This window comes from Grus americana, chromosome 2 (genome assembly GCF_028858705.1).
Source record: "Grus americana isolate bGruAme1 chromosome 2, bGruAme1.mat, whole genome shotgun sequence".
In the NCBI taxonomy this organism is placed as follows: domain Eukaryota; kingdom Metazoa; phylum Chordata; class Aves; order Gruiformes; family Gruidae; genus Grus; species Grus americana.
Genome location: NC_072853.1, coordinates 164838406 through 164910494, shown reverse-complemented (window position 1 = coordinate 164910494; position 72089 = coordinate 164838406).

Genomic DNA, 72089 nt, shown 5'->3' with positions numbered 1-72089 from the left:
AATATTAAAACACATTGTACCAACACTTCTACTTCAAGGGGCTGATTGAGTACACAGGCCTGCAAACAGATACTGCCAGCACGGGAATTTGAATAGGTACAGTAATACATTGATATTATATTGAAACATAATATACATCATATTTTATTTATATACACTCAACCAATATAAATGCTAACAAGCCCTGGATTTGTTGTAGCCCCTCACCATGGGTTTGTTGATTTTTTTTTTATTATTTTTTTTTCTGTAATGAACGGGACAAATGGCAAAGCTTACCAGAAAAATACACAGAAGCTTTAGAGCTTAATTGGCTTCTACATTTGGGTCAGCAAATGTTCCTGCTACAAAGCCAGTGAGGGATTCTTGCAACCTATTCATGTTTCTCACCAGTGCAAGAGCAGCTAAAAAGATAGGCAACCATGGCTACCGTCATTGGGTCAGCAAACTTCTTTTCACAGCTGTAAATATTTGTAGTGGAGCCAATTAGAGGCGGCATGCCTTTGTCAGCATCGCCTAGGAAACATCAATACCTCCTCCAAAGAATCCCCCACCTCTCCTTATCCCGCTGGCATTTATTGAACAGTAGTGTCAGCTCTGGTGGCTAATGTTGCCTCCTACACACGCGGCGTTGGAAGCTCTGTTTGCACTAGGTGAGAAACAGGCTCTGACAAGGAACAAAGCTGCTTCTGGAGACACTGAGAACCTGGGTTCTTGCTCCTCATCTCTCTGGTGGACCTACAAAACCAGGAGGGATGCAGCTGTGAAATATCCCAGGCAGTGAGCTTCATTTTAAACTAAGTGAAATATTTCAGGATCCTTTTATATAGCTAAATCCCTGTTCTGAGCAAATACCTTTCAAGGGCATTTGGGGACTTGATGCATCTACTCACAGGGTAATTCCATAAGCAAGAGAGCCACATTTACAAAAGTCATAGATAAAATATTGTTTCCTTTCACTCAGACTGTAAAAGCAAATAAAACCTCATAAATCTGGGAAACAGAGAACAATTCCCTTCCATCCTTCTGTGCAAGGTACCCCAAAACACAAGGCACCTACATGCAACATACCTCAGCTATAGATTTTTCAAAATACAGGGGTCTGTGTATCCTGTCAGTTTTCTACAGTCTTTACCATGTCTAAATATCCTTGACCTGCACTTGTCAAGCACTTCACTGATGTTCAGGACAAGATCTAGTTCATGTTAAGAAAAGGTAAGGTTGTAGCACGTGGAGTAGATGAGGTGGCAATCCCAAAACTCATTATGCAGTTATATGCCATGAGGATGACAGGCCATTTGAAAAACTTCCTATTAGCTACACACTAATGACTCCTCTCTGATTTTTAAAAGTTCTCCAGCTCATTCCCAAGATCTGTAGCACAGTCTTTCATGGCAAACCACTTTACTATAGAGTATGGCTATAAGCATGTGCATTCACGTCCAATAGCTAGCTCTGTGCTTCATCTCAGTTCTCAGTATTTTCTCTGGTTTCCTAATTTAAAGAAAACATCATTCATACAAGCTGCCAGGTGATCAGAGCAACAGGGCTGCGGTTCCACAGAGGGACCACATTCTGTTGGATGCCTCATGAAAATCTGTGGATGCATTATGAGAATTTGTGCATTATTCTACCTGAAGTAAACAGCAGCCGAACCCACAGTGAGTACGGTGCAAAGGCTGTGCCAACTCTGCCCCACTACAGTAAGCATCAATGCAAGGCATTTCCCACTGCCCTAATCAGCCACGCAGTCAGGAACATTGCAGCTGCTTAGCAGACAATGAAGCAGGTAACACATGGATGGCATGAAAGAAAGCGAGCAGGAAAAAATGAGGTAAAAAAACCCCTACTTGTTAAAACAGCCCTAAAGCCTTTCCTACTTTAAAGTGGAGAGAGAAATGGAGGGAAATTGTCTAATGGATCTATTTCTTCTGCAAGCATTTTGGAAGCTGGTTAGTGTCTCTTCCTGCCCTTTCTACTGATGCACTAATTGAAACTTCACAGTTTTCCAGCCAGAAGCAGCTGGCAACAACCACAACTGCAGCAGAAATGCTAAATTATCAATGTCAGAGGGTGAAGGAGCAGGAGTCATCGGCACCCTGCTAACATATACAAACATGTCTAGTTTTATACAGAAGTGGTGCAGTTGTTTACCCTCAGATGGGATAACAAGATCATTGCTCAGGCACTGCAGGATGCAAACATCATCGACTTCCATGAACAGAAAGGTGACAGCTCATACTGTGATAACTACTATGGTACCTCATTTCTCATGCTGCTCTATAAATCCTCAGGAGAATAATGGTCAACAGTCTTGCTCAAAAGACTGAAAACAAAAAAATTCTGGGATTTCGATGCATCGAGATTAGGTTAATATAATTCTGTAGCCAGGCAGATTCAGATAGAACTGCAAGAAATTGGCTTCTCCAGACTTACCAGCCTAACCAAAACTTTGATGCTATTAGAATTCTCCTGCACATATCCGGCTGTCCAGGCAATCAGACAACTGCCATTCTCTCAGTTCATTATCGCAGAAGAGCAAGTGTCTTGGAACAAGATGGAACATAAGGTTCTTTAGCTGCCAAAACCAGTACCAGGTAAGGCTGTGTCTTTGCAAGACTCTGGCCTAAAAACATGAACAAACCAATGCTTTTTGGATCACAAAGGAAAAACAATCAAGGACCTCATGTACAGTATCATTTTGTTGACGGCAGAATATTCAACTATGGAACAGTAAAGCCATTATTAAATCAGAGGTGAGAGAATTGCCAGTCCATTAATTCTGCCAGTAATGGAGCTCTGCACACTGAAGGATGCACAGCTTATTACTGACCATGATGCTGTGTTGTCAAATGACTCAATTTAATAACAGTATAAAGAAAACAGAGACCCTATTCCAGTAACTTCAGCTATTTGGAAAACACGTGCAGGTACAGGTTTATACCAAGGGCAACATCCAAAACCATGGGCATATGCCCATGTAGCTGAAGTCTTGCAGAGTAGAGTGAAAACTGGAAGAACTTGACTTGTAGGGTTATGATCCATGTGAGGATCACCACAAGCTTCTCTCACTCTGTCCAGGCACCAGTAACTTAAGCAGAAGAGGGGGAAGGAATTGGATAGTTGACCATCTAATCCCATCTTTTTTCTGTATTCCATTCTATTTGCTGTATTTGCAATGAGAGTTTGTGCCACAAGGGTTACTTCCCGAAAATCCACTGCGATTTGCATGTCCCCTGTAGGTTCCACCCATCTCTTCCCTACTGCCATAGACCATCCCATCAGCAAGAGCTGCTGTTCCTCCTCTGAGCAGAGCCCATCATCGCAGCACTAACAATGCATGGAGCTCTTGGGAAGGTGAATCATGTCAAAAGAGTGACTCTATCAGTTTGTATGACCCAACCCACTTGCAGCTTTCTTTACCTTATAAATAAATGCCACCACCTCATTCTAGTCAGATTTTTCCACAAGGCTCAGTATACTTGTATTACCAGAACGAGTACTTCCTATTCAGCTTGCACATTTCCAGTGCTTAATTCTCTGAACATGTATCCTCACCCACCTCACCAACCCCTGCAGGACACATGGGAGAAGGCACCTCTTTGTTTAGAAAAGTAATTTCCCTGCTCTTCCTAATAGCATTTTACCTATAAATTTTACAGCAATTTAGTCTATATATATAGATATGAAGCTGTGGCCTGATCTGACACTTCTTACCACAAGGCACCGAGTCTCTACGTAACATGGTAGGTGAGTCAAACTCTCAGGGTTGCAGTTTTTTGGTAGATTGCGTTCCCCTGGGAATCATCTCTTCAGTCATACTGTTTTGACACATAGCTCTGACTTGCCATAGTACAAAGACCATTGCAAAAACTGGAAGAAGGTTGCATTTCATCCTACTGGTCCACCTGATTTCACCACGATAAATTTCTGCTAGGCTGGAGAATCTGTGTTAATGATCTGGAAGTCCAGCATCCCAGAGAGGTGAATCTACGTGTAAATGTGATGAATGGTGAAAGAATTCTAAATATTCACTTAATGTTTCTCTCTCACGCACAGGATAATCAAAACTAGGAGACCAAACACAGTATCACTGTTCTGTGAGTGCAGGATTATTTCATTTATTTCTTTCAAAGGCATTTATTTTTCAGTCAGGGATTCCACAATCCTTATCATCCCATCTTCAACACATCTAACTTACAACAGAAAAAAACATATCTACCTTTCACTGTGCTGCTCTGTACATTGTACTTGTAATACTTGGATGTCACAGCTTCCGTATCATCCAATTTTGTTTTACTGCAGAAAAATACCTATCTGCCTTTTACAAACTCAGACTTTTCAGAAAATGGGGAGGCAGCCTGTGGATCACAGCAGGATCCAGATGGACCTGGAAAATGCTCTATAGAATATGAATTCAACCATAACATGAACAAACCACTGAGATGCTATCACTGCAGAACTGAAGCCACTGGCGACGTGAAGATCTGACAATCAGTGTTGAGAGGGATGAAAAGAGAGAGAGAGAAAACATAAATTAAGAAAGGGGTATAAGTTTGCATAGAATGAATTTAAAAGCTTGGTATTATGTGATGTTCAAGCTAGCTTCTACCACCTACAGGGGATTTGGACAAATGCACAGGTCACACTAAGCCACTGCAAAATACTGCTGGCTCACTTTCTTGGCCATGCTCAGCACCAGCTCTCTGTGCCCCACCTCTCCTAAATGCCATTCAGCCAATTTTATTTCTATTGCTTATGAAATGGGGTTTATTTCATATTTGAATCTGCCTAAGAGTCATGCTTCTGTAATAATGCAAGATCTAATGTTTCTATGTTGTCTTCTCCTTTTGTGCTTTATGGAGAAACAGGGCTGGAAAGGGTGAGGGAGAAGAGGAGGTCAGCATGCCGTGGGAATTACTCTGTGACAACTTCACTGCTAAGCACAGCACAGAGTGTCTATGAATCTTACCTTTTCTTGACAAGCACAGCTTGTACCTTAGGCAAAACCAATTTCCATAGTGCTCCTCCTCAGCTAGCCCAGCCCTGCGTCTTTCTGCAGCTGGGTGCAATGACAGATGCCACCAGTTCAGGAATCAGCTGCTTTAGCAGGTGAACTCACTGTCACCTTCTCCTTCACCTACAGAAACTGTGTGCTTGTGCCCAGACCATAAACACACCACTGAAGTACACCGTCACCAGCAATACGTACTTCTTTTCCTTCCTCCCTCCTCTTCCTCCCTCTTCCTTTTGACCTTTTCACCTTGACCCAACCAAGGGTTAATGGTACATTCCCATTCGTTGGCCACTTTTGTGGTGAACCTGCCATCCCTGCCTGCACACCATGCCAATGCATGCATTTCAAGAGGAGGATCCAGATCCTCTCAGCTAATGACACAAACTATTCTAGATTATTTTATGTAAAATGCACTTCTTACTTCACCCATTTCCTGTGCATTACTGAGAAGGAAAGAAAAAGAGCTAGAAAAGTATGGGGAATACTGTAACAGCAGTGCCCTTTGCAAAAGTACATTCCATCTGCCTCTGTGACTGGCCGGTGTGTCATTAGACCAGGAGTCTGTGACACAACCAATTCCCCACAAGTCCACTCTCTTGTCTTTCAAAGCTAAAGGCTCCATTTCCAAACCCGCCAGTTTCCTCCTCCTCAAGAACCCCTCTGCTATATGCGGTCCATTTGCAGACCACCATTTTCTTAAAGTAATAGGCAGAAATATCATAGATGCTTTTACAGGCATTTTTTCCTTGCAATTTTGAAATCTGAGTTTCATTTTTCAAAGCCTTATAAAAATTCCTAGCACTGGGTAAAACGATGTGACCCACTTTGCACAAGGGGACACACTAGAAGATGCTAATGCACGCACCCTCACCCCTCCTCAGGCCTTAAAAACATTGAATACCAGAGGCAACCTTTGAATCTCTGCTTCAGAATTTGGTGAACAATTTAATCTTAGGCTTTTTGAGAATGGTTCATGTATTGAAACTTGAATGTATATCAGTTGTACTCTTTATGGAATTGAGAGCAGAACAAGGGCACCTCCACTATTTTAAAGGAAAACGAACAGAGTGGACAAACATTTTTGTAACAAATTACTTCAGTTATTTATAAATAAGAACTACATTCAGTTCGTGGTAAATAAGAACTATAAGAATAAAGGCCACTCTGGACGCGCACCATCTTGCTGATCCCTGTTGTAGTCTGATTTCTTTGCTTACTGCATGTGCCATAGCTCTTCCAGCAATTGTCCTTGTGCACAAGCCCTTCGGATAACCAAGTCCATATAGCAAGTTGCCCCCTTGTTGTATCAAAATAAGCAAAATGTTATATGCCTCATTTCCTCCTATGCATCCATACCTAGGAGTTCTTCCAAGGTATCTAGACCATTCACACAACTTGTGGATACCGGGTGCTTGATCTCATCCTCACTCAGCACAAGAAAGTACAGACTCAAAACAATCACACTCTTTCAAAGTAATTTTCTCCATCAATGATCTCCCACGGGTAGTTTCTGAAAGATCATCTTCAAATAGTGGGATAATACACCCTCTTTCCAGAGCACATGGTCACTAAATTCCTACTACCAAAGGCTTTATCTATCCTTACCAATCACAGAATCATAGAGTAGTTTGGGCTGGAAGGGAGCTTTAAAGGTCGTCTAGTCCAACCACCTTGCTATGGGCAGGGACATCTTCAACTAGATCAGGTTGTTCAAAGGCTTGTCCAACCTGACCTTGAATGTTTCCAGGGATGGGAAAAAACAAAGTGGATATAATATCACAGGGCCTGCAAAAAGGCAGTAAATACTGATACAAAATTTGTCTCTGTCCTGGTTTCAGCTGAGAGGGTTCATTTTCTTCACAGTAGCTAGTATGGGGCTATGTTTTGGATTTGTGCTGGAAACAGCGTTGATAATATAGAGATGTTTTTGTTATGTGGACCTGTTGTTGAGCAGTGCTTACACAGAGCCAAGTCTTTTTCTGCTTCTCACACCGCCTTGCCAGTGGGACGGCTGGGGGTGCACAAGGAGTTGGGAGGGGACATAGACAGGACAGGTGACCCAAACTAGCCAAAGGGGGTATTCCATACCATATGACATCATGCTCAGCATAAAAGGGGAGCTAGCCGGGGAGGGGGGTAGCAGCTCCAGGACGCGTGGCTTGGGGACAGTCTGGTTTCGGGACAGGTCTGAGCCTGTGGTCTGAGTTGTATGGTCCTTGGGTGAGAAACTGCATTGTGTATTACCAGTTTCGTATACTCTGTTAAGTACTGTTTTGTTTTGTTCTGTTTTGTCTTCCCTTCTCCCTTTGCTATCCCAGTAAACTGTCCTTATACCAACCCACCAGGTCTTGCCTTTTCCTTCCCATTCTCCTCCCCATCCCACTGGAGGGGGTGGGGGGAGTGAGTGAGTGGCTGCGTGGTGCTCAGCTGCTGGCTGGGGCTAAACCACGACAGTCTCCAAAATTCTCTCTCTCCTGTAAGCCTTTTCCATAACTGGAATATAGGGATAAGTGCACAATTGAGTTACAAAGTTATGTACAACTCGGTTATCAGTGCAACCTGTTGTCCTCCATGAATGAAGCTGTGGTTTCTCTGGGGTGTCTGTAAAATTATTATTTCAGAAGTCGCTTATGAGAATGATGGGTCCCACTCTTCATATCCCTCAGGCCTTGAAATCAAGCTATAAGATGCTGTTCTCTCAGCTCTGCTAGGAAAGTAATTTGGTTTGTACACTGATCCACAGCCTTCAACCATGGGATTTCACATCTCGATAGATAAGGAATATCGGCTTCCACAAGGTAATAGAGCAAGTCCAAGCATTACTACACTTGCCTGGATCTCTTCTTCCTAGAAAAGTTATCAGTGAAAGAAAAATCTACTTTTTTTCCAAGGTGCTATGTATACATAAATACATACATTTATACATAGGAGACAGTGAACCAAAGAGACTGGGTTCTTCAAAGCAGGAACATAATTCTCCCATGAACCTTCATGTCAAGTTCTCTGGTCACCAGGCACTGTTTAGATGTGGTTGCAGATCTATAAAAGGTTTGTCTCCTTCCTGGAAGCCTCTTCTTAACTTGTCAGGAAGCCTTGAGGACAACCTTGCAGACAGCCAGAAGTCATCTCCTGTAAAATTACACTGCAGATTTTCTTCCAGAACTTTTATTTTTCATCAGCTCCTTTTGAAACTTTCCAATGTGCTGTAATGGGTTTCATGGTTCATTGTTCAATCCAGTTGTACAGCACGCTGAATCCAATAATAACAACTCCCAGCACTTTTAAAATTTAACTGGTTCTCCCTGTCACGTCTGATAGCTTTTTTAGATTACTAATTAATAATAGTCCTGGGCAGCAGTACAAAGCTTCTCACAAAAAAAAAAAAAAAAGAAAAAAAACAAACCCACAAACCAAAAGAAAAAAACCAACACCAAAAAAACCCAGTAAACCCAGCATGTTTTTACTCCATGCTCAGTTTTCAGGTGGTGCACCCTTCTTTCCCACCGTGAATTCAAGGCACTTGAAGTTTACTGACCCTGTTAGCACATCTCTGTTGGGAGCCACACTTTAAAACTGAAAATATCTAACTGAATATATCGATTCAACAGCCCACTGGTGTTCTGAGAAACTGAATTGCCTTTGGGAAAAAGTTAACCTTGTCACTGCATACTGACGAAGCAAAAATCTCAGCGGTTTAGCTCAGCACAGGCTCTGTCATCCTCCTGCAACAGGGAAAGTTGGAGACTGTTAATTGGGAAATTGGAAGAAAAAATATACTGGTGAGGAAAAGGAGAAGCTGAATGACAATCAAACAAGAGCTGAACAAGAGTAGTCCAGGATGAGAACAGTGAAAAATGACCACGAGGTCAGATGACAAGAAAATGGGAAAGATTTAAAGTGAGCTGTAGGGAGGAGGAGAACAGGAATAAACATTGCAGAGAGGCTCATTTAGACCCTAGCCAAAAAAACCCATGAACTCTTACCCTGAGAACTGCGTGGCAATGGAGTTTGGACTTTGCAGAGAGTGATCGATAACAAACATCTGAGGTGATTCTTGCTAGATACAAGCCTCTGAAAAGAGCAAGTGTTGCACACACTGCTGCCAGATTTTACTCTGCATATGCTGCTTTTTTGGTGGCTGAGGATGCCAGAGGATGTTTGTGAGACAAAGCTTTCTCTTCTGTCTTCACTTTATAGATGAGGGAAGAAATTGTGGAAAATTCTTCAGGGCACAGAAATGGCCATTGTCAAAGTTAAAATTAGCATTACTGCCCACCTTGCTCTCACCCCCCCCCCCCAGCAGTTCTGTCTCATTCTTTCTCACATGCTGTATCCCACCTATCTACAGGCTTGCCCAAAACACCCAGTCACTGCTGCCACAGAAATAATCTACACTCGACCCAAGCTGATCTGGAAGAATGGCATTTATAATATACTGGCTATAACATTTATCCACTGGTTCAATGGGCCAAAGGAAGAAAAGGGAAAAAAGAAAAGGGTCATTTGTAAAAGCTGTTTTCTGAAAGACAAAAAATAAAATAACATAACAACAAAAAAGTAAAATATCAAATTGACCAAAACATGCTAATGTCAAATGGAAAGTGCATGTTCAGAGCCAGCTTTAACTCCTAGGGCTGCATTTCTGCCTTTGAAGTACCTTTGGGCTGATAATGAAACTGCTCTCAGCAGGAAAAAGGAAAAAAACAAAAACAGATTTTCTCAAAGAAATGAAAAAGCTTTCTGCTGTCAGGCTAGTAACCAGAGCCAGTGGCAAACTGGATGTAAGGCATCTACTACGTTTTCTTTGTGAGGGGCTTCTTGCTGATACTTCAAAGACAAGAGATGACACGACTTTCTCCCCAAGATCATAAATGTTTCTCCAGCAATGTCCCCTCTTGAGAAGGCACATCAGTGCCTACATCCTGGAAAATACCGGGAAATCAGAGGGAGCAGCTTCTATCAAACACCCTGCATCTGGCCCGTGTAACTTCTGTCCCTCTATGGCAGACATGCGAGCTGACCGCTGACGGGATAACCAGCTACATCTGAGAAGGCATTTGTTCCTGGTAAAAGCAGTTTTATGTTCATTGAGGAGCAGGTCACGGTGTGGGATAGACAGTCTGGAGGGACAGAGCCTGGGTGAGGACTCGTGGGGGAATGGGAAAGGCTTTGTGCAGCCCACAGCAGAGCTGCAGAAGTTGGTTTTCGCATAAAATGAGCTTCTTCAGGGGCTCTCACCTTATTCCAGAAAGAGGAGGGAGAACCATGCTCACAAAGACAGCCCAACCTGCTATGAAACCCCCCCAGGACACTCTTCTCGAATCCTGAGGGAATTAGGGGAAGACTTTGGTGAGGCATTAAGTGCCTGAGCAGCTGGAAGAGCAGATCCTGGGTCACTGCATGATGAGATGAGAGGAGCCAGAGCAGCGAGAGGTAAGGGTTGGGACAGGGGCACGGGTCTGTAATCACAGAAGGCACAAAGAAACAAGAAGACTGCGTGAAAATATTATGGCTTTTTTTTTTTCTTTCTCTTTCTCTTTTTTTTTTTTTCCCCCACCAGAGAGGGGTTTGAAGGCAGCACAGGGTGGCCTTAGGCTCTGTGAGTAACGTCCTGACCCAGACCAGCCAAGCACAGAGCTGGCTCAGTAAGAAAGAGGGTAGGACCTTTGTTAGCATCCCCCATCTTTTCTGCAAGGTGGGTTGTCAGTGGAAAAGTTGTGCTGTATCCTCTGGCAAAGACACAGAAAGCGAGACTGAGCTCATGAAAGCATTAAGGCTTGGAAGCTTTGCTTTTCTGGTGGTTTCCATTTCATGTTATATATTTATTTTTAGCCCCAGAAGCCAGCTTATAAAAAAAAAGAAATTATAGATAAGGATTATGATGTGGAGGCAAGAAAAGGAGCCATTAAAGCATGAGGAAAGGAAATCGGTGGCTAGTTAATGCCACGGTGAGGTTGCACATCCATGCCAGAGCACACAGTGACTTAAATAGGAGGAAACATCCTGGCTTTTAGACTGGGCTGTTCTGACACAGGGAAGGAGCATCTTTGTCTTCTGTGGGAGCTGCCACGGTGAAGATGGGGGTCCCACACAGACAGAATGGAGGACTCACAGAGCAGCAGACATCATTTCTGAAGGAGGAGCATGAAGCGTAGCCCCATCCCAACACCTGCAGCCACCTGTAACTCATCCTGCAGACTCGTTCCCTTCTATCTCTCATTGCTAGCTGCAACACTGATGCTTTCTCCAGGTGTCACCCTACGCAGGGTTAGACCCAACTACGACAAGATCTGGGCAACTATTCATTGGCTTTTTTTTCTGTCTTGGCTTGTAAGAGGAAAGAAGTGAAAGACCAAAGATAAATATGGAAGCACCTGCAGGAATAGTGTCTGACATGGCAGGAGGAAACCACAGCTCCAACCTGTTACCTTTTCCACAAACACAGCAAACATCATTTCACTTAAAAATTAAGATATATCAAGAGGAAAACACTCTTTCTTTGGCACTTTTTTGAAGAATAGGATGTTCACACCTGAATATACCTCCCTAGACTTCCTCATTGCCGTGAATGTCAGTTAACGTACATCTAACTCTGTGTCTCATTTTTTATGCAGAACAACACGGTATCGAGGAAACAATTTTCTTAAAGGATAGGTACACTTTCTATGGAAAGTGCCTGTGTTGTAAATTATTTTACTTATTAGCTGTCCTCTGGAACAAAGCAAAATTAAGAAGTAAATAAATAAATAAATAAATAAGCAAGCCTTTATAGTTTCTTCTTCTGATTCTCACTGAATCACCAGGTGGGCGATATTACAGAATTGTAATGCTGGCTTGCAGCTGCAAATACCAAACGTTGCTTGTGGAGACTAGTTGTTAAGCATTTCAGCTCCTGAAAATGTCTCCTGTGGAAGGTGAAATAGCTGAACAATGACACCTGGAGAAATCATGTTGAGTGAAGAAAAAAAGGTAGACTCAGTCCTGGCAGAGGACAACACTTATGAATAAACTACACTCTTCCGTTAATACCTATGGGTACTGTTTTTCTTTTTTTAATTGCCGTCTCAACGTTTGATGAGCAGTGTCAGACATTCGCATAAAATATCTTGCCCTATTAATTGGTGCACCCTGCTGAGGGGATCCGGGCATCTCTCCGTAATTCTGTGCAACAGAGTCTTGAAGGATGATGGGCACCATATTTCTGTTAATGGCATCAAATAGCAGGGTAAGAGATGAAAGCTGAGAATGAGAAATGAATACATAATTTTAAGTATAGTAGCCATTACATACTTTACTGTTTTTCCTTTGGCCTAATGAATTCAGACCTGAACTCAATATTCAAAATGACGTGAACAAGTGCATCTTGTTTTTAAGTAAATAACTGCATTAAGATAAGTGATTAGTGGTTATGGCAGTATACACCAGGCAAAAATCCATCTCAGTCTGTAGCAATATTATTTAATCTTTATAGAATATATTAAAAATATGTATCTTCAGCTAAGCTTGACCCATTTAGAATGGAAATCTGATTTAGCCAACTACTTTACATGATTTTGGTACTTCTGCTGCAGATTTTGATGTCTTAATGGCCATATTCCGCATTTCGTAAGCAAAGCAGTCTTCAGTGTGAAAGTTTTCTTGTTTCCATGATGCGCTATTCACCCCAGGAGATGTGATCCTGTGAGTTTGGCACTTGGGAAAAAGTGGACACTGCTTAAAAGCATTAAAAGAAAGAAAGTGACAGTTATAGACAGCAATAGCCAGACATGACAAAGATATAAAACATGTTTTATTATGTGCTTGGATAGAAAAGATTTTGTATATATTTGGTTTGCATGGCAAGGTTTTGGTAGTGGGGCGGCTATGGGGGTGGCTTCTGTGAGAAGCTGCTGGAAGCTTCCCCCATGTCCAAGATGGACCCACCACTGGCCAAGGCCAAGCCCATCAATGATGGTGGTAGCACCTCTGGGATAATGTATTTAAGAAGGGGAAAAACCACCAGGAGCAATTGCAGCCAGAGAGAGGAGTGAGAAGATGTGAGAGGAACAGCCCTGCAGACACCAAGGTCAGTGCAGAAGGAGGGGCAGGAGGTACTCCAGGCACCAGAGCAGAGATTCCCCTGCAGCCCATGGAGAAGACCATGGTGAGGCAGGCTGTCCCCCTGCAGCCCATGGAGGATGATGGTGCAGCAGATATCCACCTGCAGCCCATGGAGGACCCCATGCTGGAGCAGGTGGAGGCACCTGAAGGAGGCTGTGACCCCATGGGAAGCCCACGCTGGAGCAAGCTCCTGACAGGACTTATGGAACCATGGAGAGGGGAGCCCACGGCAGAGCAGGTTTGCTGGCAGGACTTGTGACCCCGTGGGGGACCCACGCTGGAGCAGGGGGAGAATTCAGGAGAATTCAGGAGTGAAGTTGAGCCCAGGAGGAAGGGAGGGGTGGGGGAAGGTGATTTTAAGATTTGGTTTTATTTCTCATTACTCAACGCTGATTTGATTGGTAATAAATTGAATTAATTTTCTCCAAGTTGCGTCTGTTTTGCCCGTGACAGTAATTGCTGAGTGATCTCCCTGTCCTTATCTGGACCCATGAGCCTTTCGTCGTATTTTCTCTCCCCTGTACAGCTGAGGAGGGCAGTGATACAGCGGCTTTGGGGGGCACCTGGTGTCCAGCCAGGGTCAACCCACCACAACCACAGTTTCATTCTCTGCAGGGCAGAAAGTGAAAATGTGTCTGTAAATTATAATTGAAGTGACAGCTGTAGTTAAACCACAGGTCATATATTAGCAGGTGTGAAAAATACAGAAACCAATACTCACACCAGGTTTGTGACTCATACAAACCAAACACCAACGTAGGAATATGCAACATATGTAGGATAAGGTGTCCATATGTAACAGCAGCATACATGAATTATCTTCAAAGGTGCTGTTGTATGAGTATGTGTGGAAGCAAAGAGGTACCTTTTCAAGCAGTTGAGGAACTGAAGAGAGATTTCCTTCATTTCTCTGACTCATTGCCACCGAATAACCGGTGAGTCTGCACCTAATGAGGAAAGGACAGAGGAGTCACTGAAGTCTCTGACTTGCAGATCTGATAGCAGACTCCCAAGGAAAGCCAGAGCTCTCTCGGAGTCAGAGAAGTTTGAAGTTCCTTGAGTCAGAAAAATGTGACCTAAAAACATTATTAGGCCAAATGTCTCTTCAAGCTTCAGAAATATAATCACCTGGTGAGTGAACTGTTGTGCCTTGCACCAATGCCCCTTCAGCCTCCTTTCTGCTGAAAGTCGAATTTATCACCTTGAACATGACTTGATTCTCAAAGGCTCACTGTTATAAGGAGAAGATGATCTTTGGAGTCTAAGGACCATTATAAGGAATTGCTTTAATATTGTGAATGTATTAATTTTCTACAAAGTCCTAAAGCTCCGTAACATTTCTTAACCATGTATATGGAAATGTGTATGAATGAAGCAATAAAAATTTTAAAAGGGTACATAAATACCAGTTGTGATGCACAGAATCTTTTACTATGCTTATACTCCCTTAAGGGCTATTTTCTGGCCAAGTGGAACAGCACAGCTCAGCTCCACACTGTTAACCTCATTTCCTACCCTGGGAACTAGGTGGCCATATGTGCAACCTGCCCGTTGAGAACAGAGTTTGCATGGGCTAGCACCAAATTGTGCCTAGTCGTTGTCAGGAGGAGAGCTAGTCAGCACGGCCAAAACTATGCCAGGGATCACACTAAAAATTTAATAGTATGGATTAGTGCCCACATTGCCTGTTTCTCACCAATGTTTAGTTTTGATAATGCACATGTAGCCCCGGAAGACAAATTACAAATAGAAATATGTTTTCTTTTCCAGGGTTGTCTTCCTGTCTGATGATGACATGGGAGAACTGCTGTCTTTGTGACTACTGTCCACCAAGAGCCTGGCTGCTCTATCAGGCAGTTGTGTGCCTGTTTTTGGGACACGAGGCACTGCAGCCTATGTCACTACCAGAGACACCTTGCAGGTTATGCTCTCTGATTTTCATGGCATAATTCCCTTTGCAATCAAAAGAAAATACATTGTCTGCAGAACTTTATGTTTTATAAGATCTTTATGGGTTTTTTTGGGAAAATCAATTGAGGCAATAATGTGAATATGCATGCAAACTTCTGCATCAGGCTGGTAACCTAGCAACAACGGCAACCCAACCTTGAAAAGACTTTTATCCAACGTGCTGTTTAATACAGCAAGTCAGACACTGGGGGAAAGTGTGTGGCTGGTGTCAGCTAAGTTTTTTCTGTAAATTAGTTTTGATAACATCTTTTATAGCCAAAGTCCATGAAGTAGGAGAACAGCCTTCCACAAACCTGGAAGGAATTTTATTAATTATCATTATATTGCTGCACTGTTGGCATAAAGACATGGAGGAGGGCTTTTTTTCTGACAACTCTTTGCCCTTGGGGCGGTATCTCCATTGCTGGAAACTCCAGATTGGAGAAAGAAAGTCCCCAAAGTTTTTTGCAGGGAAATTCTGGTGGCAGAATATTGGCCTCTAAGAGTAAAGTGCACAAGGCTGAAGAAAATTAGCCCCTTTCTTTTTTGTACTTCTTCAGATTAAAGTACATAGGAAACAACTGTTAGCCTAAATAAGCGCCAAGCACAGAGAAGATCCACTTGCGTGTATGAGGTGAGTGATCTCTCTTTTTTTTTTTTTCTTTCTTCCACAGTGTTCTTCTAACCAAATTGGGGAGTCATGGACTGGATGGACTTCCAGGTGGCTGAAAAAGTGACCAGATCAGCAGGCTGAAAAGGCAGCTGTCAATAGTTCAAAGTCTGACTGGTAACTGGTTATGAGCAGTGTTCCTCAGGGATGACACATGTACCGCTCGGAATGAATGTAAGTAGACAGCCCCCAACATAGTTGGAGGTTTGGAAATGACTTGTTTTTAACAAACCGTGACTCTATCTCACGATTGAAAACAGCAGGATAAGATGATCTCATTTCTGTGAAAAGACAGCAGAAGGGTTAGGCCCAGGAGGTGTAGCACAGGCATCAAGAATCAACACCGTTGAGTACTTTGACCATCAAAGTTTTAGAGCATGTTTGGCTTGGGCATTGCAACGCAACAAAAGCAGCTGGTCAGTGTCTTGCCAAAGAGCACTCTGTGAATAGACACCGCAAACTGAAGCAAGCAAGTGAAACAAATACTTTTCACCAATTTTATTTTCAGTTGGTTAAACTGTAAGGAAGAGATTGAACAAACTCGTTAGTACTTTCTCACCAGTACAGTCTGCCTTTGATGCAGAAAAAAAAGACATGTGGAGCGTAACCTACTAGTTCCCTTAGCGAGCATGCTAGATGAGACCACAGGTTCTTAAACAGTTTTTTTTGACATCATCAGACACAGGGAGTAATGCCAATATAAACAGTAGCTGTTACTCTTGATTCAGAGGAGCATAGCAATAGCTCATGAAGTCCAATGGTGCTTCCAGCTCAGAGCCACCACGCAGTGGAAATGGACAAACCACTGTCCTGTCTCTTCCCTCTGTGCTCTGCAGAGCCTGTCTCACCAGTAAAGCCCCACTGGAAATCACATAAATTGACAGATCAGGAAACTTCTGTCCATGGTTATTTGTTGCTGCTTGTTTTCCCGTCAGGTAGCTTCTCCATTCTTGATATGAAATCATGGCTTTGGTATTAACTGCGGCTGTTTAAATGATGAGACATCCCAAGGAAAGATGGAATTGTGTCATCAATGTAAAAGAACTCTTATTCCGTGAGCAATATAAACCACCACTGTGTTAGGCTGATTTAGTACAAGACTCACCACAAACCAATTATCTCAGAAGAAGCAGACAACCGTGCTCATGAATATCTGCTGCCTCGCATTCAGAAAGAGCATTAATATCTACATAGACAACTACCCAAGAGATGGACAACCGCAGTTCCATGCAATTACTACAACAACTTAAGAAAAAACAAGACCCAGATGCAGACATCTGTTAACAATAAAAGCTGACATGATGCATTTATGTATCACACAAAACATAATCAAGATTCAATCTGCTAGGTTTTATTCTCAGCGTTGTTAAGAATTCAAAGTGCATTTTCATGTACATGGTAATTTTACTTAAAAGGCATCTGTCTTTCAGCCTTTTGTACTGAAATGGACATATTTCACACCAGATAGATTCTGTTACTATTACTGCTGTCACCCTTTAAGGATGTAAAAAGGTCAGCTGAATAAACTGACATTTTGAAATATTGGCAACTACTTATTAGATCAAAGGCTATTCCTACTTTCTCTTCATTGACTTCTCAACACTAGAAACTAGAAGATCATTGTAAATACCTCTTTTGCTAATGCAAGAAGAATTTTTGAAAGATACAGTGCCAAAAGAAATACCAATAAAAACCATCTGCTTTTAGGAATTTTAGTCTGAGGGACTTAGTTACACTAAAGACAGCTTGAGAATATTTTTATTACACTAACTGATCAGAATGCATATTAAGAGTAGGAGGAAGGAAAAATAAGTGAAACAATATTTTCTAGGCCATGCAAGGAAACAACATGAAGTTGAAATTAAAAGAAAAATCCAGATCATATTCTGTGCATTTAATATGCCTTGAAAATAGACAATAACTTTAATAAACCTTAGGAGTAAAGAAGGAATGATAAAAAGTTTAAAACAAAGCAAAATTGATAAATGGGTTCATCGCTCAATTTTATGCCTATTATTTCTTAAAATGCTTAAAAATTCTGTAGGCAGCATTCTACCCTGACTGCAGAAAGCAAAGGAATGAGTCCAATACCTAAAACTGTCCTGTGATTTCATGGGTTTAGCTGAAGAATCAGGAACAGTGAGTACGGCATCAGATACCATAACCTCTAGCACTTATGTATATTTTTCTATATGTGCATAAAGAAAACAATGAATATGTCACATGTGAAAACATCTGACTTTTTTGATCTTCCCCATGGGAGAAGTCAACAGTGATAAAATGCACACTGAATTTGGAAGTGATAAAATGAATGGTAGAGCATGGGGAGCTGTATCCCCACTGTGAATTATATCACGTAAGGAGTGGATGGGGTCACTGTTGAATGTTCCTCGTCAAGACTCACAGAAGAGTTTACACATTTGTGTAGGAGTCTACTCCAGGTGCTTACACCTCTGGTTTATCTTCAGTGAAATGCTGCTTAGAGACTACATATCTGCCTTATTCCTGCCTATAGACTGTAAAGGGTGGGGGAAAACCACCCATGAGGTACACCTTGAACTACTTCCCATGCACTGGGAGAAGGAATCTCTGACCTGCCTTCGTGAATGTGTCAGATTGCTGTGCTTACAACATGTCAGTCGCCTATGGTAAAGAAACTGTGTAAAGAAGGGATCATTCTAAAAGCATGGGATCCCTACAGCAAAGTGACGAAAAGGCACAGGGGCTACATAATCTTAATGATACAAAGCAATGAACGTTGTCCTGATAGCACCACTGAAAGATGTCTCCACAGGTAAAAAGGTGAAGGTGCATCAGTACTTAAGGAGAAGGAAAAGCCATGCCCAGGAGTCCTCCTTGGGTATCCCCTATTAGCCTGAGAACTCTGGTGCAAAACCTACTGCTTATGGATGTTGCTGATATTTCAGTGATGACTAAAATTGTGTTTTGTCGTTTCAGTATTTGTTCATTCAAAACCACCTGTAGAGGTAAGTGAAAGAATGCTGTTTGTTCAGACTTTGGACTCAGAGGCCTCCTTGACTCTCTCTTTCCATTTGCTTTCATGTGACCTTTCATGTGGTCCTTTATGTTCACACAAACCCATGGGGTCTCCATCCACAACTTCTGCCTCCCTCAGATTTTTCTCAAACTAAAAGTCTATTTTCATCCATCAGAGACAGCAGTATAAGCATGGCCAGTAAGGTTAATTGCTTTTAACGGGTGCCATAGCATCGGAGAAATGTTTTCTCCTCTCCCCTCGGCTTCAGTAAGACCCTATGAAATAAATTCTATACATGCATGGAACAAAGGCAAAGTCTCCCTGTTTTCCATGTTCTGTACAATTTGTACCCTTGTTGACAATGTTGCTGTGAGCAACAGAAAAAGAAGGACCTTAATAAGGAGTATTTATTGCAAATGAAAGGAAGCAGCCTCAGGACTTCAAAGATAATTTTTCAACAGAATGGATGATAGAAGCTCTACTTGGGGAGGCACAGGATGGAAAGCCTCTTCTTCCTGAGCCCTTCAAACAGCTAGGGAAAAAGAATAAGAACAGAAAAGAACATGATAATAGGGCCCAAACATGCAGTGAGAGACTTAATTAAAAAAAAAAAAAAAGTGTTTTCATCGGAAATGAGCATGTTTATTGTTGGAAAAAAGGAGCTTTCACACTAACAAAGAACAAAGGCAACTCCATGTACCCAAAAAGACAATATGCAATGGGTAATCTCAGAATGTACTTGACTGAAATTACCACAGTTGAGACAAAATTCCAAAATGGCACTTTGTATCATGAAGTGCATAACATCTGGTGATTCCAGATATTACAGATGTCCTCCAGGGTACATCATGAACATCAAGAAAGATACTCAGGAGTTCAGTGTGAAGACCAAAATGTTGGCAATAAAAAGCTGTTGGTGTTTAATGTTTGCTATGTTGAAGAAAATTATAAGTAAAACATTAAACTAGAATTTTCCTTGTGGCCAGGACATTAATATATAGAGGCTCAAATGCAAGAGCGTAATAACTATGATTGTTACTTACTTTTACATTTCCCTCTTCCTGGCATGACATCTTCAAAATTTCCCTGTGCTTGTGACTGAACCACTGGCTGCTATCTAAGGAGCCTTCATTTTAAATTACCTTTGACTTTCAAACAGTTTCTATGTTTTAAAGAGTTTTCTTTTTCTTTACTTCTCATTAAAAAGTAATATCTGAAAAAAACCCTATATTTTTTATATATTATGTAGATATTTTACAGAAAAAAGGGATTAAAATAGGAAGTGGCTGGGACTACAAAAAATATTTTACTGAAAAGTACAGTTATATATTAAATAACTAGGGAATCTGCATGAATAATTTCACAGAATGGAAATTCTTGTTCCAAAGAGTAGCAGAAAAATAGACAAGAAAATTTCCTTATCCTTCAGAAGATTATGAAGAGTACTGTCATTAAAGATGGGGTTGAGTGATTTTTTACAGAGAATTTTGAATTAGACAGTCTTTTTAGCCCAAAATACCTCAACCAGGAGGTTGAAAACACTATTTTTTGTGTTAAAAAAAAAAAAAAAAAAAAAAAAACCCACCAAAACCACAAGAAGCCACAATTCAAAGTAGCACACAGTCCTCAGAAACAGTTACTGCAAGGAAGGAACCTGAGTATATACAACAGAAGAGAAGAAAGTTTAACAACTCCCTGCCTTCAGAAAATGTGGCATGTCAACCTCACATCAGCTTTCTCCTGTGTTCGGGTGGGAATGATGTTTAACTGCCATGGAGTAATCTAAAGAGACTTTGGTAAGAGCAAACATGGATTAAGACTTGCCATTGGAAGTAAGTCAGGAAAATAAACACAAAAGAAGAGGAAGGATGGAAAAAGCATCACAGGAAAGAACGGTAATAGTGGGAAATAAATGAAGAGGAAAATGGAAAAGGTAAAAATTAAGACCAGCAGAAAAGAATAGGAGCAAATGGAGGCATTTGATGGAGGTGTATTGTCCTAATTTAGGAAGTGACAGATAGAAGCCTGAAATACCAACATTTCCCCTTGCTACCAATATCTAGAATATGATACATTACCCTAGTTTTACAGAACTCACTATTCAGTGAAAGTGGGAATATTTAACCATCAGCAGTAAATGCCCCTATTTACAGAAGATGACAGGCAACAGTATAATAGTTATATATATATATAAAACTATATATAATATATCTGTTATATATAACAGTATATATAGTCTAGTGGAGGGTGTGCCTGCCCATGGCAGGGGGTTGGAACTAGATGATCTTTGAGGTCCCTTCCAACCCAAACCATTCTATGATTCTATGATTCTATGATAATTACTAGGCTGAGCAGAAAATTGGTGAATTTCGTAGAAGTCAGTAAAGGAGAGAGTTACAACATGTATTAAAAATTAGTTTAAAATGGATGGGCAAGGTATTCTAAAAATAGTAGGAAAAAAGGGTGTAGAATACCAATGACAATTTTATAGGTTTGTAAGGAACATGTAGTAGTTGTTTCAGAAGAGACAGAAGACATTTTTGGACATATGACAGATTTTTCTACCTTTAATTAAGGCAAAAAGTAAAAGAAATTAATCAGATCATAAAAAACTACTCTTGCCTCAGTTAGAAAATTAGAAAATTCCTGCATTGTGTCCATTTTCTCATTGTAAAAGAGACTGTATTTAATCTAATGACAAAGTCCAGAAAGGTTCATGATCTAATTTTATGAAGCTGTTAAAAGCAGTGTGAAAATTTGTACCCTTAGACTTAGCTTCATCATGGAAAACAAACATATTCCTTACTCTAGAAAGAAAGCAATGATAATAATTGTAATACTCATGGAAGAGTCACCAAACAATGCACTGCATGTGAGTCTGTCAACATTAAAGATTTTAGCAAAAGCAATGACAGTTTGACTAGATGGATACCTAGAAGGTATATAACCGTAGGTCAATAGTTTTTTTTTTTTTTCCCCTGAAAAATCTAAATAATGTGGGAGGAAGGTAGGGACTGATTTCGTACTATTTTATTAATGTGTACACATACACACACACACACACAGAGACATGATGTTTTCACATACATAAAAGCGCTAGGCATAATTTATTACATCCTTTGGACACAAAGAATTTTACTTTTCTAAAAAGACGAAGGAATTTCTATGGATGCCGTTTTGGGAGCAAAACTGGCTTTAGTGTTAAGTTCAAGATGTAAATGTTTTCCATCAAGATCCTGGAGTTTCCATACTCATTAAGGGAACTTCCTCAGATTAGCATATAAAACGAGCAGGAGTGATCACTGTGGATGCTGATGACCGTCTCCGCCATGAAACCCCTGGCCATTTTCATTAGTCTCAGATACAAAGGAAAACAGACTGATCAGGAAATGAACGTAAGCAAGCGTTCATTCAGGTGGCAATGCTGCTTTTGTACTACACCCTGCTTGAAAGCAGCGTTTCTAAATATGGAGATAATGTTCCATCTCCAGATATAAAATCAGTCAGAAAAAAACCCAGTTACCAAGAAGTGTTAGTAATTCTGAGAGGGTCAAGTAGTGTTTATGCGCTATGTAATTTAAGTGGGTTAAAAGGCATGCATTGTACTGGAGAAGCAGTGGAGGCAAGGATTTCATTTTCCATAAACTGTGGTTGTACAAAAAGGTTGAAATACTCTTAACTGAGTAGGCTTGTGGAGGCTGGTTGTGGCATTTCCAAGATCTACAAAACCGAATGTTTCAGACATTGTCTTCCAACTTCTCACCCTGTTTTGACTCCAGATTCCTCCTAAATGGCCCTCCCATTCAATTTTCTGATTAAACATTCAGTTCATCCTATCTCTGGTCTTTCCCTTTGTATGATCCGTTCAGAGGCTGAGGCATAAGGCTCCACTTTCCACAGCTGGCTGAGAGCAACCCACTGGATATCATTTCTTTGGAAAGCCATAGTAGCACCTACCTCACGCAGTTCTTGTATATTCCACAATTTAGAGGAATTTTTATTGTTTTTTAATATTTGAATGCAATATTAGCAACATAATTTTAACAAAATGGAATACAAATATACATATTTTTCTAAAAGAACAAACAGGTTTATGATCCTCTTCAGGACTGAAGAATTAGACAGAAATTATAAACATGCAGAAGTGTGTGTTTACCACTGTAAGTAGCAGAATAGTCTAACCTGAACAAGGTAGGCAGTGTCTAAACCTAACAGCGACAACACCTCTGTGCACAAACACAGTCTTCAGGCATAAAAATTGTCAGAGTAGAAAAAGTTGTGAAGTAAGCTCAGGGCTAAAACTGGTTTAATTGTGGCTATGCAGAACAGGGTGAACAGGGGAAGTATTAAGGTAGCTGAGATGATGTAGTTTCTTGACAATATAATGTGTAAAACCACTAAGCAAAGAAGGATAACAGAAAGATGGAAGTTAACAGGTTTGGATTTGCTAGCACTGGAAAGAAGAAAGCAGCATCACTCATGGTCTCTTAGATCTGAAGAGAAAGTGGTCACATATTTCAAGCTACATTGACTGACATGGGCAATCATGACAGGAGGCACTAGTAATTTTTACAGTTCAATTACTAAAATCCCCACAATTACCAGTCAGCTGCAGCTTCCTCAGAACTTTACACCAAAAAGGATATTCACCTACTTGTCCCTCTCTTCAGAAAAGCGGGTCAAGAACAAAATACTTCAGCGTTTGTTACATCAGCCTAACGTTTTCTCAGCACTGCTGTAAAGGGAGCCCATCGATGAATTCAGGACCTATCTTTTGTTTCTCTTACATCCGCTGGATGCATAAAAGGTTGCTAAGGGATGAATCTAAGTCATGTTCGGGGAAAAGAGCAAACACAGAGCTCCCACACCGACTGAGAATGTCTTTCCAGTACATGTTCATTATCATATTCATGTCAATTTTGTTTCAATTACCTTTTAGGGAAAAAGAGAGACATTAGGAAGATAGACATTGTAACATACTCCAACTGCACTGTGTCACATTTTTTTTCCAATGCTCAGGAGAAAGAGAACATTTTCTTAGATTGACTTTGGTTTAATAATGTTATCTTGTCTCTATTCATTTTCACAATGTCAGCAAGGTAAGTAGGTAGATAAAACATTCCCACCATAAGTAACTGGAAATTATTAGTTCAGACACCATATCTATCACACGCACTGTTCATTTCCCAGCCACTCTGAGCACTTCAGAGCGTGATCTAGGCCACTTCTTTCACCTACACCATGACTGGATAGTTCATACCAATGTCCAGAGCTCAGGTTTAACACTGGGATATCCCCTCAGGCAAACAAGAGACGTTGGATGTTGGTTTCAAAACTGATCAGTGACCCAAGGTCCTTGTACCTTGTTTGCATCTCTGTTCGGAAATGTAATAGGTCTTTTCTCCAGACTCTGAAAAGTCCAGCTTAATTTAAGGAGAAGGCAATCTTTCTACCCAGTGCTCTGAGTCCAAGATATATTTGGAATTAAGGCTTCCTACGGGTCAGTGACAATACCTAAGATCCTAACAGCAGCTAGTCTGGCCTACTCTCAATACTGAGCTTTGCTAACTCAGTTGTGCCACACAGAGGCAGCCTTTCTCCCGGTTTCAGAAGAAGGTACCAAGGTACAGCAGATGTGCACTTCTTGAAAAGCAAAGGATATTTCCTCTCCTAAGATACGCAGCCTACACAAGCCTTCCCTTATCCAGAGACTCGGCTGGAGTGGCTGCGACTTCTTAGCGTCATTCTTCTGGAAGACTAGAAAGACACAGAGCACTGCAAAGCTGTGTTGCATGTTTAGTTAGACTTAACCTCTTGTCCCCATGTCATTGCAGAAAACAAATGGCAGAAGAGATCATAGGGCAAGAGAAATATGATAAAACATTTGGTGATTTGCTCCATCTGAGCTAAGTTTATAGCTTAAGTTGAACACAAGCTACTTGTTAGTGTTTCTGTGCCTATACAATACAGTGCTTATACTACACAAAAAGAGAATACTGATTGCATGCTTTCCAAAGGTCAAGTTAATAACGACGGCAAAACCAGGCAATTTTACCTGAAACTCTTTCACCTTCTCTTTTTCAATTTAACCCCCTCACCCCCCCAAAAAAAACCCTACCCCAACTCCCCAAACTTTCTGACACTCACTTCCTTTGAAAATAGTAAGTAATTTGAAAACTTGTTCACTCCAATATTTCTACTTATGTTGGCTACTGTTTTACTCCAGCATAGGAAATGTAAGATAACATCCAGACTGTCAGCATACTTTTCATACTGTCAGATCAGATCAGAGGAGTTTGCATCATGCAAATTTGCTATTACACCTCAAATGCTGCATCTGCTACTGCAATCATCTAAGGAATTAGGAAGATAATTCTTCTGCTCATGCACAAATCCCCAGCAGACACAATGCTCAGCAGTGCCCTTCAGGGTTTGAGGAATGGATGCAGAATCATCCTATTGTAGCCTCAAAGCGGCAGCAGAATAGCCCTTGGGCCATATATTTGCATTAAGGATGATGCTGAACTCTGCCACCCTCGCAAGAGCAAACAGCAGCTTTACGCTTCAAGTAACATGATGCCTCTCATGGTAGCCCGAGTAACACTATGCATCTGCCTCCAAATAAATCCCTTCTGAGGTGGGCCATATGCTCAGTCACCTCCAGAGTGTTTAAGACCACGTGCAAAACACAGACTGCTTTGCACCAACACCCTCACACGGCAGTAACGCAAGGCTCAAGAGCAATCATCTGCTTTACTGACATGAAGAACAATGCGTCAGCCATTCACACATACATTAACACTCACCGTTACAGGTTCTTGCGTTGCTTATGACACATAAGCATAGCTGAAAATTGCCAACAAGGAAATTAAAATGGCTGGAATTTGGGGAGAAGTCTTTCACTGTAATGAAGAATTGCCTTAAGATATCTGTCAGGAAATACTTCAGTATTTGGAATGAAGCCACAAATGTCACCATTTTATAATCTCTGGATAATAAATAAAACTCAGATAACTGAGGAGCGTGTCCCAAAAATTGTGTGTGTGCACAGGTTTTGTCCCCAAAGCTACTTTTAAATCTTGTGTGGGACAGAAAAGAGAAAGATATAAATTTAATTCTGCTTTAGAAACTGAAGCCTTAAGGCTTTAAAGTCTACAGGAAACACAGCGGTAAGTAAAACACTTTTATTTATATATTTATATATATACAGAATATGCGTATATATATATTTATATATGCAGAAGAAATCATTCCCATTTGCCTTCCCTGCAGGCTAAAATTGGAAAAAAAATGAAGCCTTTCACTCTAGTTGGAATGAAAAATCATTCCGAACAAATTACCAAATATGAACAAAGCCAAGGGCTCCTTCAAGCCCTATACCTACTTGTTACCACCTTGGTACAGGTGTCTCATTGACAGGCATCCTCCCAGAAGCTCAGGTTCCCTCTTTCTCCAACATCCTCCTTGTCGAGCACTTCTTCATCTATTAAAAGCTCAGTATGATTTATTTACAATATTATCCTTAAAACATCTCTCATGGTCTTTTTCAAAGAAGCCAGAAGGCAAAGAAGCCAGTGAATATCAAAAGATAATGTTCAAGAAAAAACACATTACAACCAAAAATTCCAGGATGGATACAGTTTGTTGTGGATCTGATCAGGCTTTCTGTGAAGGAAAAATACACAAGCACCAGGTTCTCTTGAAGTAATTGCTCTAGTGGCTCTAGAGAAGAGGTATTGCTCTCTGTGCCCTCCAACAGACCAAAGGACAAGGTTGGCAGCTCAGGGACAGCATCTGAAGGATGTAGTTCCTCTTGGGCAGCTATACTCATCAAAGAGGATGCGAGACGTGCCTGGCAGGGATAGACTTTACCACCCTTTGATCTCATGCTGTCTTTGAAGATCCTGACTACCATTAGCAGGAGCTTACTGAACACAACATGTCTTCACAGGGACATATAATGTAGATTCACAGGAACCTGGCCTGGGGGGAAAAAAAATCCTGCAGACCAAAAATGTGTCTGACTGGGTGCAATAGCTTCAGAAGCCAGAGTGTTAAAACTATAAAGAAAAAGAAAGTAACCAATTAAGAACAAATTAATAACTTGCAGATAACCACAGAGAAGTCCACCTCAACTCAGAACACTGTTCCTACTTATTTGAACTGAAAATGAAGAAGCTGACAAAAGATACTCATTCTGAGTAAGATACTCATACTCAGTAAGATTTTAATTATGTATGGAATCTAGAAAGAAAACCAGCCTCCTTCAGGCTCCTAGCTTCAAGATTAACACACTTCCTTGTGTTCAACAAAATCAGTGCTCCAGGTTGTGTTCAACACAATAATATAAGTACAGACAGATGGGATTATCTGTACTGATCCTAACAGATGCTGCAATGTAGACTTGTAGAATCTATTGTAACATTTATTGGAGAAAAGGATGAGCTTACAAATAGACAATGGATGTTCAAAATACACTGAAAATCCAACTAGTCTTAGCAATTCAAATCTCTTAACTGAAGAGCAAAAGCTTTGAAAATACTGATGAAAATATTCACAGGTAGATTTGCATCAAGAAAGCCAATAAACTCTAAGACTGATGGCCTGAAATCTTGGACTGTAATAACTGGTCCCCAAACAGCCCTTCACCAGGAAAAAAGGACAAAATGCTCATTTATTTGCAGAAAAGCTTTTTGTTGTTGGTGGTTTTGTTTTGGGAATAGTTGCAGATGTAAATATTATTCTATTCCTCTCCCTTTCCTCTTCTCCTCCCTCCTTTGATAAAAAACTGTTTAGTAAATCAAATTAAGTCAGTTTTTTTAAACTGACAATTTAAATTAAATTGACATACAATTTGAATAATTACAAGGACTGAAAAGCATACAACACATCACAGTTACATTCTTAGCAGTGACTCTTGCTTATCAAGTGTCCCATAGCACAGAATCCATGACAGTGAATACTCTGCATGCAACCGAGAAACACTGAAATTTTGAGCTGCACGTATTTCCACTGAATTTCTAATCACAGTTCTGCCAAAACTCAGTACTTCACAACATTTCTCTATTTTTTTTCTTAATCAGGTTATTAAAATGAGAATGCTTTAATTTTTCTGAAGCAGACTGCTCTTCTTACTTTGTCCCTAGCTTGAAACTGAAGTGGTGAGTAAAGCTAGCTCAGGTTTTGGGCTGTTCCAAAGTACAGTTTGACTTGCAGGTATCAGTAATACCATAAAAAGATTAACAGGACCATGGATAGGGCTTGAGTGAAATCAGCTGCAAACACCGAGTTGCTGAAGACTCACTATCTGCTTGAGTATGACTTTCTTACAAAATTAATTACAGACACCATATCCTGCGGCTATCTGTTTCAGAGTAATTTACCTGATTTTCATGGAAATAGAAGTTTGAGCCTCAAATAGCCCCATGAGTTTTATCAGTGATACAAGTGACGATGAAGGTAAAAAAGATCATTTAAGCCATCTAAGAACTTCTGGTTAGAAACAAACTAATTAGGCCATAAGTAAGCTGTCTTAAGGAGACAAGCGACAGCACGGTGTTAGTTTTTCAGGCTGTAAAGAGCTGTGGAATTTCCTGTGAAGATGCTGTTAGTCTGGGTATGCCAAGGATTGCTACCTCTGTTCTTAGGGCTATTTCAAGACCGTAAAAGACACATTCCATATTTATCAACCATGTGGCAGATGAGAACTTCAGAAAGGTTCTTGAACAGCTGAACCTTGCTGAGCAAGCTTTCTCCCACTTCTCAATATAACGGGGAAGGTTATGTGCCCAGGCTACTTGAAGTATCATCACCTACAAGTGGCACTCAGCCCTTATGGCTCCCAAGGGGTAGGCCACATGCTAAAAGAACTGGAGTTTCCGGTTCGTTTGTGGAGAAGGGCAGTGGATTTGTGCTGTCAGATGTCACAATAAGCACGAGGGTTACTATCAGGCTTGAAAAGTGTAGAAAGTGACAGCTGTGTAATTTACATCATTTACTCAAAAGTAACTCATGGCCTCCAAGCAAGGCACTCCCCATTCTTTACTGAGATGTGCTCACTTACCTGTGATAGTCTGAGAGCAAGAAATCAGCCCAGTTCTTCTGAAATACTCACTTTGAAAGCAGAAGAGTAGAGATACTTCTAGGTGCTTTTGTCTTCAGTGAAAGCTTTAAGTAAATTTCTTTTTTTTTTTTTCTTTGCGCTGGCCTGGTGACAGGGACTCAGTTCAGTAGAAGAATAGCCTAATACAGATCTTCAGAGACAACATGAGAAGTTCAGTGAACAATTCATAATCTATTTTGCTGATTATAGCAGAAGCCGATCACACATTCACCTTCTGAAGAGCTAGAGAGTCTTAAACCCAGGTCTTCTTTTATAACCACAGTACCGCACTTTACTGCTTTGATTCTAATTTAATTGCCAGTATTTCTTTTGATGTGTTTGCTCTCTAGCCTACGTCTACTTTAACAAGTTCTGCAGCCCAGTAGGGAGCAGCTTTGTAGAGAAAATAATTATTGTTGAAGAGCTAGTGTCTACACTATGCACTTTTCAGCAGGTTTTATTTTGAACTATCCTAGCCTATTGTCCACTGGAGTTTTGGATGCTCTTCAGAAGTGCATCTTCCAGTTAATTTGCACCCAAAAGGAATTCAGCTGATTTACTCTGACATTGCTCCATGATGTGAATCACAGCATGGTAACTATGGAGAATTGGGAGATTCACTTTCAAAGTGCACTTCTAATCCATACCAAAATGCTCATGCAGATGCAGGCAGCTAAAATCTGACAGTTTTCAAAATGAAATTGTTTTCCCCAAACAGTATTCAGATCTACATGATGCAAGATCGTCTTGACAAACTTGGCATCAAAAAGGCAACTCACTCCAAAAGCTTTCTGCTATACAACAGAAGATAAGCTCCGTCTGAAATCAAGCAGAGGACCTTGGTCCTCCTCAATTGCAGTTATGACATTAAGCAGAAAAAGAAAGCAAAGAGCAACAGTATGATGACTATTTTATTCTCTGACTAGAAACCTGGTACAAGATTAAAGTTCTCCATCTATTATTGTTGTGTATCTCAGTTCAAGGAAATCAGCAAACATTCTGAGCGAAGGCCATAATTTCCTCAAGTGCAATTTTGCAAAACTGTTGCTTTTCAGTGACTGAATCATGGGGCCTTCTTTCGTCCCTGCAGTTAAATGGTGCAATGATTACAGTTTCTGAGATATATTTCACTGTTAGAAGTGCGAAGTCTGACCAATCATGTCCATACAAATGGCACATTTAATTTATAAAACTGCATTTATGAAATTTGCTTTGACCATTAAAAAAGAGGACCAGGCTACACTGATTATTAGCTGAACTGCCAAAAGCTAATATGGTCCCTACAAGTTTTCCTTGAGCACTTCCCTTGAGAGTGACAGCACAGCCTCATCAACATTGTTAAATATCCCTCTTCTTCCTTTGGATGGATGAGTTTGTCCTGGGATGCCCAACCCCGAGTTGTTCAAGAGCTGGGAGACCTGACCAGATTATGAGGTTCCCAGAAACATGGAGTACCTGAATGCCCACTGGTGACCCCACTGATTATAGCATCTATATCAAAGAAGTCCAAAGTCACATGCTGCAGAAGCTCAGATGGTCAACACCTAGACAGTCTAGGAAGACGGACTTTCTCCCCAGCCTCCTTGCAATTCTGTCTGCAGAACTAAAAATGTATTTGCCCCTTTTGAAACATTGGAGAGCACGTGGAAACTCTCATTGTGATAATGTGAGTACAGGTTAAATTGCACTGGCTAAACTCACTTGTGTCTATCATAAGAAAGTCACACTACTCAAATGTTGCAGCCTCCAGCCTAGATAGCAAGTAAATTTTGAGCAAAGAGGGTTCTGGGACAGTTTTCTGGAAAAGACAGAGCCCTTACCAGGAAGCCTCCCTTTTCTAGGAAGGACTCTCTATCTGTTCGGCAGCATTTTCTTTCTTGTCAAGCACTTCTTCAGAAAGGGGCTCATCCATCCAAAGCGGAGACAGACTAGAAAAGCAGAGCCAAACTAAAAAAGCAAAGCAGCAGACAGACCACAGGTATGATTGGCAGCATGTGTAACGAACAGGAGTGACTGGTGACAAACCTACCGAGTAGGACAGAGAGATATCAACCATGATTGGCAAGAGCAGTTAGCAGCAACTAACACAGTTATCAAACTCAGCAGTGAGTGCTGAAGATCTCCTAAGCAGTGGCAATATAGATATCTGAAGCTAAAATAAGCTTCAAAATTCCAGAAAGAAACCACTGCTGTTTTGTGAGTGGAACAGGATCTGAACCCAAACATGGGGAATTTGGGTGTTTGACCCAAACCTGTACTGATTCATTCTCTATGCCCCACCTTTTCACCCAGAAGATACTTTACTGGCTCATTACAATTGCTGAGACCTGTTCAAGGAACAGTGTCTACCAAATATCCATATAACCCTTTTCTTCTCTACAAAGTTGCCTGGTCTTGATGTGAAACCTAAGAAACTTAAAATTCCTTTACTCCACCCTTCAGAATTCCTTTTTCTCAGTCATTTTGGACAGCATCATCCTTCTATCTCAAACATTTTTTATTTTTCATTTCCAAGCTGTTTTAGTTTTGTTGTCCTTTTCTGTATAATATTTCTAACACCTCCACCTTATTTTTAATTTGCACAGAGCAAAAGCTGTAATTTAGCTTCCTTATTCTTGTATCTAGGTAGCTCCAAAAGCCTTTTCCCTGGCTAGGCCAAAACTTGCTTTGCTCACAGAGATCAGAAATTCCACTATCTTTTTTTTTGGCCTACTGCATTATCCAGACTGGCACCATCTTCTCATCTTTTTGCAACATCCTTCTCATTCTATCAAATACGGATCATTTGTCTTGTCTTCCTCAGTATCAATAGGTAGAAGAAATGGTAGAGCAGGCAACAGTAGTTTAAGTGGGTAGTTGTGTGTAGGGGTTGCAGGAATAAGATGTAAAAAAAATGCATGAAAAATCTGAACTCATACCTCAGAGGCAGCTAAACAAAAGCAAGAGACTTGAGTTGTAGAAGCTCAGAAGAAAGGTTAATGCAATTCTTCTCTCTGCTATAGGACGAGGCAGCTGTTTTGCTTCTGGTTTGCCTTGTATCTGACTTCTCTGTAGCAAGGTCATCCTACTTGAGCACCCTTCCTCTGATTATTTAATGAATTTGCTGAATGGTTGAGTATCAGCAGACACCTTTAACAAGCAAACAGGATGTTCAAGTTTCACCTTTAACTTCCAGAAGGCTCCTGCATCCCCATTGCCTGGGACGGTCCCAAGCCAGTACCCTGGCAATTCTGGCTCTCCAGAAGTTCCTCATAAACTCATGAAGATGTAGCTCTTTTCTTTACAATTCCCACTAAAAAGCCGCACAATGCTAATCTCAGGTAGCTATTGCCAACAGTATCCCACCTGCAATGACAACCAGTTATTTTCCTCATTTTCCCTGTGCTCGCCTGCTCACCAGTGGCCATTCTCTGTCTGCTCTGCTTTTTATCATCACACACACTTCCCCAGGAGAGAGTCTATTTTTTTTTTTTTTTTTATTCTGGGCTCACACAGCAGGATCACAATCTATGCTGAAGGTTCACAGGTGTTATAATAATAGATAGCAATCATAACAAACGTGTTACTGGTGTATGAATCAACCAGTGTGTGTTCTCGCAGTGATATTTTGCATGCAAAGGGAAAAGCTTATTGGAGTACAAAAGACATCCAGATTAACAGTGTCAAAAGCAAGCTAATACTTATATGGGATCCAAAACCGTAATATGTTTGACTTTGAAAAGGCTAAGTTCATCCTCTAACCATGAAAGCTTGCAGCAGACCCCACGCTGTCCCTGGGAACACATTGTCAATTTACTGTTCTGACAGATGATCGTGAAGATGAGGAAATGATCCAGAAAAGTGGCATTGATTTTGAAGAGCAGAGGAATTTGCCAGTCACTGCTTGTTGCTAAGCGGCAGAAAAAAGCCTTCATCAGCTCTCAGCATGTCACTCACAAATATCAATGAGACATGGTATTTACAGTGTTTGTGTAAAGCCCAGGGAATGATTTAGACTGCATCCTTCCACTTAGAGCAATTTGGATGAGACCTTAAATACCGGGATCCTCTTCGTTTGGTTTCACAAAATGAACTGTGTGATCTTTTTCTTTGGGCAATCTGAGTTTTTCATCTGTAGGCTGTGATCCGTTTATACAAATGCAGGAAAGATATTTTAGAGAAAGGGAAAACTGTACGACGTGCACAAGTCTGCAACATACACTGCAAGCAGGTGTTTTTCAGATCCTCCTCTTACAAATGACATGCCCTTTAGAGCATTAAATCTCAACTTCCAGTCTGGAATTTGTTAACAAGACCTGGACAGTAAGATGCAGCTAGAATAAATGATTTTTATGGCAAGCTTGTGTAAGGAAACAGACTAAATGATCTGTTCTTTCCTCCTTGCTCTAAATATTATGCATCTATAACAAAATCCAGCTGTCTTTTCCCCATGCTTTATATGTCCCTAGAAAACCTGTTGCTAGACACAATTACCACAAACTTCAACAGAGAAAATTTCCACTTCCTTCATGTCCAGGGGAAGGAAAGAGTTGGCTTCCCAGTCGATCCAAAACTTTTAACCATTTCACAGAAGAATCGCTGGGTAATACATGACAGCAGAGGAGGAGATTTCAGAGTAAGAGGTGACCAGCCATGGTAGAAGCCAGGTATTTACCCAGCTCTGCAAACAAAGCCTGAAGTCAACAAGTGATCTACTGAGAAAGAATAAGCATGTAAATCCACAGGTAGCAGCTGTGTCTTTCGAGACAGACTTCGTGCAAACATGGTACTATGTTGTTATATATAAGTATTATGGGTCATAGCTAATGGCTTGCAGAAGCCATTTAAAGCATTAATCTCAGAGCGGACATAAAAGCTTCCCTGCACCCCTTTTCTCTTTCCCCTCCTTCACACCTCTCCCCTCTAGGTTTACATACAGCATTTCTGCACAAACATCAAAAACATTTGTAAACAAAGTGGAGTGGAAATCTGAAGTACAAAACATTCTGAAAACATGACAGAGACTGTGCAGACTACGACATGACAAAGCATTATTTTTAGGTGCCCTAACTTCCAGTCAAGAATCCTTTCCTTCCTACTTTCATTCCTACTTTCATTCTAAGGTCTCATTTTCCTACTTCGCTTCCAACGCTGCCAGATTTAGGAGCATAGTTAAAAACATCCAGCTCTCAGATCTAATAACAATAGCTTCATGTCTAAATGCCCCTTTTTACAAACAGGAATTTATACTTGGGTTGGGTTTGAGTGGCAAGGTTTTGGTAGCCGGGGTGCTACAGGGGTGGCTTCTGTGAGAAGCTGCTAGAAGCTCCCCCTGTGTCTGATAGAGCCAATGCCAGCCGGCTCTAAGACGGGCCTGCTGCTGGCCTAGGCCAAGCCAATCAGCGCCTCTGTGATAACATATTTAAGAAGAAGAAAAACACTTGGAGAGAGAGAGCTTTTGCAGCCGGAGAGAGGAGTGAGAAGATGTAAGAAACTCTGCAGACACCAAGGTCAGTGCACATGGAGGGGCAGGAGGTGCTCCAGGCGCCGGAGCAGAGATCCCCCTGCAGCCCATGGTGAAGGCCATGGTGAAGCAGGCTGTCCCCCTGCAGCCCGTGGAGGAAGGATGAGGGGGTGTAGAGATTCCACCTGTAGCCCGTGGAGGACCCCACGCCGGAGCAGGTGGAGGCACCTGAAGGAGGCTGTGGCCCGTGGGAAGCCCACGCTGGAGCAAGTTCCTGGCAGGACCTGTGGACCCGTGCAGAGGGGAGCCCACGCCAGGGCAGGTTTGCTGGCAGGACTTGTGACCCCATGGGGGACCCCACGCTGGAGTAGTTTGCTCCTGAAAGTCTGCACCCCATGGGAGAGGCCCATGCTGGAGCAGTTCATGAAAGACTGTCTCCCGTGAGAGGGACTCCATGCTGGAGCAGGGGAACGATGAGAGGAGTCCTCCCCCTGAGGATGAAGAAGCAGCAGAAACACCGTGTGATGAACTGACCGTAACTCCCATTCCCCGTCCCCCTGTGCCGCTGAGGGGGGGAAGGTTGAAGCCGGGAGTGAAGTTGAGCCCGGGAAGATGGGAGGGGTGGGGGGAGGTGTTTTAAGAGTTGATTTTATTTCTCATTCCTCTACTCTGTTTTGCCTAGCAATAAATTAGATGAATTCCCTCTCTAAGTTCGGTCTGTTTTGCTCGTGACAATTAGTGAGTGATCTCTCCCTGTCCTTATCTCGACCTACAAGCATTTCGTTATGCCTTTTCTCCCCTGTTTAGTGAATGAGGGGAGTGAGAGAGCGGCTCTGGTGGGCACCTGGCCCCAGCCAGGGTCAACCCACCACAATACTATATGCCAAGCGTCTCTTTTTAAAATAATATGGAGAAAGAGGACAGAGACTCACACAAATATTATAGAAGTAATTTGATCTAGATCCCCAATGTAGCAATGAATACACCTTCAAAGAGAAGAAATAACTCCAGGAAAAAAAACAACAAAATACAGCACTTCATCTTGACAACAAGGAAGTTCAAGTTCTGAAAGCAGAATTATTACAGCATAGAAGATAAAAGATTTTTTTTTCCTCATAAAAGGATAAAACCAAGCCACCTAAAAAAAGAGGATGACAGGCCCAGAGCAAATATCATGCATTACCAACGGGGCTTTAAAATCCTCTTTTCCTTTCCTCCCAGACACCCTGTGCATCTGCATAAGGCATTTTGAGATACATCTGAGTTATAAGCAAGTACTCATGGCAAAGTTTTTCACAGAGGGGTACTGAATGGGGTGCAGAAAGACATGCCCCACTCCCATCACCTGCTTTTCTCCTCCAGCCAAAGCTGGATGGGCTTGTCCTTAGCCGCCTTTCCGTGTTCCCTCCTGTCTCTCCATGTTGCCTGCGCAACTCCAGCGCAGGGACAGAGCAGGAAGGAGAGGTAATGAAGCAAGTCAAACCTATCAGTCAAGCTCATCAATAAAAGTTGCACGAATCAAGAGCGAAAGCTTTTGTTTTGCTTGAAACTAGGAACGGAAGAGGGACTGGACTCTCACCCCTCGTTTTTATTGCTGCTCCGAGAGCCAGAAGTGTCCACACATCAATGGAGTGAAAAGGAAAGATTCTAAGAACCAGATGTTATGATAATTTTGGATGCAATCATGGATCAGGCCACCGTGCTTAACAGCTCCTATCCAAAGCTAATTTTTGAGGGAACAGAACAGACATCATGCACATGTTTACTGGCTTTTTGCCGAGTCCTGTGCAGTGCAGAAAACAACAGCCTTTCTAAAATTGGTTTGGCTGGTTCGGTTTGCTTGGTTTAAATCCTCTTATTAAAGTTCACACAGAATTACATTCTTACTGCAGAATTGTACCAAAAAGACTGCAAAGGAAATCATTTAGCTATACAGGAGGTCGATTTCTCAGCTTTGTTCAGTGATTGGTTTTATTTTTCATAGACATTACCACCAGCTTATTTTCTCATACTCATTTTGAATTTTTCAAGACTTTTTCATGTAGGGAAAATATTTCTTTTGCTATTTTTGCTTTCCTTCTTTGAGATGAATGCAGCATAAAGGACATAAAGTCTCCTTCATTTCATTCATGAGGAATCACAGCAAATTTACCCACGGGATCCATTAGTAACTTTCTTGGCAACCCAGAAGGCATATTGGCACAGGGAGACAGAGGCACTAGGAGCAGTTTTGCCCTTGATTTTTACTTTTTGCACTCTCTATAGCATAATTTCACCTAGGGCCCCGAGGGGATGGAAGATGAGGTAGCACACCCTGACTTTAGTAAGAAAGACCAGACACATCTCTGGGTGTTACCTGCTTAGCAGTTTGCAGGTTTGGATGAAGAGAAGAAAGAAGGAGAGTGAAAGAAGAGTTTGCCCACAAATGGAACCAGTTCTTGATGGCCCAGGATACACTGAACATTGCTGTGCAATATCACTCTTCTGTAGAAGTCCTGATACCTTATCATGTCTTGAACCACTCAGAAATGTAATGTTGTAGAAACAACCTGCCATATTCATCTAGTTACCTGTTACTTAGTCCAGCAGCAAACCCCCACAAAAATCCAATGTTCAAGTGTGGCTATCCAGACCTCAGATGCTATTGAATCTTGTCCTCCAAGATCTCATACTTCCAGGAGATAAACTTTTCAGCTTGAAGTTTTACTGTGTGTCATCATCGTGTCCGTCCCCGTCCCCGTCCCGTCCCGCCCCGCCCCGCCCCGCCCCCCCCCGCCCCGCTAGTTTAGTAAAATTCCTTTAAATATCCTGCAGATGAAGGCTTGGTGTTCACATATCATATCAGAGAGCACACACTAACCTAGCAGAGCCTGTCAGAAACTTGAGGAGCTGACTACAGACCCCTGCCTGCAGGTGATCAAACTGAATCGAAGTTAATGGCTTTAAAATGTCAATCATTAATCTATTAGGATCCCAACTGTTGAGCAGAGATTAATGAGCCAGGGTCTAATTTGACATTGATAGAACTGTCAAAAGTTGTGACCGTGGTATTTTAGTTGTGTCCTGCACAAAGACAAAAAAAAAATAGCCTATAATAAGATTCTATTGTTTTAATGCAACCATTCATTAAGTGACTTGCTTACTGACTTAAGAGCAGATTGCTTTGCAAGCAAATTTAAGATCAGGCTTGGCCATTATAAAACCTACAAGGAGAGGTAGTTGATAGAAGATCTACTCAGCTATTTACTTGCAGGCACTTTGGAGCTTGTATTTAAAAGCCAAACACTCTGTGTAGTCACAGGAATGAGGTAGCCATTCCTAAAGACAAATGCAAAACTTTGTCCCTGCCTAATTTACATAATGTGACAGCAACCCTGGCCTGGCCTTACCTTATACTCAACTGCCATCAAAATGTTCCTCACTCCCCTACTCTTTCTCTTTCTCTCACATGTATGATCCAGGACCCTCCTTGGTACCGGCCTCATCAGTGATCACGCTGTCTGCTGTGCTGAAATTAAAAGTAAACTCTCAGTGAAAAAAAAAAAAAAAAAAAAAAAGACAGATTCAGTCTTTTCATCCCAGACGTAATTTTCTGACGATCAGGGTTAAATGATCTAATGGATGAGTTGGACTAGAGGTAGGAGAAGGTGAGTGTGGGAGTAGGGTGGAGCAGCTGGGAAGACATTCTTGTCTGTTGGTACTGAGCTGCTACGTCAGCTACGCTGTGCTGTCTGAATGCAGAACAAAATTAATGGCGGTTGAAGAGTACTTAAGAGGGCTCTAACACCCTTTGACACCTACCCATGCATCCTATATTATAGCGACAGTGGTGTAGTGCATAGCTCTCAGCAGTTTAGGTCAATGCTGCTATGAATCACACCTCTTTCTCTTCATTGAAAAGCAGCAGTGCAAGAGGTATGAATGTATGAAACCCCATAAAAATCCCAAAGCTGCCCTAGGGGAGGCTAAAGATCAGATTGTAAGTACCTCAGCCAGCACAAAGAGGGCAAACAAAACACTTGCTCCTGAAACAGAGATTATAAATGCAGCGTCTGTGCCAATGGGCTCTTGTTCAAAAACATGAATGAATATCAGAACCTGCCCCAAACAGAGAAGGTAGCAGTAAAGGATGTGAAATGTGTATCTACATGATAAATTAGTAACGCAAAGGATTCCCTAGCCCTGCATCTCCTGTGCTTTCAGGTTTCACACTGGCTTTGGCTAATAACATATGTATCTTTCCTGTGCACCAGTGCTCCAAGGCAGCCCTCACAGACATGTCATATGGCTCTCAAACATGTTGTGACTGGAAAGATCTTTATTTTGGCAGGATGGACCAGGGGAGGGGAGAGGATGTTGCTGAAAAACGAAATCCAAAACATTCTCCTGTCAATATGCTAATTAACAATTGGCAAGAATATGCTAAATACTACAGAACTTTAATTTTAACAAGATGTTCTTCATTAACCAGGCTAATCAAACATGATCAGCACCACAAGGGAAAGCACAGACGACCAAAGCAACTCGACCATCTTCCACTACTCCCTTTTCTTTGCCAAGGCGATGCCAATCTTCAGGCCCTGGGGATGATGCATTCCCCTCTCCTTGTTGTGTGTCAGATAGCGGGGAAGGTGGGTACAGGAAAACGGGTGACTCAACAAGGGAGATAAAAAACACGGACCTACATGGGTGTCGTGGGGGATTTAGTGCTTACAAAGAGATTCATGTGAAAAGAAGCAGAAAAGAAATTGTCAGTGTGCACACAGCTCTGTAAAATCTCAAGCATAAAAATAAATTTTTACCTCATTTTGGCTAATTCAAAAAAGGAAAAGAAAACCCAACACCCCACCCCAAAACAGAAAACCTTCTGTTTTAAATTCAGTGCAACCCCTTTCAGGGTTTTTAGGTCTTTAAACAATACAAGAAAAGCAACAAAGGATTTGTTCAATCCAAATATTTTAATTACAGTATTTTTAATGTCTCTGTAGTTTGAGTCATGAGACTTCAGATTCAATGCAAACAGTTCTGTGAAACTGAGGTGGATTACAGCTCTTGCTTGCTTGACTGAGAGCTGAAGGCAAAAAATGACCAAGGCAGAAACACGTGGGGATCATGTGCTTTTACCAGGGACACTGACTCTGCATATCTGCTAACTCACTGACAATTTACAGCAGAAAGAAGGCCTTAAAAGGAATTTATAATTAAGAATTTCATGACAAGTCTACTGCAGTCAATGAAAAAAATTATTACTACGGTATTTAATAAAATCACCTTGTCTGAGAGGAAAATTTGTAACCAAAGATGGATTTATCTAACCTAAGTCTGGCCTTGTGAAAGTTAGGACTCTGATCTAAGTTAGTCATGGGGTGTTCTGTGTATTTGCTGGAAAAAGACTGTTGTGTTTTACCCAGCTTGTTTAAGTCAGATGTTTTAAGATATGAGCTTCCATCTAAAAACACACCTCTCACTCTGTATTGTGGGGCATCTGGAGAGCTAACTTAAATTAGACATTTAATTTTCACATAACTGACAGTAGTTACCACGAATCTCACTCTAAACTTCCCAGTGTCTCATGGATTTTATGGGAATCTCATTTACAATAGTGTCATATCAGTGTAAGTCCATAAACTACAAAGGAACAACACATTACCTACCATCTGAAAAGCCTTGAAGGAAATTCCCTTCTCACCTCCTATTGCTCTTTTCCTTACTCATTCCCTCTTTCTGTCTAAGGTCCTTCTTTAGTCTTCTCCCATGCAAATCAGAGAACAGGTAAAACAGAGCTTTGCCTCTGTGCCAGATGGAGACATCAGGATCTGATCTTCTAGGTTTATTTGTAGCCCAAAGGTAGCTTGTATTTAGATATGAACAGCCCAACAGAACTAACATCATATCCAGGTGCCCTCTCTCAAACCTTTCCAGAAAATTTTTGACGGTGCCTAGTTTCCTTACTATTATTATCAGGGGATCACAGGATAGTTCAGATTGGAAGAGATGTCAGGAGGGCTCCATTCCAACCTCTTGCTCAAAGTAAGGTCAGCCCTGAGGTCAGAAGAAGTTGCTCAGGGTTTTATCCAGCTGAGTCTTGAAAACCTCCAAGGATGGAGACTGCATAGCCTGAGACTGCATAAATTCTCTGGGCAGCCTTTTTCACTGCTTGACTGTCTTCATGGGTAAAAGTCTCAACCTTTCTTGAGTTAACTCATGTCCATTTTCTCTCATCCTCCAACCAGCACCACTCTTCTTATCAATATTTATTTTTGCATCCTTCTGTACTTTGGTTAGATTTTCTCACGTCAAAGAACACAGATGCTCAAGCCAGAGCTGCACTGAAGATAAAATTATATCCGCACCAAATGAAAAAAAAAAAAAAAATAACAAGCCAGGATCTTCAAAACTCAATCATTAATCGGCAGCAAACTTTATGCTGAATCTCAATTTCTAACTTCAAGTGAGAAAAGAAAGCCTGCAGTTAAGATTCTGTCTCTGAAGTTATCAAAAAGTGTGACTGAGATGTGTGAAGGTCACAGCTATGAAGGGTAGTACTAGCAGGGAAAATGCAGCATATAAGTTAGAAATCCAAACAATTATCAAGTTCCCCATTGAGCTGACACGGTGCAATTGACTCTTACATTGCCAGTCTTGGTAGTTGAGATAGCCAGATTAAAGCTAGCAGAGATATGGCTTCGCATCTTCCATTTATAAAATGCAAGACAGACAAACTTTACAGTATGCCTAAGGGGATCTGTCTCCTCTCCTGCTATGGAGTTATTGATGTCCTTTGGAAATTTTTCATACATCAGAGCTCTGCTTCCCTAACTGTACTATACCATGGCTGATTTTTCTGTCTATGCACCAGTTTACCAAGCCGACAGAGGAGAAAGTAGACAAATAGCACTAACTTACTGTCCGGCATTTAAGCACCGAACCAACTTTTTTTGATGATTTAAACTGTAATATGACTGACTGTTAACAGAAATGCAAGCTATCCTGGGTTTGACAGATAGAGTTCTTTCTGGTAGCCAGTATAAAGCTGTGTTTTGGATTTAGGATAAGAATAATGTTGATAACACACTGATGTTTTTAGTTGTTGCCAGGTATTTGTAGTGCTTACACAGAGCCAAGGCCTTTTCTGCTTCTCACCCCACCCCACCAGCCAGTAGGCTGGGGGTGCACAAGGAGTTGGGAGGGGACACAGCTGGGACAGCTGACCCCAATGACCAAAGGGATATTCCGTATGACATGATGTCATGCTCAGCATGTAAAGTTTGGGGAAGAAGGAGGAAGAGGGGGACATTCGGAGTGATGGCATTTGTCTCCCCAAATAACCGTTACATGTGATGGAGCCCTGCTTTCCTGGAGATGGCTGAACACCTGCCTGCCACGGGAAGTGGGGAATGAATTCCTTGCTTTGCTTTGCTTGTGCGCGGCTTTTGCTTTACTTATTAAACTGTCTTTATCTCAATCCATGAGTTTTCTCACTTTTACTCTTCCAATTCTCTCCCCCATCCCACCACGGAGGAGTCAGTGACTGGCTGCGTGGGGCTGAGTTGCTGGCTGGGGTTAAGCCATGAGACAAGTGTCTTTGTGAAGGGGATGGTCCTATCCAGAGGACAGAGTAGGCATGTGAGGACAACTCAGATTACCTGTTGCAGCTAAGTCTACAGTGTGCCTCAGCCAATGCTTTAGGTCATCCAATCCTATCTTGAGGCTTATTACACCTCCCTGTTGTACAGGAGTCTTGTGATGTTTGATCTTAGAGTGACTTCAATGGGATTTCATGGACTTGGAGGCCTCTAGTGCTTCCCAAACACCTGGCTTCTTATCTTTATGCAGTGCTTTGAAGTCTTGTTCTACAAAGCGATCCAGAAACACCCTGTATTTGAACCAGGCAGATACAAGGTGGAACTTCTTCCAATGAAGATTTCATTAGGAACGATTTAGAGAGCTCAGTTGGAGGAGAATGAGTAGAGAATAATCCTTAATTTATGAATTTTATCTCATAGCAAAGTGACTTCCTATTCAAGCCCAGCTTTTCTTTTCTTTTCTTTTTTTTTTTTTTTTTTTAAATCCATGACTTGAGAACCTGGTAGCAATGTTATTTGCTGTTCTAAGCAAGTATCCCTTAAATAATCTATCAAGACATTTGCACATTTAGAATGAATGATAGGGTTTAAAAAAGGAACAGGGAGCTTTAAATATTCTAGATTACAGCGTGCTCAGTGTCAGCTTTATTCTCTTTGCTTTGTCTCTGTCCCATTCCACCACAAGTGAGTAACATCCATTATTAATATGTCTCTTTGGAGACAGTGCCTGTGTGTCTGTGTCCTCCATTTGATTAGCCATCTGGAAAATGACAGTTTCCTGACAGCTTTTAAACATTTTCCTTTAAGCTCAGGCATTGTTCACATGCAGAGAGCACATTTGACATGATGGGTGCTTTAGCAGAGTGCTTTTGTAGCATATGGTAAAAACCCATATGGACAGTGATTAAAAGAAACTCAAAACCCACAAAACCCCACAAAAAAACCCCACAAAAACCCCACAAAAAACTCACAAAAGGGATGATTTTCAGTTACACTACAGTTGTTAACCCAAGTAGTTCTAGTTTGATTTCACCTGATTGCAAGCTCAAATCAATCAATACCTTAAGAGAACAGAAGCACTAGAATTAAGATAAAATGTGGGATAAAAGCACTGGAATTGGTCATACGGAAACCTATATAAATAGTCATTTCTGGGGTGGAGGGAAGTGAGGTAGTAGGTGTTTGTTTCTGTCATATACCAGTTAATACCTATATAGTTTCTAGCTAATACTACAATTTGCCCATGAGAAAGTCTTAACTACAGATACTTGCTTAGATGATAGCAGTTTTAGCCAAAGTAGGAACGACTCTTTAAACTGAGAAGGGAATGAAATTGTACATTACAGCTTCACGTAGGAAGCAGAGACACCCCACAGTGTTCTTCTTTTCTTGGAAAGTGACAAGAACATGGAATTATGGGTGATTTGAGAAAAAGAAATTTGAGTGGGTTGGTCTTTGAACAAAAAAAATACTTTTGTGGTTTTGCACAAAAAATATATGAGATAAGCTGAAAATTGACCAAGGGAAAAAAACGTCCTGGATTTTTTCATGATATCAAGCTATGATGTAAGTAGAGTTCTTGAATTATTTTCTATTTGATACACAGTTTATCTCACGTACACGAGTATACAACTTTGCTGAAAACACGATATCTCTCTAAAATCCAAGCTCTGACAGCAATCATCATCTTTTTAAAAAAAAAAAAAAATTGCAGTATTATTCATATACTATAAAAATACCTTCCTGTTTACTGTTAAGTATAAAGGTAAATACATTAAGAAAAGCAAATTGAGATGTAAACCAGTTGAGCTTCTCTTCATCTCATCTCTCCTAAAGAACCAGCTGGTAGCAAGGGAAGTGCTGCACAAGCCAGTGTAAAGGAGAAAGAGGGAAAGGAAGAAAGAGATAGGCATATTCTTTCCCCTTTGTCTATAATAGAATGACAATTTGATGACGAGGATTCTAACTTAGGCTTCAGCTGAATGCCTGGAGTTTGATAGGATATATCTAAAATTAGGTACTTATGTCCAAATGGGGAAAAAGACACAGCAGATGGAGAACGAAATGAGTGGCTGTTTTGGCAAGACATTTGTGTCATGTTTCATGGGAAAAGCGTATTTTAAGAAGGGACAAAAATGTCCACGCAGAGAATTTCAGGCATGTGTAAGAGACTACGTGTGAGACTACATAGAGCCAAAGATGAGATAAGAGGCAGACATAGCAAGGATCACATAGTGCTTGCATGGAGAGTATCCTACTATTGAAAATGCGAATGGAAATATAATGCAGTAGATCAGTGATTAAGAGCTCTCAGAAGTGAAAGCATTGTAACATGTCATTGTTTATGAAGACATGCAAGGACTAACTTTCAGTAACTATCCATGCTTGCATTATTGGTAAAAACCTAAAAGGTTTGAGATGTTCTTTGAGAGCAAGATTTTGTCAGGGGGGGTCTGAGGATCAATGCTTGGATCTGTTCTGAAGTGTGGTAAATTATAATTTTTAGGAAGTATAGGAAACCAACATAATAAGCACAGTACATCAAGACCCATTTTGAACATGTCTTTGGTCTAGGACAGGTAAGATAGCACTGTCTTCAATCCCCTATGTTAATAGTGGATTTTAATGAGCCTGCCTTGGTAGTACACCCAGCCTGGTATGGTCTGTTTTGTCATATCCATACTGTGAAGGTTTTATCTATCCACCATCACACCCCTGCTGCATTTAGTGTAAGGATAGCTAATTTGAAAAGAGATCTGGTTAATGGCTATTCAGCATAACGGGCAAAGGGAAGAGACAAGAAAGGCAGTAAATTAAGCACACAGATACACAAACTTTAATGAGTAGACAGCTGAGACAATAATAAAGACCAGAAAGATGGATTGGCTGATTGATGAGTCATGGAAGGAACCACTTACACATAACTTTGGAGAAGTTCAGCCAGAACTTAGAAACTGATAAGACCAGGGAAACAAGACTCTCCTGGGTCTCACAGGAAAGAGCAAAGTTACTATGTGATATTTGAGGGGTTTGTGGGACTGTGTAAAACTCAGTATGCAAGCATGTGCAAAACTTACGGCATGTTCAGGGGAAGGGCCAAAGGCTGGGAAAGGAAGGGAGTCAAGCTGGATCATGGAGAAACGAGAATGGGAAAGTGGGGGTGGGTGAATGGAAGGAGTCAGTTGCATGTAAACAAGCTGCTGGTCAGTACACTTGTCTGGCCATGCCCTGTGCCTTATCACCAAAACCCATCCTGTCTCCTTATTAAATTGTGTTCCTAACTGTATTTCTGTATGACAGAAGATACCATCCTGCATCTTAACGACCACCTGAGTTGACTGCCCTTAATAGTTTTCATGCATCTTACGTACACAGCAGACCCTCAGCCTTGCAGGGTTTGGTTTTGGTTTCTTTTTTACATTAATACAATCAGTAGACATGGGAGTGCATGTACATACCACACATGTAGCAAGGACACACAAGGAACGAGAACGTTAGAGTGAAACCTCCCAGTGAATGGTGCAATAGCCAAAGGGAAACACTTTGATGCACCAGCTATTAGTGATGCAGAAAAGGAAGAGCTGTTTCACATTTTAAGATATATTTTTGACAAGTCTTGCAAAGTATTGCATTCATATCCCAACTCCTCCAAATCAGAGTTCAATATTTTTTATTAAATCACTGCTCTAAAATGCTTAGATATCTACCTCATATTTTGGTTCATATTTATCCACTAAAAAATTGTTGACTTTGGGCCTTAGATACTCTCTCTTGAATCTACTCTCCTAAACCAAGGTGAAGAGCTCACGTCTTTCATTTCCCAGTAAAATTCCAGTATGTTGTTTGGGGGATATACTGTCTCATAGTGTACGTCTAGGTCATAACCTTTTCTGTGAAGCTCTTAACCTGGCTGCAACTTTCAGACATTGCTCTAACCGAAAAAATCGTTCTCATTTCCTCATCATTTTGGAGACGCAAATCAGCCATATTTCTGAAAGCAAAGTTTTCTTTTCTAAATGTATCCACACACATTTGGTTTGGATTTCCAACCAAAAATAAAGTAGTAACAGCTTATTTCACAGTATTTTAGCACAGCACTTTCTTTTAAGCCCAGTCTGAGATAAACAGAAAAGTATGGTGTAGCATCAATAACACCAGAAAGCAGACGATAGCTAGGCAAGATAGGCACTTGTTTGCTTGAAAAAAAATGTTTATTCAAGATGTATTCCAAAGGGAACGAGAAGGGAAACAAACTAAAGAGAAAAAGGGAATAGAACATTTTATTTAGCAGCCTACATCTAGGTGGTAGTTTAAAGTTGAAAATTGACTAGGCAACTCAAATATTAGTCTGTAAAAAGCAAAAAAGAGATGTATCTTGAACTGCTATTGTAAGTCAGAGTTTTACATGCTACTAAGAGGCCCCATATTCTTTGTATTTATTTCTGTTGGATTCACTTTATACTTTTATACCGTGGTAGAAAACTCACTCAGACAATCTAAAGAACTCTATTTCTTCAAGACAATTCTCCTGAGCAGATGTAACAGCCCATTTCTCAGTGCTCATCAGTAATAGCAGCTGCCTCTTTTCTCCCAGACAAGGAAGATGGGAAAGAATAGCAGTCCTGAGAATTCAGGAAATACATATTCCAGAAGAAACAGCAGTAGGCAATTCTAACCCCTTTAAACCAGGAGGCAATGACGTCGTGTATTAGAGGCCGCTCTCTAATTACCAAACACTTGATGTTCCTGACCTATCCAAGCCTGAATCAGCTGTGAAGTATGAGAGCATTCCTTTTTTTTGTGTGTTGTAATATATATTTTGAGCAACAAACAGTGTTGGGTACTTGGAAATTTCAGACTACATTGCCCGAAGGTATAGCTAGCACATGCCACAAAAAACCCCCAACAAAATTCTACAGGTATGTATTTATGGAGAAGAGGGTCACTTCTCTCAAATTATCATTATGTGGAGAAGTACAGAAATGAAAGAAAAAGGGAATGAGGTTACGAAACTTATCTCTCCAGTCAGAACACAGCCTTGGGCTAAAATTTGTGCAGAGTCCCTACCCAGCAAGACACCTTGCTGTTCGCATGCCTTTAGCAAGTGAATATTACTGCTGGTGACTGGTGAAGTCACCTAGTGAAACATGTCCCATTGCTGAGGTCGTCCTTCCAGAGCTCATGCCTCATGCAACTTTGAATCATCCCCACTTCACAGATACATACCTATACATTATTGCTATATTCTGACTCCTAGCTAAGGGCCAGGGTGGCCAGAACATCTGAGACTACATCTGTGTCCAGCACGACTGAGTAGATCAAACATCTTCTGTCCAGATCGTCCAAAGCATCATTGAGTGCATAGGAAGGTAGGACCTGGTCACTCTGGATTGGAGGGATTCAAATTGTCCATCACTGATTATTATGATAATTAGTTAATTATGATGCCTTAGTAGTATCTCTATGAATTTTACACAGCACTGTTAAGTAGTCAAAAGGCATGGGTTTACCTACTAACTGAGTAGACACTCAGCTGAGGCAGCTGTTGATAGTATACTCGCAGTGTTACAGTCCACAGAGAGGGAAAGACATCTGCAGAGCTGTTTCAGTTTACCTTACGGTCTTAGGTCTACACTGGGAATTAATCTGAGCCGTAATTCTCCTCAGCCTTGGGTTTCAGTTACAGATTTTTACTCCATATCAATCAATGTAATGAGAAATCTCTGTTCTTTTTAATTCTCCTGGGTAAATGCTGCCTCAGAAGGAAGCTTTCACTTTCAGCAATAATCTTTTCAAACACTCCAGTTATATATAGTATAAGGTGGAGCTTAGGCAATGTTTAATAAGAAAGTCAAATTACTGGCAAGGTATCAGAGCAGTACTTGCTTTTGCTAAAATCAACTTTGACAAATGCTTTGCAACTGTTCCTTTCGTTCAGGTGCAGCCTTCTCAGTGAAAAGCTGTCAACAGCCTTGGCCGTACAACAGCAGAAATCTCCCAACAGATCTTCAATTCAGCACTCAGCCGAAGGGTACATATTTTCTATTATCCACGGCTCCGGGATTCCATTCTAACATACACTATTGATGTTTTCAGCTGAGCTGAGTAATTGCTCCTGACTTCATGGGGGTCCTCACTTCTCAGGTTGTCTCTATTCATTAGGCTCGGTTTAGCAGCTGGGGTCGGGCAGTTTCTGCAGGCAAAAGATAGGTGAGGTGAGGGCACACGCATTTTCTGTTTGTTAGGGAGGGTTGCTGTTTTTACCTTCCAATCATTTTTTATACTCCTTGCCCTTCCTGCATCTTCCCATAGTTTTGTCAAAGACTGAATTCCTATCTTCCTCGCAAATTGAATAAAGATTATTATATATAACAACCTGCCATCCCTGTTCGACTGCCTATGACAGCCCACGCTGTGGCTCAGTGGTGAAGATTATAAGAATGTCATTGTGTGTTTGCATATAATGTATAATTACCACAGTGCAGTAAATAAACTGGATATATACTGACCTACACCACACAAACATCAGGCCTCGAACACTTACATCAGGAGCTGCATACAGTTCTACTGCTTTTAATAAATTGTGAAATTGTTTACTAGATTGCAGGCAGAAAAAAGAAATGGGAGTTTCTCAAAATGCTTTCTCTCTTTCCCGTTGAAACCAGCCCTGTATCACTCGATGATTCCCTTTCCAGCACATTTTATTCATCACTTAGAAAGACTTAGTCTTATTTCTCCTCCTCGCATTGTCTTTTTGCCTTGTACTTTCTTACCAGGAGGACGTAAGAAAATGTGGCATTGAGTCTTGTTCCGATGTCATTTCCTTCCCTGTCAACTTGGACATTCATGCATACTGTTCATACTGTCTAGACAACTTAGCCCATTCAGAGCCTCATTTTTATAAACAGTATTCACCAGGACAGAGATAAGAGTGATACATATGCCCCTGGCCCTCTGAAACTACCTTCTGAGTTGGTAAATGCTGCTTAAACCACTTAGGATTTTAATTGTTTGTGCTTTAATTTAAGGTTTCTAGTCCAGTAAGTTTATAAAAGGGACATGAAGGGTAGACACAGGGTACTGGGAAGACAACAGGCATTCAGAAAGTTGCAAGACACTCACTCATTTGCTGAACCGTTCCTCAGCTTTTGCTTCTGTTGTTTTGCCTTGTTTTTTTTATTTTAGCACTCAGGGCTCACTGAGGTCTTTTTTTGACCTTTAAATTATTTCACTGGGGGAGATTTGACCCTAAAACTGCAAAATTCCAAGATTGTTTTGCAAGTGCTCACCCTAAGGTTTGATTCACCCACTTCAGCTCATTCTCACTCACTTAACAAATGTTTTAATGAGGTAGTTGCAGGAAAAACTTCTTATGTAACAAATTATATAACTGATCTTATCATTGCTTCAGAAAAGTTGAGATTGCAGCAACCATCTGGGAAATAAAAGCCTGAATCATCAGCCATACATATATATATAAATATATATGTGTGCACATGTGGCTTTTACATGAATCATATACAAAGCTCTACTAAAATGCAATGCCAGCTGAAATATTTTTTTCAAGGCTGTTATTACTGAATGAAAACTATACCCTATAATGAATGATGCATTTGAGCCTTTATAGATATGCAAAGACGTCTCGTTTCCACTGTAGAGAATCTTTCAGCACTCAACAAAGCTTTAATTACTCATCTCTTGTGCTACTTCAGCATATGACTCAGTGTAGGTGTCATCAGGACCAGGGAAATAGAAAATGGGGGGAAAAATATTTCACTGATGAAGGAACAGATTCATATCCATTCTCCATTTTATGTGGTAGGGAGTAGCTATGCCATTCTATTTTGAAGGGCAGGGTACACCAAAAGGTGACAATTATCACTTCTGCATCTACCATGATAAAGCGTAGAATCACAGAATCACAGAATGGTTTGGGTTGGAAGGGACCTCAAAGATCACCCAGTCCCACCCCTTGCCATGGGCAGGGACACCCTCCACTAGACCAGGTTGCCCAAAGCCCCATCCAACCTGGCCTTGAACACTGCCAGGGAGCCAGGGGCAGCCACAGCTTCTCTGGGCAACCTGTGCCAGTGCCTCACCACCCTCACAGGGAAGAATTTCTTCCTAATATCTCATCTAAATCTCCTCTCCTTCAGTTTAAACGCATTCCCCCTTGTCCTATCACTACATGCCCTTGTCAACAGTCCCTCTCCAGCTTTCCTGTAGGCCCTTTAGGTACTGGAAGGCTGCTGTAAGATCTATTTATTTCTGTTGGATGTCATATTTTCCTTACACAGTAAAGATCCATTCCCACATTATGGAAGCTATTACCCTTTATGTTCTGTTCAGTATGGATTCTTACATACTGATAGCTTGGGCCAAACAACTATTAAACAGGCTGTCAGAGAAACTAATAGCTGCTGAATAAAAGAGAAGGACATCATTTGGTTAAATAGTTGATAAAAAGGTGGAAACTGAAAATAGGAATAAACAATTATTTCTCCCAGTGGATGAGGTTGGCAATGGGATCCCTCTGAGTGCTATGCTATAATTTAGGATGGTCAAAATATTTGTAACTGATTTAAAAAAGAAAAGGGTGAATGGTGCCGTGACATTTTGCTGATGATAGTATTTGGAATAGTGAGGAAAAAGGACTACTATGAGGAACTATAGAAGAGTGTTTTGATACCAAGTGACGTTTGATTGAATAGGAGATGACAAAAATATAGCACAAATAATAACCTAAAAAAAATCTTGAGAATTATTATGAAAATAATAGAGAACAAAATTGAAAGTATCAGCTTGGTGCTGTATAAATCTGGGAACTTCTAAATGTTAAGTTCTGATTGTCCACCTCCAAAATGCACAGGAGACAAGAAAAGGTGCAGAGAGGGAAAGAATATTCAGAGGTGCTGAACTGCATTTGTGTAAGCAATAGCAAACTAATTCTTTAGTTTAGAAAACAAGATGTCTGATGAAGGGTGTGGTAGAAGTCCATGCAGTCATGAGAAGCCTGTGGAGATGGACTGAGGCATTAACTGAAGACAGGAGGAAATATCTTCAAAACTCATCACCAAAGGATATTGCAGGTACTAAAAGTTTTTCATGGGTCCAAGGGCAAACTGAAATTCACAGAATATGGAAACAAAGGACTCACATTCCACACTAACCATTCCTGACCCTGAAATAGTAGGAGTCAGGGGGTAGTTGTGGGCAGTACAACTAAGATACACAATGCCTATATGTTTGCTCTCTTCTAGTACTCTTGTGCAGTCATCCACTTTTGGCCACCATTGGAGAGAAGTCACCAGGCTGGACTGACCCTCTGGAGCCATCCACTGCATCTACTTTTTTCTCCCTAACATTTTTCAGCCTCAACCAAGGTGAAGAAGAAATGAATCAAAGATTTCATTTTTTTAACAGATGTGTGTGATGGCTTCTTAACAGAAAGACTGAAAAAATTGTCATTGTGCTTCATAATGGTTCATGGTTTATGAAGATGAAGGTATACAGGTTATCATCATAATAAAGAAATGTTTGATTAACTTTGCAAAGAATGAAATTATTTACAGTTTGCTTCCTTGGAAGAGATAAAATGTGCAAAATTATGTATTTATATTTCAATGCATAATTTGGTGTAAAAGTTAAAATTTTAATCAATGCATATTTATTAACTTGCCATTTCCTTCATCATTGATAATGAAAAATTTACAAGTAATTTTATGACTACAGTTTTTTAAAAAGTATTACGTATGTCATCTTGTACTTAACTGTAACCTACTTACAGAGAAAAAAGCCTAACACCCAAAATATCTTTTCCAAACATTGCTATCTGTTGCATTTTTGGCAACATTCCCAGCAAGAAATAGAGGATTGGAAGCACCTGAATATAATAACCAAAAATGATTGCCTGGAGTTCGACCAAGTTTTCTCTCATTAGCAATAAACCCAATTGCTTTAGCCAACAACAAAAAAATAAAAATCTGGTGTTAGAAAGATTCTGAAAAATACTAGGCAATGGTAAATGAGCGGTTGCAGCTATAGGTGGAGAATGCAGAACTCTCCAAGCATTTGCTCTCCCTTTATGACCCATTGTCTACTCTAGGTGGTTCATCAGTATTGAAAGTAGAATTAAGTCTAAGCTAACTTATCATGGGTGATTCAAACATCGAGCATCTTGCATGGAAAACACAAGTGCATCATGTTCCAGACAGGAAGAAAAAGAACAGTTCCTCATAAGCTATTTACCAGTATTTTCTGTGCCCTACTTCATTAGAGCGTGTGTGGTTTCTACATTATTTAGTATTTGCAAGATACATCAAAAACCTCATGTCCCTAGATATATTTTAACAGAGTCTCGTTTCAGGGGGAAAGTGCGCAGGCAAAACCTTTTGAAGTTGTTTGAAAATACATCGTGATACATGCTATTGAATTCCAATTTGGATCAGTAGAAACAAAAATGAACAGAACCATTTATTTTCTCCTAGTACAGAAACAGAGCAGAGGAAGGGGAGAGATTAAAAGATTTTTTTTTTTTTTCCCCACAAAGTAATTGGAATGATAACTTTTTTCACTTTGGTTTTCTGCTCTCTCACTCCTTGAAATGCTAACAGCAGAAACATAATCATCGATGCACATGACATGGGATAAAGATTGACTTACTTCTAGGCAAGTATCCAGCTCCCCAATAGCGTTCTGCCAATTATGTGTACTTTATGTTAAAAGACTTTGTTCTTCTCTTCAGTGGACTTGAGATATTTTTAACTACTTGTTAACAATCATTCAGGCTGCATTTCATACATGCACATAGAGAGTATATGTAGAAATGGTACTTTTACATTAAGAAAAATAGCACAGTTGTTTTGAAGTGACTTCCACCGAGATTTGCTTGTGTTTCAAAGGTTTTTTACACTCTATTCTTTTCACCGTTACTGAAACCTCAGATGAAAAAGTCCTTGGGCAGCGTATTCCCAGACTTCACGGTCTAGCATCAAAGACATCCGCATGCCATGTAGCAGGATGCCTTAACACACATTCCAGCAGGCATCAGGCCATGAAACACTTTCACGCGTTAGGAAAAAAGAAATTAACGGCATCCAATGTGACTATGGTGTATGCATGGGCTACTGACAAAGCTGTGGGATTTATCGATGGGGTTTAGCAAGGTGTTTGGCTTCAACGCGTCATAATCATAGGATAATATTAAAAATGCTGAAGCTGTAATTATTTAGATCACTAACATTCCTATTTATTTATTTATTTATTTAGAAGAGTGGAGATACCGAAATTGAAGTAGCAGCCTTTCAGAGTTGCCATGACAACTGGACACTTTTCTTTGATCAGTGATTATAGTTGTACCATTCTGGCATCAGGCATGAACTTTGATTGCTATGGTAACGTCACAGACATAACTTCTATTTTATTCATCTCATACTTTGTTCTCGAGGAGGCTCTTTGCTTGTCGTTTGTGAGGAAGCTGAGAACTGTGTCAGCTGCATCAGAGAGAAGCTGTTAGGAACAACACGAAATGGGCTTTCCCAGTTTAAAGAATACTTCACATCAAGAAGTGATTCACTCAATGCTCTCATTATACTTAGTAGCTGAGCTTCTTGGCTGACGTAAATGGAGGTAGCTCCATTAAGGTCAGTAAAGTCTCTTGAATCCCAATTGGGCATTAGGGCAAAACCACATTTCCCTGGTTGGATATGAATTGCTGGAGGTGAAGAATTGGCACTGACACTTATTTATGGTCTAATTTGGCATTAAAACAGTGAAAGGCAATGCACAGGAAAGGGTAGGGATGACAGGGAAGATCAGAGGAAGAGAGGGAGATTTAAAAACAAAAAATAAACAAACAAAAAACCAAGAAGTACGTGTTTACCAGACTTGGCTTAACTTTATGAAATTCATCTCAATTTGGAGATGAAAAAAGTTTCATCACTCTTTATAGAGATTTGGTATTAGAAAAGTCGTGCAGGTGTTTCTGCAGGTACAAGGATAGGAAATTGACCTGAACTGTGAGAATAATAGAGATATTTTGTTAGACTATTAGTTCTTATAGGCAATGTAAAAGTGATAGCTTTTTATGATCCATACAGAACACGCAAAAGGGCATATTTCTTCATATAACTTATATTTGAACTGTTACTCTTCACCAAAGCATGCTCCAGAGGCTAAACATTTTCAGGTACAGAAAGCTCTGAAGAAATTTAGGATGACAAAGTCTATTGAGGGTTATTAATATAAAGACAACATTTCCTTTCAGGAAGTCTCTAGCTACAAATCACTGGAGACTGGAAAAATATGGCAGGGCAATATCATTACATGGTTGACCTTCATCTAAACTCTTCCATGAACAAGCACCAGTGCAAGTGGGATACTTGAACTAGGTCAGCTTTCTATTTGACTTTTTGTGGTCATCTTCATGTTCTTATACACATAAGGCTGTGAATGATAAATAAGGATGGCTTCATAGAATCATAGAATGGTTTGGGTTGGAAGGACCTTTAAAGATCATCTGGTTCCAACCCCCCTGCCATAAACAGGGACACGCTCCACTAGACCAGGTTGCCCAAAGCCCCATCCAACCTGGCCTTGAACACTTCCAGGGATGGAGCATCCACAGCTTCTCTGGGCAACCTGTTCCAGCGCCTCACCATGCTCATCATAAAAAAATTCTTCCTAATGTCTAGTCTAAATGTACCCCCTTTCAGTTTGAAACTGGTACCCCTTGTTCTGTTACTATGGGCCTTAGTAAAAAGTTTCTATCTTTCTTATAAGCCCCCTTAATATACTGAAAGGCTTCAGTAAGGTTTCCCAGAGCCTTTTCTTCTCCAGGCTGAACAAGCCCACTTCTCTCAGCCTGTCCTCACAGGAGAGGTACTCCAGCCCTCTCATTATTTTCATGGCCCTTCTCCGAACCTGCTCTAACAGATCCATGCCTTTCTTGTACTGGGCACCCCAGATATGGATGTAGTACTCGGCATCTGGTTAAGTATTCAGAATTTGATGCTTAACTAAAAGGAGATTTATGCACTGTGAAGCATGGGTGTGAATATGTGTAATTCCTGGAGGTGGTATATCTCACAACCAGTTCTACTCCTTCTGACATCTATCTTGCAGCCTTAAGTAAGTGCACTGACATACTGATTCTGCTGAAAATGAAGTAACAAGAAATGATGAGTTGGAAAAATTATTATCCTTAAAAGGTTTCTCAGACTTTCTTAATTTATTGCAACAATTTCAGTTTATAGTGCTCAGTAAAAACATCTAAAGTCAACAGTGAATAGCAGGACTTCCCATGAGTTGCTAAAGAGAAAAAATTATACAGTAGTGTAACAGGCTCATAATGTTACTCATCTGTATCTCAGTGTAGCTATTTCTAGAGCTAAACTCACCTCTCCCCTGTTGCAAGTATGTGAATAAATTCTACCTTTAAATAAATAAATAAAGAGATGGCAGCACTGTGTGGGCTACAGTAAAGGATTATTCATCCATCACAAAACGTCTGCCAGATGCTTTGGAGCATTAGATCAACTTGTGTGTTTTAGCATACAAGATCTTAATGTTTAGATGGCAACAAAATTTAATCTGTTCTACTCAGCTCAATCTGATACTCCATAGTTCAGCATCAATCCCTAAAGTGATCTGGAGACATGAAGATACTCGTAAGTGTTAAACAGGTTGTCAGTCCAACTGAAATGTGCTGTTTCATATGTACCAGGCTGAAGTCTTGAGTTCAACAAGTGGTTGCAGAACAAAAGTGCCAAACCTGCAGCTGTGCTAGGCACTGTACATACTGTCGAGGTATATTTATGTTATAGCATTCAGCACCCCAACCTGCTCCTTCACAAGCCACATTGGCACTGAAAGCATGGTGCAGAGACACCCACGATCTGCAAACAGCTGTATACGTGACCTAGGAAAAGCTTTTTCTCCAACAGGGAATATTAGTGTGGTATGGCACTGAGATCTGCTGCTGCCAGACTGGAACTGGCAGGTACACCCAGTGCAGTGTTGTACCACTACAACCTCACGAGGTGCATCAGAGCACCTTCAAGCCCTGTAGCAGGAGACAAAGTCTTTTTCTGACACCTAGTCCTCACTTATGTATGATCTTTTCTAAAAGTGCTGAGAAACAAAGAAAACAAGTGCTGTTTGAAAAACATATCCATTAAGCACAATGAGCATGTGTGGTAGGAACTGCAGAAGTACAAAACCACCAGTGTTCATGGATGTAAGCTTTATTAAAAACAAAGCCAAACAAAAAGCCACCCCAAAGCTCAAACCATCATGGCTATTTAGACTTCCTGAAATTCATCTTTTAATAAAACAGGCCATTAAGCATGTACCTTTTGGGAGAAAGCTTGTAGAGATTGTATTTACATCTTGCTCTGAATTTCACAGCAACTGAAACTGAAGCTGATGATGCCACACAGTGTTCTACCACATGGAAATGATATGAAATCTCAGAGTATTTTCTGAACACGTGCTCTCCATCTAGTTTAAAATCCACACCTGCAAATATTGCTTTAAACTATACGGTAATGTGCTTTTTTGCTCTTCCAAACACATGAGGTCAGCAATCTATAGTTATTTTGCCACAGTCATGGATTTACTCTTAAATCAACTTACAGTGTATCCACAGGCTATGAAAATTATCTCATTCTAGAGGGGTTTTTTGTTATTATCAGATCATCTCTAAGGTGCCATTTAGAAGGTTTTTTGGAAGGTGATGGTAACTCTCAATTTCCAAACTATTTTGCAGGTCTCACGGTGTTCAGTGTCCCTATCAACTTTCTTTTCAAAAACATCATTGCAGACTGAGAATTTCCCTTTAAATTCTGTACATCCGCATTGGTCTGTCTCGACCTAGGTTTTACTTTATCATGGCACCGCATTTTAGTCAACCAGTCATCCAGTCATATAAGGTGATAGACTTGTGTATCTGATGAAGAAATCAATGAAGGTTCTTTGAGATGGGCTCTAAAAGTAATACACATAGTAAATCAAATGCAGACAATATTGCTAGGCAGGGTGCAGTCATTAAATCCTGCAGAGCTGTAGTGAAGTTTATGGAAATTGCATTTGATCAGTGAGACTGGGTAATTTCCAGATAGAAGAGGAAATCCCGTGTTAGACAGAAACGGGAACTTCCATCTTCTCTATCGGCATAAAAAGGTACATAATAGATCATAGAAATAACCTAGTTACCTTTTTTCTGAGTGTGAGTACTGGCTGGAGAAAAGTGTAAAACTCTTTGTATTAAGCAAATGTTACAGTTTGTAACCCAAACTATCTCTTTTGAGCAATAAAAGTTAAAGGTTAGCTTAATTGTTTTGATCTGAGGCTTTTACAGCCTTTCTGTATAAGTTTATCATTGATTTTATATCCAAATATTCTTTATAATGATCTAATTATCATATTTCTCCTGGAATCTCACTCAGCTTTTAGTGGCATTGTCCACGTCATGCAGCAGTAATATCCACAGCTCATTTTTGCAATCAGAGGAGAAGCAGATCCATGTACCACTTTTCATTTTGTCTTTTTTTTTTTAAATTTATTTTAAAAGAAAGTATTTATTTCCCCTAGTTTCAAACACCTCAGAGTCAGATAGCCAGATTTAATTTATCTAGCATTTATTATCATTGAAGAGAAAGATTTTATCAGAGTACCGTTTGTTTGTCTTATTTTAAATACCTCTAAGAAATTGAATGAGTGACTCTCCAGAGTTTTCTATGTCTATTCACCAAGTCTGAATGGAGCCCGGGGTGACTATCAGATTTGGCCACTTAGAGATGCCCAGGTATGAGTACTTGCTACCCTGAAGATGTGTGACAAAGCAAGAACACAGCCACAGTGAACATGGCTTTAATTATTATATTCATCTTCTCACAGAGGTGAACAATCCCAGTCTTTTTAAACTCATTATATGACAGATTTTCTGTGCCTTCGCTTATCTCCTGGCCCTTCTGTGGAATTTCTCCCGTTCTGGCAGTACATTTTTGTCTTCAAACCGTTAGAACTGAACACACATTCCCATAGAAGCTGCTCTGTTGGTTCACACAAAGGCAGTGTACTCCAGCTTCATGTTTTCATCTTGTTCTGTGTGCAATCTAATTCGTCATTGGCATTTTTACTGCGTATCATTAGGAAGAGCTTTAGTTGGGCTGTATTTCTGGTGTCCTGGTCCTTTAATACATCGATATTGTATTTGAATTTATAAGTGAGGGGATACTTTTCATCTGTCTTTGGACTTCTGTAGTGGATGTCTGCAGCTGAGTCATGTTGACCTCTCTTCATAGTGAATGCTATTGAGGCTTGATGATCTGAACTATTTTAGGTGTGCACTTCAGGGTGAGTTGAATTATTCTTCAGACTTTTTGATTTTATTGCTAGATCTTCATAGATCTTCACAGAGCGATTATCTTAGAATTTTACATTTGCCTTTAGCTAGATATACCTGATCAAATGTGAGCTGTTCAGTGAAAAGCCTAGAGAGATCCAAGACTGACCTTTTTTTTTTTTAATTTTATTTTTAATTTCCATCTTTCTTTCCTGTAATGGACAAGAATCAAAGTTTCCAAAGTCTGCAGCAATTTCAGAGTGTTTGAAGTTTCAGCCCCAATTCAGTCCTACTTTTTAGTTCTAATAATGAAAGTGGAATACTAACTAGAAACCTGATGAACATCTTCCAGAAAAGCAAAAGAAGCTTTAAGCACTTAGATCAGTTTGTTACTTATAATATTGTGAACCCTTGTTGCTGGTACAATAGACTGACTTGAAGAGATACAGGCTCTTTCCCTAGCTCAGGTCAAAGGCTGTTGCTTGATACTCATCAGTTACTTCACCTCCATGCACTTCAGTGTCCCAGTTGTAATAATGTGAGTGATAGAGAGTATCTACTGTGCTTTGGGATCTCCTGAGGAGAAGCATGATGGAACGCTTATGTGTTATTCATATACTTTATGGTTTATGTATGGGAAGAGTTGTCTGGGTTTTTTCTTCCTTACTGGGGTAAAAGAAGTTGATTCTGTTCCTTTCACTAAAAATACAGGTTTTCAAAGTGCCAGATGGCCTTGCTATTGTCAATTGTCAGAGGCTTTTTATCACCAGTGAAGCAGAAAAAATGTATAATGGATTTTATCAGGTGTGCTCTAAAAAGCCGCAGCATGGCAAGACTTCTTGATCAAAAGCACAAAGCAAAATATCACTTTCTTTGGACTACACATGTGACTCATAAGCATGAAGAATGTGGGCTGTTCTGCAAAATGAACTTCATCTTTTTCAAGAAGGGCACAGATTTGGAGGGTTGATGCATGCTATTGAAGATTATGAAGTGTCAATCAAACTTTTTACTTAAAGGAACTTCCATGATAGGGAAAAGCACCTGATTCAACAATTCCTGCAAATACTACCTTTTTTTTTTTTTTTTTAAAAATGATGCCATATGATGCCTTGAGTGCATGAAAGCAGGGGCAGAGCTATCTGAGTTGGCAGAACATGTTTTTTGGTGGCAACTTGACTACAACATTTAAAAAAAAAAAAAAAGGCAATACTGATCTGTGAAGTGGAATATCAACAATATATTGTTCCAGTTTTGGACTGAATGGACAGATCTTTTCTCATTTGGGAAAAGGTGTCAAGTTGCTTGACCTTCAGTTCTGCCAGACTTTCCTCTTCAGTTAGTCTATCCTGCCTGCTGCTGTGTCCCTTCACTAGTGTTCAGGATGCTTCTAGAGAGAGATTCTGAAAAGTTTTGTAAAATATTTCCATAAGAGCTATGCATTCAGTGCAGCAACAACAGCAAAAAGTCACTGTAAATTATGGGTTGGAAGAAGATGTGTAAATCACTTTCAAACAAATGTGTAAAATGCTGATTTGAAGGTAAAAGGACATTTCCTTAAGTTGGGATACACCAGCAGGACTATAGTAGAAGTCGTCTGCTAGCACTCTGGCAGGTGGCAGTACATGGCTTGATCCCTAGCATGTAAGAATGGTACAGCATGGAGCAGATGCTCTATAATCACCAGTTTAGAGGTACCTGGGGTGAAGGATAAGTAGAGTTATTGCGAAGAGCAAGAGCTCATTCTTTGCTCTGACCTTTCGAACTCAATCGATGTACATGACACTGATGCTTGGCATGAGACTGCAATCATCCCCCCAAATCCTAGCTCAGTAGATCATGTTTGTTTAGGTATTTTCTACCATGCACAAACACATTGTGCGAGCAGAGCATCAAGAAGTTAAAAGTACAGAGCAAATATTTATTGGCTGACACACACTGTGGAGAGCAAGGATCCATACACTACTAAGTGAAAGATTAATATGGGTATGACCTTAAATGTGGCATGCAGAGCATCTCTACTAGCCAAGCCTGCTTTGCTCCTTTATGCAGGCTGCTTCTCTGTCTTGTTGAGTTGCCATCTTTCAGTTCTTTGTTCCTTTTTTTTTTCTAAGGGTTTCAATATCTTATGTCAATACTTTTCAGTCCTTGAATGCCTACTTATCACTGTCTCAATAATTTCACTGATGCCTGCATTTTCTTTTCACACATGGCTTTAGCACACAGTTTTCCTCACAGCTGAAAATTATTTTCCCAGCAAAACTGAGCCAAGATCCCACAGCTGTGCTGCACCAAACTGGGTCTGGGATCACACAGATGAAATCATGGGCTGTGGTTTACAAGGCTTCTGGAAGAGAAATGATATGGGGAGTATATCTAGACATAACACAGCTGATTTCTACTGAGAAATCAAGTTTCAGTATTTGCTATATATTGGAAGAAGGTAGATGCTGACTGGTTTTCATCAAGCCCCAGTTTTTAGATTATCAGAATCTACATGAGATGGACTTAAGAGTAATTTTAGTCACGAATAAACAGTTCATTGGAAGAATTCACATTTCAAAGCAAGGAAGGAATCTGGTTCATCTTCTAAGAACTACAAACCAAAATAAAACAACGAAAAAAAAAAAAGATAGATCAAGAAGAAGGGGGTATTAGTAGTTCTTAATAGGCCAGTTCACTTTCCACTGAATCTGAATGATAGAATCCTGGAATGGTTTGGGTTGGAAAGGACCTCAAAGACCATCTAGTTCCAATCTCCCTGCTGCAGGCAGGGACACCCTCCACTAGACCAGGTTGCCCAAAGCCCCATCCAACCTGGCCTTGAACACTTCCAGGGATGGGGCATCCACATTTTCTTAGGGCAACCTCTTCCAGTGCCTCACCACCCTCACAGGGAAGAATTTCTTCCTAACAAAATGAAAACTTACATCAATAAAATTGACTGCAATCAGAATAGCCCAGTACAGTGTACTAGTTAAGCAATGACTAACGTCTGATCATATCTAACTAACATAAATAAATACAGCATTGGTGGCATAAATGTCTAAAGGATGTCCAAAAAATGATTGTTAGCACCCAACCCTAGGCATAAAACATGTAGAGCCTCTGACATCTTCTTGGTATGAAGTATTCATTGCAGCAAGTGAGGAATAGAAGAAACGCCTTACAAACAAGAGTGGATTGATTTCAGTCAAAGTGAAGATGGATAAATCAGTGGGATGGCTGGGATCCACTTTCAGTCTTAAAAAAATTCAAGCACGAAACTCCAGGACAACTCACAGAATTTGAACCCAATGGAACCAGAACAGAGGGAGAAGAGTGTACAGACACGCTTGTGCTCATCAGATTGATTATCTTGGGTTTATGGGTAGGTCATCTGCCTGAGCACCAAGTTGACTTGTCCAGACTGCCTCTGATTTCAGAACTCTCCAGCTCAAAAATCACTCTGTGTTGCATACAGACACTGTGGCATTTTAACATTTGAGCCCAGATTTCTTTGATTCCTTGTCCAATGTGGCAAAAGCAGTCCTCTCCTTTATTTCTGTACATTCATTTTTCTCTCTGTCAGTTAAAGTACCAGCGAGTCTGACTATTCTCAATCGGCCTTACAAAGATGAAAGGCTGGTACAGTTTGCAGGACTGTATCTGTCTCCAGAAATGAAGAGCCTATGCCTAAAACTCTTACTGGTTAAAACCCCACACAATAAAGCACTTTTATCTGGCCATTGTTATTTCTTTTAGCTACAGATGCTGAATTGGGAAGAGCAAAATCCATAACAGACTGGAGCATGGGAAAAAAAAATTGCGAGAAATTCATTGGATCAAAGCAAGAAACAGAGAACTTATTTCTTCTACCCTACGGCTTATAAAAAATAAAAATGAAATGCCATCAGACGGCACAATAAATTGTGAGGAAACCAAGATGAAAACAAATAGGAAAGAAAGCTCCATACGATGCCTTGAGTGCAGGAAAGCAGAGGCAGAGCTACTTGAGTTGGTGGAACATGCTTTTTGGTGGCAGCCTGACTACAACTGCACTGCTATATGTCTCTTAGGACATCTAGGAATCCAGAAGAGCACTTGTCGGTGGTTAACTCTTCAAAGTATCAGGCTTCGCCAACTTTGGATCTTCATCTCTGCTTTGCAGATAGAACGTGGTCTACTAAGGCATTTTGTGGCATTAATTTGGGGTAGACTTTGAAACAACTTTCATTATGTTTAGATTTACACAATATGCATAGTCATTGACTGCAAAATAGTGATCTAGATTGCAGAGGTCATCAAAATGATATCAAAATTATGCTAATAATAATTTCTTAACTAGAAATTCAGTCACATAGAATGATTTGCCCAATGGGAGGGATTAAACAAATTGGGTAGACTTTGAAACATATAAATAAACTTATAATACCTCAAATGTTTTTCATCTATATTCAGGATTACCTGTCTTTTCTTGTATGGCAAATTTTGATAAACTTAATAATGTGTTAAAAAGAAGATATTTTAGTACTTAAGTCCACAGATGCTGCTGTAATAATCTTACTCATCAAAAAATCAGACTCCAGATGAAACTCCCTAAAAATTAGCAAAACCGAAAGAGAATGGCTAAGGACTTCAAAAGCAAGGATTGCAAGCACTAAATGACCCCTGTTACAAGACAAATATGTCTCCTAGTTGTGTTTAGGGATCCCTGTGAAGCATAGCAATCATTCTGCTATTCTTTCATGATTAATACATGCCTTTCATGTTTGGTTTTTTTTTTTTTTGAAGCAATTTATGCATTATACCAAATATTCTATGCCTACACAGAGTGTCTCAGTACATTTAGGTATCATTTTCTTTAACTAATGGATGGAGAATAAACTGCTTCTGTGTATCTGGGGAAAAAGAGAAATATGAAAGAAATTACAAAGAACTAAATCAAGAAAGCATTAAAGAAAAAAAAAGGTGAAAAAAACCCCAACCCTCAGCTGTTTTAAACCACCATGGCCCCAGTGGTTGGGTATTGCAGGAGTTAGTTTCATGCTTCTTCCTATAGGTAGTACTACAGAAAAAGCTTCCACCCTGGAGCCTGTTGTTATAATTTCTCTGCCCGAAGTTGCTTATCCATAGCAGAATCAGCAGAGATAACAGCTTCCCAGTTGCTCCAGTGCAAATTTTGATGTCTTAGCTCAAGCCTACCTCATCAGGAATTTATTCATGGCTGACTGATTCTTGGACTAGAGCAGAATGCTGTCTTCTGATAAGCTTGCTACAGTGGCAGAAACCTCCAGGAAAAGATGGGGGCAAGCACTTTCTGAGTATTTTAAACCAGCTCGATAGTGGGAAAGCAGCAAATGAAAAAGTGTGGGGTTTATTTGAATAAATGTAGCCATATTAGACTGGAGAGGTCTCCATCTGGCCTTTTCACCTGGACAAGTTTTACAGTCAGTGGTGATTTAGTCTGTGATATTTATGCTACCAGTCATCCAATTTTACATTAAGTGTCTAATGTCACGTTAATCATAACCTGAAGTAGCTGTTTGTCTAAGGGAGTAACAGGGACCCAGGTAGCTACACTGCAGTTGGAAATCTCTAGGCTGTGGACATCCAAAGTTAGGGGAGATGAATCTCAGCCTTAATGTCCTGATAGAGTAGTACAGCATGATGGGACTTAACAATTCTGAACAGCAAAGTGATTTTCCCAGGCTATCAGGGGAATAATGAATCTCAAGTGGTTGCCCTGATGAAGAGGCATACTCAAAGACGGCTGTGCAGTTCCCTGATATTTGTGTACTCAGTTGATAAATAGAAGCTTTGTGCATCAGTGAGAACAATATCTCAACTCAAGCTGTGCTGTTTAGCTACAAAGATATAACAGCTAATCTATTGTTAGGGATTTTCAGAATTCTCTCAGAAAAATCAGATAAAGAAAAACAGGCAAAACCAGAAAAAATCCTGTTACCTTTGGGGATTTCTTCTTGGGGAGTCTGGAGAGTTTAGGAGTATGAGCACATGTGATGTGTGTCTGAGGGACAGAAAACAATGCCTGGAGTATTTTACTTATTAATATAGATGTAACCCTAACCTCTTCATATAGGTGCCTGAGTTTCGAGTATGGAGTCAGTGGTGAATCCATATCAAAGACAAAGCCTTTCTTGTGATAAACTGATTCAGAAAAGATTCTTCCCCAGTGAGTGTCTCACTCCCTCCTCTGGCCTCCTGTGGACCACCCAACACAGAAAAATGTTCTTCGCCTCAAGATCCTTCTGCTTTGATGCTTGCAGTCTTAAAAACACAGGTAGAGAGTCTGCGTAGTTCTCATGGATGTGTCATTTCATTTAATCCTGTCTCCAAGAAGGCCAGAATTTATCTTATTTCCGAGAGAAAATGAGAAAATTGGGAAGGTGCTTGTTGGAGATGATCATCTTGAATGACAATATCTTGCCTAATCTAAATATTCCTAGAATAACTAGAACAAAGTTCTGGAGGGAAATTTGGAAACTCGCATCACTTGTGAGTCTCAGGATAAAAGAGCTTCGCATAGTTTGCTGAAATATTTGCTGAAATCTGCATACTTTTTTTCAATGCATCAGGCATTCTTATGTGAAGTTCACATATATATGTCCTCCCATAAATGCAATTCCCTACAATATCTTGCTTCATCATTTTCCACTTCTCTCCCTTGCTAGTTCTTTATTATTCTCTCAAGAGTCTCAGATACCAACCTCCTGGAGGTTCTGCAAGCCTAAGGCAGTGTTTTGGAAGGAAAAACCCCCATGCCTAACAAAACACATACATAAAATCAATGATATAAAACAACAACCTTAGAGCTAAATCTCTTTGGAAAAACAGAAGGAGAGACTTGGTTCTCAGTCAAAGTTGGGTTTCATTTTGGAAATATAAAGGTGATCAAAAAGTGTTCCAGAACTAAAATAAGCCATTAGTAAAGTCCATATGTCCTCTAAGAACTTGCTGGTAGACTCACTGGGTAAACAATTTTCAAGCTGCCAAGCAGAAGTTGAATATAGAGATTAACGACTGTGGATAAACATCTGGCAAAAGTGAACATCCCTACTCCAAACTACTCCACAATTCAGCTGTGATGCTGGTATGGTTATATTATGTTTATTTCTGAGATTTGTTATTTTAGTGCTGGCTTGCACTACATTGTATTTCCCAATCTAATTCTACCCTGTATCTCTTTCAAGTCTAACATATTTTTCTTGTCTTTGCCTCAACATCTAAGTACATCTGTTTCCTTTTCAGATTTTACATTTTACTTCCCTGGCCAGCTTTTTAGGTCCATTCTTCCACTTTAACCTTTTTGCTCTAACACCGAGGATCTCTGTCTTTGCAGTACCTGAGCTAAGGTTCTTGTGAGTAAAGAGCAGCATGAAATAAAGGTCAAGTTAGTGCTTCTGAGACACAGGCTCCTCTTCTCCTGAGAGCAGTCTGCTCTGATGAAGATTCCCTTCAGGATGATACATCCACTTCAGGTGTAGTGCTGGAGATCTTAGAAGCAGAACTCTTCCCGAATTACTAATACCCATTGTGTATCTCCCTGGAAAGAGCATAATTCATCTGTGTGGTAAAGCTGAGTTGGCCATTGTCTCCTCAGGGATGCAGTGTTTATTCCAAATGCAAGAAGCAGAATAAGTGCTGAATAGCTGTGTCTGTAAGAAGAGTATGTTCATTGCTCTTGCTTGTATTCTCTTGTGGATGTACAGTTTATACCATCATCCCTCTTAGAAATTCTTCAGGTTAGCTCTAGCAGAACCTCAATAATAAGTGGATTCTGCATGGAGCTCCGTCATGTCAGAATGTTCTTCCATCCTGAAATACAAGGTAGAGGATGGAAAAATTATCAGTAGCAAAATGCTTTTATACACCTATACTACTACTAATAATAATTATGATGACTGCCTTGCCTAAAAATATGTAGAATTTACAGATGATTACAGACAGATTTCTGACCTTCACTATTAATTCTCATCCTCTCCTTGCATTTCTAAGTGTAGCTTTATTGTCACTTCTTCCTTACTTCATATATAGATATTTTACCTTTTGTTTTTCTGTTCAACTCCAAGATATAAGGGAAGCACTTGGGGAAGAAAGGACGTGCCATGTTTTTCCTTTTTGACTTTTTCCTCTGTTTGGTCCAGATGGAGAATTTCATAGCAATCCGAAATGACACAGGAAACAGCGCTGCCTGATTGACTTAGTCCTTGCATACTGGGAGCCGTACTGGGAATCTGGCCCTTTTGTGCATAACTGTGGTAATACAAAGCAAGACATTCTTAGCAATATGTATTTTCCTGTGTATGAAATGCACTTGAAGCAATTGATTGATGCTTCATACACCATCTGTATCCTTCTGTACGTGCTTGCAGTGTTTCAAAACCTATCTATCTTGATCACCAGTATATTGGATAGAAGTGGTACTTTCTGTTAATAAAGTGTATTAATGAAGCTCAAATAATATCTCAGTTCATTCAGTCCCATCAAATACATTCAATGTATGATTATTTTAAAATTAGAGAAGTCTCAGTTAACATATGCTAATGCTTCCACCTCCAACTCTCAGCAGTCACACTAAAATTATTGCACAGAGCCACAGACTTATTTTGGCAGAAATCAAGAAGTAGTAGTTACAGCCTTTATGACTAAAAAGTCAAATTATTTTTTGGAAAGAAAAGAAAAAATATTTAGAACTTTGTCTCCCTTTTTTATATACCTTCCTTGGCATGACAGGAAATTTGACCAACAGATTTGAAAGTTGTCTTCTCAAAAAAATGGTACAGAAAGATTCTTCAAACAATACCCTTTTAACCCAGCCTTTCTCATTTATGTATTCATTTGCATACATTTCAGAACATATCAGTGATGCCTTCTTCCACTAATTATCAGTTCATTTCTATTTAACATCACTGTCCAGGAATTTGTTATGAACATAATGACCTTAAAATCTTTACAAATACAAAATTATTATAAATATATCCAATTCTAACAGAGGTCCTCCCCGCCTCTGTGACATCTCACGTGTTTATAGCAAAGTCCCATGATTTCTTCCTCAGATTTGTGGGGCTTTTTGTGCTTCTTACCACTTTTTACCCAATGGTGAGCTGTAGCACAAATTTGAGGCTCCCACTGTGAGACATATTACCTGAGCAGGACTACTTCTCTGCAGCTCTTCCCCTATTTCATGGTATGTCCCAACTACTGGCAGGTCATCCCCACCAACTTCCATCTACCAGACCCATTAACCTTAGACTTTTCTTCTATTCTCAAAACAAAGCTAAAATTCTCTGTCTCCTACTGTGGGTTTTATAAGCGCTATGTGCAGCAAACGATCCTCTTCCTTATTTTTTTGTGCCTTTAAAATGTTGCTCACCTATTATGCCTTAATTTATGCTCTGTGGATCTTTTATTTCTCAGAGGACAAGGGCAGGCCACACAGCCTCCAGATAAAATCACATAATCAAAAATATGGAACGCCACCCATAGACATAATGGGCTTACTACCTGGCGCAACTTTTTGCATTACCAGACGTAAGCTAGGGATGACTCTAGCTGAATATTTTGAAGGGATTCCTCAGATGTATATTTCATTAGCTGCATAATTTCACTCCTGAGTTCAGAATTTGGAATTTCGCCTTGACACAGTAAGCTCTCCATCCACACTATGCCGCATTTATCCGCATTCACAGAACTGCTCTCTTCTCAGGAGAACTCATTTCCCAACATCAATTACTGTCACCTACTTTTACTTGACACTAATCTCAAGACAAGCAGAACTAGCTACACTTACGCCTGCCAGGTTGATATGCAACTGATTTAACAGCTGCATTTATGCTTACTCTTCAGTGCAGTAGTACAGAAAACAGCTAAGGTGCTTTTAGTTCAGGCAAAAAGCTTTCATTTGCTATTTTAGTTTTAAGAATCCCATCTAAGACAAAATGCTCATTGGAAATCAAGTAGCATAGGCAGCATGTCTCATGTATACGCTTAATCAGTAAGGGGATTTTTTGGGGTTTGTTTTTGGTTTCTTTCTTGATTATAATAACCCAGAGGAAACTGATTAACCCAAAGTAAGTTATTTCAGTCAGAGCATGCTTATAGGGAGGGAAAGCGAGGAATTACTGACCATTTTAGCCAGTAAATGCTAAAATTTTTAGCAAGTAAATGCTAAAAGTGTTAGTTCTCGTTATCTTTCACCTAGTCTTGAGAAAGCAAGAACTAAGGCATTGTATATGGACTAATCATCACATCATTTCTATAACTGTGTTTACATTGCATACAGTCCCAAGGCTGAACTGTCCTCACCCTGTTGACTTTCAGAGGATCAGCATGTTTCAGGACCTGAGATAATCTGTGTATAAAACCAAAATTTAAAGTTTTTAGACTGTAAACAGGAGATGTATCATGACTTGGATCTATGGTTCTGCTCAGACACAGTGCAACATCCCTATCCTCTGTATATATCTCTGTTTCTGCCTCTGTCTCTTGGTTAATCTAGAGTTTAATAGCATATATACTACACTATTTTAATACACTCAAACAATTTCATGTGAGTAAAGTCCAGGCATTTCCTCAAGGGGCAGGCAGTGGGAGCAGGCTCTGTTTTTAATTAGAGTAATGGAGTTCATTATCCATAGCTGGCCTTTATTTACTCGGAGCATACACAGAGTAGGAAGGCAATATGACCTCATGGAAGAGGAAAGCTCCAGACATCTGATGTCTCTGCTGTTTTTGCCCCTAACCTGCTTCATAATGTAAGGCTGCTCTCTTTACTTCTGACATCCTTTATCTGGTCATCTCATTTCAGATATTTTAGTGCTAAAACAAGAGCTGTCTTTCACTAATTTTTTATACAATTCTTAAACTGATGTGTTTCCCATCTGAGTTGGAATATCTATATGGTACTGATATATAAATACCAGGTTATGATTGCATACTGTGATAGGGGTCTTTCCACTTAATTGTCTAGTTCTCACAGGTATTTAGATATGAACTAGTACCTAGGATCTATTAATTCCAAAAAGAAGCTCACTGTTGTAGGAAATTAAGGTGTAATTGGGTTTCTTCTAGAACACTTCAGATGGATTTGCTCTCCAATAACGCCTAAGGCTTGCAGACTATACCTTCCTGTGTGATCAATGGTGAGGCATAATTGCTTCTAACTTCTCAGTGGTGGCGAAGCTCCAGATTGAAACTATTTGAAGTCCTACTGGGCATCCAAATCCACCCTTAGCTTCCATGGGGTGTTCTCTGTGTGCAATTGATTTCAGCAGCTATCAGCATCTACAATGCAGATATCTGTGAACCATTTGCAATTGAAAAGAAATAAACCCTTTTAGGCACGGTTTCTCTGATGTACTTGTAACGTCTATTTTTCTGATAAGGTGATCTTCTCCCCCCAAAAATCTAATTTCTCTCTTCTGACACTAAGGAGAATCTCAGCTGAAATGTCTGCATTGCAGATGTCTATAATTGGTCAGGCACCACTCTATATTTACAATTTGAATGTTCACCAGCTGATTCAGTCTGAAACACAAGACTTCCTGATTCTTAAAGTTCATCCTATGAAATTAGAATAAAATGTAAACTGTATTGTTTATAGTCAGGCAAAAGAAATTCTTAAAGATACTCTTTCAGTTTGCAAAAACTTTGAATAAAATAACACATGCTTCTGGAGAACCACTGCCGCCTTCATCCTATAAATATTGTGTCTACATTTCTGAAAGGGAAAAGCTTATCAAACACTCAGCTTTCTGCATATTTTTTTCATCCCTAAGTAATTTCAGCCCACTGAAAGCATTTCTTCATATATCAGCTCTTCCGTGTTTACAATCCACCCACAGATGCACATCTATCTAACAGCACATACAACTAAATGAATAGGATTTTAATATTAGCAGGGGGAAGTACTATAAAACCAAACAAGATTATGTTACAGAAATTAAATCAGATTACATCTCAGCTACCAAAGTCAAGGGGAGAAAAGAGGAATGGACTGTATTAATTACAAAAGATGGTGCTTAGACATGCATTCTTGTCTATAAAAAGTCTGATTGATACCAGCCATTTGCTAAGAAGGTTACCATTGACTGAACTGACTACTGAGATTGGAAGGCAAGGCATATCTTTGAAAGGTTAAAAATGCTATCATTTGGACTCGGTTTGCAAAGAGGAATTGCTGTCACAGTATTTATACATTGGAATGTCTTATTTAGAGCAACTTCCACTCATTTATTACAGTGAGGTTTGGATCTGGCTTTTAGAGCACGTCAACACCATGCCAAGCTGGCTTTACATGAGCTTGCACTGAGCTCAGTTCTAACAGACCTTTCCAGCACTTTCTAGAGAGAAGCTGTGATATGAAGCACAGACAGGCTCTGACTGCCCTTTGGTATACATGGGCACTGGGGTAAATTTGCAGAGGAATGAGCATCCCTAATCCTGAGAATCCTTAGCTCTGATTTCTCTCCAGTCTCCTCAATAAAGAATATCATGTAAATTTTGCAGGATTTCCTGTCAGAACAAAAATACTATGGACCTCCAGCCTTCCGGTGGTAAAGTAAACCTAGATCTGAGAAAGGAAAACTGAAGCAGAGAGAGAGGACTTTTTTCCAGGAATACTCCCTTAAATCAGCCTGAAAGCACGTTTAGTTGCCTGTAGCATTTCCTTTTGACAAAGAAAAAAGTAATAATCATCTCCAGCTGTGACCCTAGCAATAAACGCATTCCTATTGTCATTCTCAGGCCATAAACCCACAGTTTCTCTGCTGGAAACAAAGAATCATTCAGGTGCCAAGCATGAAGGCCTGTTATTTGTACAAAAAAAGCTGCACTTTTATAGGAAGTTCACAATAAGTGTAAGAAGTACGTGTGCTTTCAAACAGTGTGGATCCGCCATTCTCAGCAGTCTTCATATCATCTAGTTTATGTTGACTTCTTTCCAAGCACAGAAGACACAGAGTTTAAAATATTACTCTGTTCTTCCAAGTCAATTTACCATCTCATGCCTTAGATCGCTCACCTGCTGTGGACCTACTTCTACTTTCAGTTATAAAAGGGTAAATCAGCATGATAAACTCCCCCCAACTCTGAGTTACAGTGGAGGTCAGCGAAAAAGCTTTACAAGTTCCCTTCGACACAAGGACTGTACAATAGCACCAAACATCCTAAGATATAAAGAAAGGGATTTCAATAAACCATGACAATAACACACATTTTTTCTTTGACTTCAGCAAAAAGTACTGGTCTACTAAGCCCTAAGCGGGACTTACACATAGGCTTATGGAAATTTATTAGGTATTTCATTATTCATTCATTTAAATTTTGAAGAATAATAATCATTATTATAATAATGTTGTTATGATTGAGAATATCAACTGATTTTAGAGAACTAAGAATTTTCTGGAGAGAACTAAGAATTTTCTGGGAAGAACTAAGAATTGTCTGAAAGGATTAGACTTATCTGAACATAAATACAGTATAGATGTCTGCACCTTGGTTGTTTCTCTCAACTGTTTCAGAATCACTGGAGAAAAGTAAGGATTTCCTGGTTATGATTAATCTCATGTTGAAATAATTGTCTGAAACAAGTCAAAGGAATCACACAGTGAATAGTCTGTTTCACCCATCTCTTCTTGCTATGAAAATCATCCTATAAATTATTGGTCTTCCAGTGAACAGTAGTTATGATATCCAAAGAAATCTGCGTCTCTTTGTGGGACAAAATTGCAGTTTCACTGGATTTCTGCAGATACGGAGGTTGGCTGGAAAGGAATTAATTGTACAGAATTCACTTTTAACTGCATGCAGCTTATATACAGTTCACGTATAGCTATATCCTGGCATTCAAATCCCATTAGAAACAGCCACATTCAATGA